Source organism: Lactuca serriola, chromosome 9 (genome assembly GCF_051521515.1).
Source record: "Lactuca serriola cultivar US96UC23 chromosome 9, Lser_US96UC23_V15, whole genome shotgun sequence".
Taxonomy (NCBI): domain Eukaryota; kingdom Viridiplantae; phylum Streptophyta; class Magnoliopsida; order Asterales; family Asteraceae; genus Lactuca; species Lactuca serriola.
Genome location: NC_136416.1, coordinates 178,922,678 through 178,994,766, shown reverse-complemented (window position 1 = coordinate 178,994,766; position 72,089 = coordinate 178,922,678). Strand labels below are relative to the sequence as shown.

The following is a 72,089-nucleotide window of genomic DNA, read 5'->3' as shown; positions in this document are numbered from 1 at the left end:
GGTCAGCTGGCAATCCAAGAAACAAACGTGCGTGTCGTTGTCTACTGCCGAAGCGGAATACATAGCCGCTGCATCCTGCACCTCCCAAGTGATTTGGATCCAGAGTCAACTTCGAGACTATGGACTCAATATGAAGAAGATCCCACTATATTGTGACTCTGAAAGTGCAATTAGGATCTGTCATAACCCAGTGCAACACTCTAAAACCAAACACATAGCACTGAGGTATCACTTCATCAAAGATCACGTGGAAGATGGAAACGTCGAAGTTCACTTCGTAAGAACCACTGATCAACTAGCTGACGTCTTTACCAAAGCTCTTCCTGAAGCATCATTCAACAAAATTTTACAAGGGCTAGGTATGATGGAATCAGAATCAGTACCTCAAACTACCTCTCAACCTCAAACGTAAGAAGCAAACTTAACCGAACGTTCAGGTTCGGTTGCATAATCTGCCTCGCTCATCACTACAAAGGTAGTTTTCTTGGTTGTATATTTCTTGTACAAAGTTGTTTATTTTATTGTCAAAAGTATATTCTGATTGCATGTCTCAATTCATTGGTTTTTCAAAATTTTCTTAAACCGAAACCAACCGAACGCTCGGGTTCGGTTTTTCAAAATTTTCTTAAACCAAAACCAACCGAACGCTCGGGTTCGGTTTTTCAAAATTTTCTTAAACCAAAACCAACCGAACGCTCGGGTTCGGTTTTTCAAAATTTTCTTAAACCGAAACCAACCGAACGCTCGGGTTTGGTTTTTCAAAATTTTCTTCAACCGAAACCAACCGAACGCTCGGGTTCGGTTTTTCACATTTTTCCCAACCGAAACCAACCGAACGTTCGGGTTCGGTTTTTCAAAGTTTTCCAAAGTTTTTTTTCGAGTCTTATTTTCTTTGCTTACTTTTTACCTTTTATTTTTTCTTTTAAATCCTCTTATTTTTTTATTATCTACTTCAAAAACTCCAAAAAAAAAATATTTTTTTTAATTTCACTTGTGCTCGTTCGTTTATGGGGATATAATTGTTGGATTACTTAAGTGTCCCTAGAAGCATGCTGCTATATGTGTCCCAAGCCTCATAAGATTCTGAATAATCGCCTTAATGACTTGGTATAAACAAACCGTGTCTTCCCAATTAGGCTACCACATTTATTCTAATCGTGAGCTACCTCACTCTCTTCTCACATGAGATAAGAGTTTTCTGCTTGGTCCTTCTTTTTGCAGCTGAGGTACTTTATTTTCTTACACCATCTCCATTACATTTCTCCATTACATTCATTTCATCAAAGTAACCCTTGAGACTCTCAGAAATTACCACTGAGGTTTATGGTTACACAACAACTGTGTTTATGATCTTAGTTTCGTGCCACTACGAGCCGAGTGAAACCCAAAATTCAACACCAAATCTGAATTGACGGTGAACAATTAATTTGCTCAAGTTTTCACCAAAGAATTGACGGCTGTACCTTCATGAAATCTCAACTTTTATTTTGGGTGATTCCTATGAAATTGTTAAACACCATAACATTTCTTCCCTTGGGATCCAGGTTTTAATTTCTTTTGAGATTTTATATTTTCCAAGCCAATTTCAAATTAACTCCTACCTACTTGTTCAACAGACTACACCGGTCTCACAAGTACTTTGATCACTTTCTTTCTTATTTCAAGATTAGAATTGTTGCATCAAAGCGAAAGCCACCCTGAATTAGCCTAATTAAAAGAAGCCTTTCAACATTTATTAATAAGTGTTTGATCGTAATTCAACGGGAATCCACATTAACACTTTACGGTCTCTCTTGACCTTGAAGGAAGAGATTCGTGCCCGGGATCATTTGTTTCGTGTCATTATTGACATCACATTTATTCCCACAAAGAGTTGCTTTATTTCTTTTATTTTTTACACTCTTAGCACGACAATCTTTGATTTTCCAAAATTCCGTTACTAATTATTACAGGCTGTATTATTGCTTTGGTGGTTAATTATCAAGATGTGGTCAAAAATCATCCACGTGGGCAATTTATTCAAAAGATGCGATTTACAAAATAAGACGAAAGAGTGTTGACTCAGGCGGGAAATAAAAGGATTGAATTTCAACCGGTGGTATTAGTAAAAAGGGGCGCGTGTGAAATTGAAACGCCTATCCTTTTACTGACATAGTGGACGCGTGTGAGGATTTCAAGCGCCTTCTCTCTATCACTTAAAGGCGCGTGAGGATTTGAAACGGCTTATTCTGAAACGGCGCCTGTTGGGCGGCGTGATCCTAGGAATCTGACACTCTCTCTCCTACGTGATCATCGCATGCCTTAACTGTCACGCATCTGTCATTCCGGAAAACCTTTTCGTATTTCCATAGAAGATTTGAAACGATTTTTCTCTCTCCTTTCACCCACTATAAAAGGCAGTCAATACTTCCATTTACCTCTTTACTGCTTCAAATTTACAAGAGAGCAAAAACTCGAAAAAGCTTTACTGTTCCTCTTCTTCTACCTTCAACAATGGCAGAATCATCATCCGTCCACGCCACCTCACACATTCTTCCCATTCGTCCTCAACAGTGCTTGGTGATTGACCTCACACCGCAGGCGTATGATTCTTACATGTTTCCGATCATCGAGTGCTTGAAGTACTCGCAAATCGCTCCTGCACTATCACGGGTTGAGTCTGTGCCCATGGCGATGCTCTCGCAGGTTTATGCGACTGCTTATTACGACAAAGCAGCCGAGCGGGTGTTCTTTGAGATTGTTGATCACAAGACCTCGATTTCAAGGCAGCGATTCTGCACTCTGCTGGGATTTGCCGCTGATTCTTCGAGAATCAATCCGGAGACGGTTCCGGTGGGCCATCTTTACAGCATGTTCTAGAATATGGGGTACACGGAGGTGCTCATCTCCGTCGCCAAGTTCAAGAAATCCTGCTTGCCGCCGCAGTGGAACGGCATGTTCACAGTCCTCTTCAAGGGCTTGTCAGAACGGAGCTCAGGATCCGACGGTGCTAGTCGACTTTTCTTGTCGATTATGTATGCAGTTTACAACGGAGTCAACTTAGATTTTGGGTTGGTCCTCTGGCAACAGCTCATCCAGAGCCTTTCTTCTTCATCACGACATTCTGAGGTGTCGTATGCCCGGTTCTGGACTCTTATTACAAAGTGGGAAATGGATAAGTTCGACGTCCCCACTCCTGCAGGTGCATCAATGTCTTCGATCGGTACGTTTCATACCACGAAGATCATCGTCTCTGATGCATCCAAGTTTTCCTTCATTGGCTCTATTCCGGAGACAATGTATGGTGATGTTCCTTCTGACAGCAGGATCATCAGGACGATTAAGGAGTTCAAACAGTCAGGGCCAAGGGAACTCACACCGGAAATGCTAAAGTCCATCCACGATGCTGACAAACCGGTGAACAGGGGCAAAAAGGCGGAAAAAAGGAAGCAAGTGACCAAAGCTCCTAAAGGTCCTTCTCCCAAGAAGCGGAAACAAACGAAACCTGCTCAGTCCCCGCAGCCGAAGAGGAGGAAGACTCAACCGAAGCGAAAGCTTGTAATCCCTTCCTCTTCGAGTGACTCAGAAGATGAGCGTTCGGATTCGGACGGCTCTCAAGGAGGCGAAACCCCTCAACGAGGCAACACCCCACCCCGATCTCCTACTCCAGACATGGAAATCCACAACTCACCAGTTCCTTCACCTCCTCAACCAATCCCTACTTCCATTCCTACCATAACCCCCACTACCACTATTCCTCCAACCTCTTTCCCTATACCACCACCCATTTTCACTGATACAACTACAACAACAACTGCAAAGGTTACAACCAACGTATCTGATACGGGGGTTCATACCAATGCAACCAAAACCCCACCCGTAACTGAACCACCACAAACCGAAACCCAGCATCCAACTGAACCTACCCAACCCACCACACCCCCAGCTTCACCACCTCCATCATCTCCAAATCATGCATCTGATGGAGATAACCCGTTTCTTGGCGGAGACAACATGACCTTCGATTCGGTCTACTTTAGTCCGTTTCAGGTTCAGAGTGACGAAGAGGATGATGCTCCAGTGACAAAGAAGCATCTTAAGGAGCTCAACGAGAAGGTTGACTTACTTCTCGCTTCATCTTCCAACCACCAGTCATCTCTCTCTGAAGCCGCTCTTCAAAAGATTGTTGATGCCTTCTCCAGGGCTCGGCATGATTCTGTAGCTTCAGCCTCAGCCGCCATAGACGCCTCCACAAAAGCCTGTGAGGCTGCGACCGCAAAAGTCGATAAACTATTCTCAGACGCTTCTACCCTGTTGAAGTCCTTACAGGAAAGCACTGACGCCACCAAGACAACTTTGGAACCGATTGTTCAGCAATTGGCAAAGTTCATCTCAACGGAGTTGACATCGTTCGCTACTCTTCGCCAAACCATAAGCGACAACAACTCGGCCCTTCGTGCCTCCATTGATGAGCGCCTCGCTAAGCTTCAGGAGGATCTCGCAGCTGAAAACTCATTGATGGACGTTCTGGCAAACAAAACCACCGCCCTAAAGGTCAAGAGCACTCAACTTTCAAACTCACTACAACAGCTTGAAGCTCTTCGATCAGAACGGGAGGTTATCAAGACATGTGTTTCGGATGTACACGCTGCTCTATCTAACATCCTAGAAGCACACGATCTGATTCTAAACCATTCGGTGAGGCGAACCCTTGCTGAAAAACTTGCTCCTGCCTTGGACCTTCTCAGCAAAATCGAAGGTTTACCTAGTTTCGTGTCCACTCCGAAACAAGGGGGAGAAGAGAAGAAGTCCGGATCGAAACCACCTCCTTCCTCCAAAGCTACTCACACAACCGAACCACCTCCGTCTGGTCAAACTTCGGGTTCGGGTGTGAAGGATAAAGGGAAACACATAGCTGAGGAAGAAGATGAAGATGAAGATTATGAAACCATTGCTGACATGTTGAAACGCAAAAACAGTCGCAATGTTGATGATGATGTTAATCGTGTGGCGCAAGAGGCTGAAGAAGCCGAACGCAAGCAGAAGGAAGCTCACAATCTCCTCGAGAGCAGGAAGACTCTCTTCCCTGCATGGACTCGGGAGCGAATGATTAAGGAGGCCATAGATACTCCCAGCATCCTATGGCTCGAGCCGGTGATCTCGTTCGACTGCTATAATTCTGTCGATTCGCAGTTCGACATGCCGTTGACTCGAAAGGCGTTTATCTTCCACGCCTTCTCAAATATTGTTGAAGTCCCTCATCCGAACCCTGAGGTGGATAGGGAGCTGATCGAATTCTATCTAAAGGCTGCTCGTCCTCAGTATTTAACATGGAGCGCCCAAAAGATAGTGAACGTTCGGGTATTGAAGCCTTACACCAAAGGAAGATTCATTAATGTTCGGTTCAAGGTGATTCGAGGGTCTGCAAGAACTGAACATCATATATCCCTGGCAGATCTACCGAACTTAAATCCTCATGATTGGATTGTCTTGCATAATATCCTTTTGACGAATGAAGCCGAATATGGTCCAATTATAGACCATCTCAAAAGGATGTTAGTCTGTTACATCATGGAGGTAGCCCTTATGGATCAGGAGGTAGCCACCGTCTTCAAGAAGAAACCGAAGATAGCTCCTGTGGGATCGGCCAGTGATCTCAATCAAATGAAGATGGGCAAGATCGACCCGAGATGCAATTCGGTTATGTTCACTAGAGCAGAAGGACAGAAATGTCTCTTTGCTTTAGCTGACAAACATCTTTACACCACTGCTTGTCTAGAGCATGTGTTATCGATCATCCGAAGGTGTAAAGAGAATGCAGCGGATGATGTTAAGTACTTCAACGACATGATCCAATGGTACATCAGGTTTAGGCAGACGATACTGGCTCTTATCACTCGTCTGTTTAACACCGTGAAGAAGAAGGTACCCGCCTCCGCTGCTGGCCCAAGTAACAAGTGAAGATCTCGCTCCAATTGACGCAAAGGGGGAGATTGTTGGGTTGAAGATTCGCTAGAGAGTTGCGTCATTGGGCTCGGCTTTTAGTCCAATTATTTTGTACTCCGGTTTGGGCCTGTCCAACCGAGATGTCTTTTAGATTTATTATATAAGTATATGCTTGCATGCATATTAGGTTAACGATTTTAGAGTATAACGATAGAATTACAGATTTCTTTGATCGTTCTTGTAAACCTACTAATCCTCTACAGTTGATGTTCTTAATCGAGCTCTTCTGAGGGTTTTGTTTTAATCATTCGACTCGTTTGATTCATTCTTGACTTATTCTTTATTTTCGTGTTCTTGCTGTTTAGTTTTTATTTACCTGTTTAAGATCTAATCGATCTTCAAGATTAAGTTTTAATCTCATCAAATAAAACAGAAATAACACTATTTTTTATTTTTAATTTTCTATTTTTTGTTTGATTTTTGAATTTTTCTGATTTTTGTTTGATTTTTGAATTTTTTTTAATTCTCCCCCTTATTTTTCAGAGATCTATCCAAAAACGCAAATATCTTTTCAAAATATGATCAAATAAGCTCCAGATCTGACAAAATTGATTGATACAATCCAAGCTCTGATACCAATTGTAAGTCCCCAAATTGCTTGTATATCAATCAGATCCAATTGATGGTGCGGAATCCCAATCAATTGGATGATGTCAGATCAAAATAAGAAGAGAATGAGAAGACGAAGATGATGAATCTTATATTATTTGATGATTAGAATGGAGATCCAAATACAAGACTCACACACAACACACACTCTCTTCTCTCTCTCTCTCTCTCTCTCTCTCTCTCTCTCTCTCTCTAGAACACCTTTGATTTCACACACTTAAGCTCCTTGGTTATGCACTCCTCACCCACCTAACATCTATTTATATGAACACTAACTGTCCACGAGTGTACAGCCGCACACAGGGTGTGCGGCCGCACACACCTGTCTAACCGTACACAGCCACACAAAATACATATTACATGACTGAAAACCCAATTGCCTAGAAAAGCAAAGTATAAACCATATTTTCATACCCAACACTAGTGCATACACAAAAAAGAGGGCAAAGCCGATTTTATAAGAGTGAACCTAAGTATTCTTTTTCTCAAGTTATTCTAAGGGTTTTTGGTGTTGTGTAAACCATTTGAGGTGCAACACTTGGGGCACTAAGCTCTTAAAAGTTCAAGACTTCAAGCTCCATCAAAAGGTGTGTCATTCTACTAGGTTCTTGTATTATATATACTTCATATTATGCTAATTAGGATGAAACCTTGGAATATTGAATATTTTCATGTATATTAGCGAAAGCATAGATCCAAGATTTATAGGGTTGCATGTACACCATAAGAGTGTTAGAATGCTCAAACCCATCATGTATGACATCAAAAGTGTATAACAAAATGTATAAAAGACGTGACTCTATAAATCTCCGTCTTCTCAAAATCATGTGGGTGTACCTGTCAACTGGTTCCCTAAGAATACAAGTGATTTTGAAAGTGTATCAACATTTAAGTTGGTGAGTTCATAAGTATGTTTAAGAGATTGAAAACTTGTCATGGTTCCTTGAAAATGTTATAGTGTTCTTCCAGAAAATCCATTATTTTCTTTAGAGAATGAAATGTAGTCTTAGACATTAAGAACTAAAACTGTATTTTGAAATAGTGAACTGTACTTGTTGGGTCTAAAATATGGTTTATACTTTGCTTTTATAGGCAATCGGGTTTTCGGTTCATGTGGTTGCATGTGTTTACGGTCATGAACTGGTTCACGGTCGTGAACCTGTTCACAGCCCATGTTCCATATCAATAGATGTAAAGGTGAGGAGTGCATGTGAGAGTCTATACGGCTAGAGAGGAGCTTAAGTGTGTGTACTCTATGGTGTTCTAGAGAGAGAAAGTGAGAGAGAAGGTGCAAGTGTATGAATCTTGTGTAAGGAACATCATTCTAATCATATCAATACATTGAAGATTCATCTTATACTTCTTTTTATTTTGATCTTGCTTCATCCAATTGATTGGGATTCGGCACCATCAATTGGATCTGATTGATACATCAAGCAAATTTGGAACTTACAGTTGGTATCAGAGCTTGGTCTGTATCAATCATTTTGGCCAGATCTGGAGCGTTTTTGATCTTATTTTTGAAGGACTTTTGCGTTTTTGGATAGTTCTTGGCAAAATAGTGGGGGTTTATTCTTTGCATTTTCCATAAAAACGAGTTTTTGATCGAGGTTTAGAGCGAAAAGGGTGAAAAACGTCATTTTTTCGCGATACGAAGAAGGGTTCTCGGCCACCGAAGAAGGGTTCACGGCCTCGGAAGAAGGGTTCACGGTCGAGTCTGAAGAAGCTTTCACGAACGGTCCTCGGTGGTTTGCGGTGCAAGGGCTTACGGCCAGCCTCGCAGGTTCACGGTCATAGGGCTTACGGTCCAGAGTCTCGTCTGCGGTCATCGCTCGTGTGCGGTTATCTTTGTTCTCGGCCCTACAATGTATCCTCGCATTCGCAGCCAGCAAATATTCAAAAAAAAATGGGGTTGCCAAGATTCGAACTCGGGTCTCCTGCTTCATCAACCATGCGCCTTACCATTTGATCTTGCAAGGATCGTGTTGCAAGTGTTCGTCATTTAACTCAAATATTAATCTTTCGCATATAATTTCGCAATTTTAACACTTTTTACCAAAAAACCAATTTTTCAAATTTTCAAGTTTCATTTTCAACCAGGAGTTTTGACTTTTAATTTTTGACTTTGACCTTCAAGTTTGACCTTTGACTTTCTCGTTTAACTTTAAAATTTTCAAATTTAGCTTTTCGTTTGACTTTTAAGGTTGACTTTTGAGTTTTTAAGTCAAAGGGCAATTTAAAAAAACAATGAGTTCTTCAAACATCCCAGTAAATGAAGTTTCATGTACTCAATATTGTGAAGCTACAATTAAATTTCTTCGTGAACAAATCAATTTGCTAAAAAGGGAAAACGAGGACCTTAAATATGAAGGATATACCCTTAGGAAAGGTCAAAAACCCTTAAAAGCACTAGAGGCCAAAACAAAGGACTTCTGAGAACTTCAAGAAGAATATAGCAACAAATGTGTGAATTATAAATATGTTAAGGAACAGCTTGCTAACTTGACAGTCGAACTTGATGCATTAAAAGCTAAATATAAAGATGTTGAATTCAACTTTAAGAAATTTGATGTGTCAAGTGATGTAGTTGCAACAATGATTGAAAAACAATTAAAATTCAAAGATAATCAATCTAAGGGGTTAGGGTATCACAGTGTTCCACCTCCTTTCAATGACAACTATAACCCATCCCTTGAGACTAATGAGGTAGAAACGCCTACTCAGTTTGGCCCACTCCCTAAACTAACTTCAGTTAATATTGAACCAGCTTCAGTTAAGACTGAACCATCTGGGCCTACTGAGGTTATTAAGGTGAATGTTTATGATGCTTCTACTTCATGTGCAGGTAAAGTAGTAGAGGATGAGAACAAGGAGAACACTACTGAACAAACAAACAACTCCTTGAACTTTAAATCTATTGCTTCTAATTAACCTGTTGTTGGTAAATACAGGCCACCAAAATAAGCAAATCAAAGTGCCTGCTGCAATTGTGTTTGTGGGAACAATAACAGACAAGGAAAGGGTACGCCACTAGAGGAAGGAAGAAACAATTCCTACGTGAAGAAAAAGACATGTTTTCACTGTGGAACACCTGGACACATTACCAGAAACTGTCCAAATCGCGCATACGTTCCCAACTACGCATAAGGATGGCAGAATGCGCCAAGAGGGAGATTTTCCAAAAGAAACCCCTCAAGGTCACGTTCAGACAATGGCGACTGGAATGCCCACAACGCAAAGAAATACTCCAAACAACAAGAAGGGAATGTCGGCCAAGAAGCCAAACTCAAGAGATTCTCCTGTGAAGCCAAGACCGGTTAGGTCAAAGCCATCTCGACGGCCGACTTCAAGTTCAAAAGCAAGTACTGAGCCACCCATTCGATTGAACAAGAAATGGGTTAAACCCAACTACAGATAGGTACCAAACGTTCAATCTCCCAAATCTTATAATGACTCTAATATTTCTTCATCTTCTGTTTGTGATAAACAAGATATGTCATGGGAAAGAATTCCTTGCACAGATGACAAAGGTCGACCCAGTTTCAAAATGGACTGGGTTCCAAAGACCAACTAATCCCACACTCTGTGCTGGAGTAGCTATGGAGGAATATCATCAGACTTCGGTTTGTTAATAGTGGCCGTTCCAAGCACATGGTAGGGGATATCTCTCAACTGTACATCACTCAGAACCTTAAGTGAGAGTATGTGTCCTTTGCGGGAAAGTAAGAAAGGAGAGGATCACAAATGGGGTTTGTACTTAATGATGTGAAGAATTTTGGGATCAATTCCTAGATTGAAACACAGCTAAGGTTGAATTTTTTGCTGCTTACGTCGTCAATTGTTGACTTTCGGTTTGAATTCCTTCGATACTCCTGAGTTTTTCTTAAAATGATTCATTTCAAAGACAAATTTCTTTAATTTTGCGTATTTATTTTATTTCTTCCCCGTGCTCAATTTAAGGGGGAGAAATCAAAATACAAAAAAATTAGAAAAATCAAAAATTAAAAAAAAAATTACATTTTGTATTTTACTTTTGTTTTTGGTTAAATTTGTTCATATTTTCTTATATGCACAATTTTTTTTGGGGGGGGGGGGGGGGGGAATTAAAAAAATTTATAAAATTTCAAAAATACAAAAGTATTTTCATTTATGTTTTTATTTCTTTTTCAGAAAAATCAAAAATCCAAAAAATAGTGTTTTTTGTGTGTGCTAAGTTTACTTTTATTTTTTATGTTTATCTCAAATTTTCATTTATATGGAAAAGTGAATTCAAGAGAAGATGAGACTCAAGGATTATGTATCGAAATATTCTGAGCATGTAGAAGAAACCTGAAAGTAGAAAGGAATTGACGGTCATTACACTTCACACTACTTTCACAAGGAATTGACGGAAAATTCATATGTGAGTGATAGACTCTTCCATATTGAGACATATACCAGTCTTAATAGGAGTCTTTGCATCAAATGTTAATGATCGAAGGTCATTTTCACCATGACCAATGTGAAACACCCAACCATTCTTCACACATATCTAAAATTTTCTCCATCAAATCATTTCCAGGTACCGATACCCCCTTGACGTTCGAGTATAAAAATAGCTCGGCTGACGGTTGCCAAAAAGTATGTATTTATGATAGATGTCGTTGTCACCATGACTCTAAGTGAAACCCTAAATCCAAAACCATTTAATTCTGAATTGACGGTGAACATTTTCAATGTTCTAGATTTCACCCATGAATTGACGGATAATGGCTCATACCTGGTGTGACATTGTACAAAATGCCAGTCAGGCGGCTTCTTTCTAAAAGAACTATCGTATCTAAGGAATTAAAATACTGAAATGGTACAAATTGTTAGATTGGTCTTGTCAGCTTTCTTTACCTAAGAACTGTCACGACACCAAGGCGATTCACCCAACAAGGAAACAGGTATCGTTGAACGTCTCGCCAATGGCCAAGTTAACTCGTTAACTTGATAACTGTATTGAGATCTATGATCAAGGATATACAGGGGCTAACATCAGAACTAGCCACGAGTAGTTCTCCGATACTCAAAAAATCGCAATGCGTTCCTCCGAGTTAACACAAATACTGTGAGAAGTCTCTTTCTGAGCCAAGGATTCATCCATGAACAGCTATGTTGAGAAGGGTCTTTAAGATTCTTTTTGTGATCCACAGGGACTTTTTAGTCACAGTTACTTCTCAAGACGCATCGGTGATCATTCAAGAACATTCATTCGAAGGAAATAGAAATGAAGATTATCCTTTCAACATTTAATCTTTGAACCCTAAAAGCAAGGTCAAGTTGTTCTTGAAGATTATGTCATAGATTGCATTGAATCCTCCTCAATCAATTCGCTGATATCTTGTACTTGCTGAAGTGGTCTAGAAAATTAGGTATCTCTATCATTCTCTCTAAAGATTCTCAAGCTGAAAGCGCTATCTTTCAAGAATCTCTACATCAAGCCACCTGACCCAATGTGCGTTCAGAGTAAAATTTTGAATAAATGCCCAACTTCTCAAGATGAAGACTTTTATTGAAGATTCATCAGATTCATCTTGAAGTTGTGAAGAAATTGAAGACTAAAGTTGAAGCCAAGCTCCAAATGAAGATTGACAAGAAAAGCCAGCTACATTTTTAGGGGGAGTTTGTTGGGTCAATTAGAAAAGAAAGTTATAAACCAAGGGGTGGTTAGGTCTAAAATATGGTTTATACTTTGCTTTTCTAGGCAATCGGGTTTTCAGTCCATGTGGTTGGATGTGTTCACGGCCCAATGGGTATTTACGGTCGTCAACTAGTTCACGGCCGTGAACCTGTTCACGGCCGTGAACCTGTTCACGGCCCATGCTCCATATAAATAAATGTAAGGGTGAGGAGTGCATGTGAGAGTCTGTACGGCTAGAGAGGAGCTTAAGTGTGCGTACTCTAAGGTGTTCTAGAGAGAGAAAGTGAGAGAGAAGGTGCAAGTGTGTGAATCTTGTGTAAGGAACATCATTCTAATCATATCAATACATTAAAGATTCATCTTATTCTTCTTCTCCTTCTTCTTATTTTGATCTTGCTTCATCCAATTGATTCGGATTCCACACCATCAATTGGATCTAATTGATACATCAAGCAAATTTGGGACTTACAGTACTTTGAAGTAGTAAACTATAGTCTGTATTAGTAAAATGTACTCTTATTAATAAATAAAACTATATCATGAATGTTTCTTGAATTTGTATGTTGCACTAGTGTACCTTGTACTTAGAGAGGTAGTGTATCGTAGTGGCAGTGTTTGTATGAAAAACCTTTTTGTATGAATGTCTAGAATCCACCCGCTGTAGTGTAAAGTAGTGTATTGTGGTTTCATTATTTAAAACAAAACCTTTGAAGTAGTGTTAATCCCATAAACTAATACTTTAGTTGATACTATTGTGAGTTTCATATAACCATGCTTGATATGACTAGTGGCCTCTACGACGTTCTTCAGGCGTCGGAATGTTATGACATTTTTCACCCCAGGCCTGTCGGCCTAGCTGTTGCAAGCAGCTCCGGTGTGGGATTGTCAGTCACGTATAGATCTATACACAAATTCATGCTCTCCCTTCGGGAGACTCTGGTTATAATTTATAGGACTTAGTATTGTACCCTGATGGGTACCCCGAAGTAGTGCACCACAACCATGTATTAACTAGTTTACGTATAGTGTAGTAGTGTTCTCTTATACTTGAAATTTTATGTGTTACTTTGTAGTAGTGTACTTTGTAATGTAAATAATTATACTTAAATAATTATTTAGTAGTGTATCCTTGAATTAGTGAATTAGAGTAGTGTTCCATAAACTATACCTATTATAGTTTATATACTTGTTTATGTAGCGTTCTTGAATTTGTAAAATAGTGTAGTATTTCCTAAACTATACCTATTATAGTTTGAATGTATGTTATGTAATCAGATGAATACCTTCGTAAGATATCAGTGTGTATAAGGTAATGATAATAGATTTGTATAAAACCCCTCTTGCTCAGCATGTTACAAAAGGGTAAACAATATGTTTTATATTTATAATTATATATATATATATATATATATATATATATATATATATATTCCCAATATATAATCAAGGGTGCAAAGACAGTCGAATAAGTAATTCTATTCTAAACTCACAACCAAACAAGGGGATTTAGGGCGGAGTTTCCAATTCTTAGTCTTTTGAACCTTCTTTATATATATATATATATATATATATATATATATATATATATATATATATATATATATATATATATATATATATATTAACATATTTTGTTAAAATGTAGCAATAAACCAGTTTGTATATTAACACAAAATTCCTTGTGTTTTACTTGTACTCTTCCCTAAAACATTTAAAATAGTGAAAATGTAGGGGTATGAACTCACCTCTAATGCATGTTAGAGTTTTGATACCGGAACTGTAGGGATGATCCTCGGGCTAGCGTATGTGAAAGAACGGTATCCTAATATTATTTAAACACGTAATTGTATTTAAATTAGTGAAATAATAAATTAAAGTGTTAGACAACACTGGATTTATTGATGGAATTTCTTGTAAAAATTACTGAAAATGGTATGAAGTGCTGAGGAGGGTTTCCGGTCAAGGCTCCACCGAAATCCTTGATTTCGGTCCTCAATCCTCAACCAAGGACTAGGTTCTTGGTTCTAAGGTGTCCTCAATCAAGAAGGTGTTTTCGGCCAGTTTGAAGATCTGAAGAGTGTTCTTGGTGTTCTTGGTGAAATTTATGAAGATTTGAAGGGTTTTTCTTGAATGTATGAATCTTCTTAGATGATACTTGAGAGAAAAATGGGAGTGTTTTCGAATGAAAGAATGAGAAAATGACTTATTTTTTTGGGGATGAATATATATTGCGGTTGAGTTTTCGGCCGGAAAGAGGTTTCTCGGCCGAAAAGGGGTTGTTGTCCGATGTCTAATTTCGGTGGGGGAGGTTCTCGGTTCCAAAAGACAAGTTTTTGATTTTTAAGTGTATTTTTATCCTAAAATAAAAATACTTATATAAACATTATTTATATAATTTAAAACATGTTTTTATCCCTTATGAACTTAGCAAAATAAATAAAATTTAAAATTTTATTAAAAAGGGGTTTGACTTTTATTAACTAGAAAAATAACAAGTTGTTATATTATCCCCCCGTTAGAGGGAATTTTGTCCAAAAATTCTTTCTATAGTGAGTAAATTATGGACTAGGGAAAAGATGTGGGTACTTTTGTTTCATTTGATCCTCTCCCTCCCAAGTGAATTCAGGTCCCCGCTTGGCATTCCAGCGAACCTTCACTATTGGTATGCGGCTTAGTTTGACTTCCTTATCCATAATTTCTACTGGTTCTTCTACAAAATTCAGAATCTCGTTTAGCTCGATCTTGTCGAGTGGAATCATAATAGTTTCTTCGTATAGACACTTCTTTAGATTTGACCAGTGGAAGACAAGGTGTACATTGTTAAGTTCTTGTGATAGATAGAGTTTGTAAGCTACTGGACCGATTCTAGCGAGAATCTCGAACGGTCCTATGTACCTTGGATTTAGTTTTCCACGCTTTCCGAAGCATATCATGCCCTTCCAAGGTGAGACCTTTAATAGAACACGGTCACCCACCTGAAATTCTAAGGGTTTTCGTCTCTTGTCTGCATAGCTCTTTTGTCTATCTCTATAGGCTTTCAGTCGTTCTCGGATTTATATGATCTTTTCTGTGGTTTCCCAAATGATCTCCGGGCCAGTGAGAGTGTTGTTAGGAACTTGGCCTCTAGCTAGTTGCATGTCTCCTACTTCAGCCCAGCAAAGAGGGGATCTGCACTTGCGGCCACATAGGGCTTTGAACGGGGCAACCTTGGTGCTAGAGTGGTAGCTATTGTTGTATAAAAACACAACTAGTGGCAAATGGGTACCTCATGCTTTACCAAAGTCAATCACACAGGCTCTCAGCATGTCTTATATGGTTTCTATGGTTCTCTCATGTCACACCCCAAAACCATGAATGGCGGAAACATTCTGGGGCGGAGGACGTCATGTACAGTATCACAAACAATGAATAATAGTAAACAAGCAACAACATCATCCATTGCATTAATAGTATAATTTCATACATGTGTGTTCTGTCAAGTTATATTTAGACACCAAAATATACATATCAAAATAAAAGATGAGTCTTGAACGAACTCCATCTTCTCAAAAGCCTGGCACCTATTCCTATCTATTGGAGACCTGAGAATACAAGTTAATTTGAAAGCGAGTATCAGCTTAATGCTGGTGAGATCATAAGTATATTAATGTATGTTTTGTATGAAAACATTTGTAAGATGTTTTTGTAAGATGTTTTGTACAATGTTTTGTAACATGTTTGAAATCTCCTAGAAAACCCTATGTTTCCTACTAACTGTAGCCTTCTACCAAGGCATCTAGTGTCTGTGTGTATGTCTCTTGTTAGAATGTGTGTTTTCCCAATTTTGACTATCATTAACCAAAATATAGTTACTACATTTCCGTGCATCGTGTGAATATTCACGAAGTGAATGTAATGGGAAAATATCAAAGTACTATAGTATTTGTAATAAGTGACTACCGTTGTACTAACTACCTTAAAACAAAAGGTATTCAATGTAACATGTGATTGACATGTATCCTGCTACTGTGACAACCCGATATTTCGACTCTATGTAATGACCTAAAAAGTCAAGTATTGTAGCTACTTTTAAAATAATAAAATTAACTTCGAAAATAAAATGTACAAAAGTATCTATAGGGATGTCTATTATGCTATATAATGTTTCAAGGTTTATAGAAATACTAAGAACACTAAAATCCGAGTTATAACGAAGAAGTTATGACCATTCTAAGATTTCCGACAAAACCGGCAACACCGATTAAACGAAAAACGCGAAGTTTCAATACAATAGTTTTTAGCCTTAAGTATCTAAATGAAAGTTGTAGATAACATTAAACCGTAAGCGTACATAAAAAGAACGTCCAAATCTGACTTCGTATGAGGAAGTTATGATTTTTCCAAGATTCAGGTATAGCAGTAGACAGCTAAAAACTCGAAATAGAGCTCGAGAGACTTTTGACCAAAACAACCTAAATGAGAATCGAAGGTCTCAACATTAGTAGCGCAACGGCGAAAAGTCTGACGAAAACGGACATCGGATGAAGAAGTTGTGGATTTTTAATGGATTTTTTGTGTCCCGGCCCGTTAAAAATAAATAATTAAAAATAAAGTCAAAATTAGCCGATGAAATCTAAACGAGAGTTGTAGATCATATTTTCAGCTACGTGTGCATATAAAGAACGTCAAAAACGGAGCTCGTACGCGAAAGTTATGGATTTTACAAGTTCAGGGTCCAAAATCTGAGGTTGTCAGGCTTGCCACGACGTGGCACAGTTTTGCCGCGACCCGGCAAGTGACTGAGGGCGTCCAATCAATGGAAGAGGATAGAATTTCTCCCCACGACGTGGTACACCCTTTGCCACGACGTGGCACTCAAACCCCCTCCCCCCTATAAATAGAACTCTTGGGGTGTCGGGTTTAGGTGCTCCATTCTTCCATCTCTCGTGCTGAAACTCTACGGTTAAGCTCCCGAAGCCCTCCCGAATCCCCGGTTTTCACACTCAAGTCCCAAATGAAGGATTCTACGCTCCCGAGACTCCCAAGATTCCCGAGAATCCCGAGAAAATCGACTTTCACAAGCCGAAGTTCTGCTCGATTTTCATCTCGCTTTCTCCAATCAATCAAGTGAGTTGATACCCCTATAAACTACACTTTCAAATGTTTATCAATGCTTTTATACACCTTTAAGGTGGGTAATACAAGTAAACACACGATTATTATCGTGTGTAACATAAAGTCTCACTATATACTCTTTTTATCAAATGAATCATATATGATTCATAACTACTACATGAGAACTTTCGTATGCAATATATATTCTCGATAACATCTTGTCTTTTGGAAATAAAACATGTTTATATATGTATACACAAATCAAACACTTTATTTATACTTTAAGTATATGTGATCATTTATGTCACTTTAGATGTTATACTTTACATAACAAGTGAGCATTACACTAGGATTTACAATACGAACGAAACACACACTTTGAATAACTATAATAGGTATAGTTTACGAGAAAACCATGAACATTTACATACTAGAAACACTATATCAAAGAGATACTTTCACATACAAGAACAAATGGACATTTTTATACGTAAATCTGTTTTATACTAAGTTTTGTGAGACGGTTCACGTACTTTCGAGTATGCATTATTAAGTCATGTATTATATACCATAATCCCTTGTAGGAGGAGCGTGATATTTGTGTATAGATCTATACGGGATTGACAATCCCGCACCTGAGCTGTTAGTTACAGCTAGGCCGTTAGGCCTGAGGTGACAAACGCCATAACATTTCAACGCCTGAAGAACGTTTTTACAGGCAGTCTGGGTCATTAGTATGGTTATAAAACTCACATGGAGTATTAAGAACTTATTGATTTACAGGGTTATCAAATGCTTTAGTGATTTTATACTTACACAAATCTACTACTATAGGCATGAAAAACACGATTGCGTTTCAGTTTTGGAACTTTTAAACTACCACACACTTATGAATGGACATTGGATTTCTAGGAGTTTTTCGAACATCTACAAATAAATTTCTTTTGATTTTATTCAAATATTGTCACTAAATACTTATGAACTCACCAGCTTAAATGCTGGCCTACTCTTTCAAAACTACTTGTATTTCTCAGGGATTTAGTAATACAGGTAAACTACTGCTTTTGAAGAAGGGACGTTGCGGCGTTATTTTATTTTCATTTTGACAACATATTGTAATTGATATTTGGAACATGTAATACCTACAAATGATGTAACTTTTTCAATTATATATATGTTGTTTGTGTTTGCTTTCTTTACTATGTATTCAACTGTTTCGATACTACATGAAGTCATCCGCCCTCGAACGATTCCGCCGTTCTGGTTTGGGGGTGTGACAGATTGGTATCAGAGCATTGTTTATAGTGAACTAAGTATATCGAACCACATAAGATATACAAACTATAAATGCAAAGGGACTCAAAGTCTCTGACAAAACATTTTTACACCTAAAACCTTGTTTCATTTAAATTAGATTGTTTTGGGTCGTAAAAGTACAAACACATGCATGCAACAATATATTTTTATGGTTAGAACTATACAAGAAGTACTAAGACAAGTTGGACACTACGATTAGGACTCGACATTGGTAATTGGATTTGGGACGAATATAGCCTGATCAACTATATTTATCCGAGATTGGACTAACGTGTGTCGAGGGATGGTAGTAGTGAGCAACAAGTCAAAACTTACCAAAATAAACATTAGTATCAAACATACAAATTTAAATGCTATAGGATTATTTGGTATGTGCAATAGTTTAATCGACATGCTTAGTTTTACATGCTTCAAGTTTTGTTCAATTCCTATAACCCTATTCTCGTATAGTCAAATGGCTGGATTCGTTCCACACGGAGACCCCTACTATCTCAACCAAGGTAATGGGGGATGGGTCGAAGAAGATCCCGAAGAGGATGAAGAACCCATCGAGTTGGATGAAGGGGATGACTCTGGGACAGACTCAGAACCATAGGTAATCAACCCACCACCCGCACAACCTCCTGTCTTTGTGAGAAACTTTCAGGGACCGACTCCCGTTTGGGGAAGTCACCTCCACCATTTTAGCTAGCAACAAGGGATACGTCCTCCCTACGGCATGTGTCAGGATTTCTACGATGTCCGCGGCGGAGGTTCGGCCGATCGAGCACTCCCAGTCATGGTGGGCAAACTAGCCAACCAGTCCTATCAATCCGGGGTTCAAGCTAGCCGGATTCGGGAAGTCAACGTGGAAGTACAGGTTCACACTTCCGACATCCGCCGACTGGATAGGTTGCAAGATGACACCCAACTCCGCGTAGATGCGTTCCAAGCACAAGTGATTGCAGCCCTCTCTGAGATGAGGGAACAGCAAGCCGCCTTCGATAGGCGTCTTATGGAGGCAAAGCAATCAGACGTGGAGTCAAGCTCCGAGTGCAACCTACGTCGCAAGTAGTGCTCGCTGAATCCCAAAATTTTGTTATAGAATAGGACCATCGGCTAAAAGTCTTACTTTCTTTAACTTCCTGTAATCGGAGACCTTTAGAAAGGTCAAAATTTTCTAACTTCGGATGTAACGCAACCATATGTTTAATATATATAGGGCATATCTCTTTCGTGTGTTAAATATGTGCAAGTCAGTCGAGTTCATGAGTTTGTTATTTATTCTTCAAACTCCATTGGTAAATCAAACTCAAAGCCCTGCGTTGGTCAAAACAAATCCTCGGACTATTAAAGATAGTTAATTCATTGTCATTCAACTCTCAACCACCAAAACTTATGATCTTTTATTTTATTTCTTTATCAGCACAATGCCGCCCCGTAGATCTACACGCCATGTCAACAACGCGCCACCTCCACCACCACCCCCTCCCACGACGGAAAATGTCGCATTGATAGCTGCTGTAACGGCTGCAGTAACAGCGGAAATGGACCAAATGAGTAACAATGGTTCTGGTGGGGGAGTAAATAGTTCTACGAATGCCCAACGTCAAGGTCGTTCGGGGGATTGTACATACAACGATTTCATGAATAGCAGACCCATTACTTTTAATGGGACTGGAGGGATAATGGCTCTATCATAGTGGATAGAGAAAACTGAAGCAGTTTTCGATATTTGTTCTTGTTTAGAAGGGAGCAAAGTGAAGTTCCCTGCCTATACTTTCTCTGAGAGAGCTCTGACATGGTGGAATGGCCATGTCAATTCACTAACACTAGTAGTGGCTAACTCTATGGGCTGGGAGAATCTAAAACAAATATTACTGCAAGAGTACTGTCCACGGTGCGAATTACAAAAGCTCGAACAGGAACTTTGGGGCCTTACTATGGTAGGCTCGGACATCACGACCTATACCAATAGGTATAGTGATTTGGAAATCCTTTGTCCAGGGATGGTTGCTCTAGAGAGCAAGAAAATTGAAAGATACATCTGGGGACTGTCACCCCAGATTAGAGGAAGTGTACTAGCTTCCAAACCAATCACCTTCGATAGCGCCAAACAGTTGGCACAAGCTCTCGTGGACCATGGGGTCTGCCAAAACTTCGCAACCACCGCACCGGAGCAACCCAGAGGAAGCAACAACAACAACGACAATACCAACAACAACAACAAAAAGAAGAGGTTATGGGGCAAAAGGAAGAGTCAGCCTTCACAAGAACCTTCCAAGAAACAACAGATTGTGGCAGTCCATGCCACTACTGCCCCCACTGCTGCTCCTGTTGCCCCCACACCAGTAAAGTGATATGCTGGGAACTTCCCAAAGTGCAGCAAGTGCAATTTCCACCACAATAGAACTTGTCGGGAAATGCACTGCAACAACTGCAACCAGAAGGGGCACACTGCCCGTTTCTGTAGGACACCGGCACGACCAATCACCCAAGTCCCTGGGGTCGGTGTGGGCCAGACGTGTTATGGTTGCGGTAAGGCTGGAAACTACAGAGGGACTGTCCTAAGGCAAGGAATGTTGGCGGCACGGGACGAGTGCTGGCAATAGGGCAGAACGAAGCGATACCTGATCCCATGGTGGTTACGGGTACGTTTCTCCTCAATAACGTTTATGCATGCATACTCTTTGATTGTGGTGCGGAGAGGAGTTTTGTGAGTCATAAATTCAAGCACGTACTAAAACAGAACCCTAAAACACTCAATAAGATATTTACAGTAGAAATGGAAAATGGTAGAACATAAAGCACGAACAATATGTACATAGGCTGCACACTAACTCTAAACGAACACTCATTTCAAATCGATCTAATGCCGATCACTATAAAGAGTTTTGATGTCATCATCGGTATGGATTGGTTAAGCCTACACCATGCCGATATACTTTGTCACGAAAGGTTCGTTCGCCTAAATCTGCCAAACGGCGGTCTTGTTATTTATGGTGACAAACCCAGTACCAATTTACAAATCATATCTTGCGTCAAAGCCCAGAAATACCTACGTAAAAAGTACCATGCCTTCTTAGCCCACGTGGTAGAAAAGGAAAAAGAAACAAAAGGCATCAAAGACATTCCAGAAGTCTGTGATTTTCCCGATGTATTTCCTGAAGATCTTCCCGAAGTTCCACCAGAACGTCAAGTCGAGTTTAGAATCGACTTAATTCCCGGAGTTACACCAGTAGCCAAGTCGCCATACCGTCTAGCGCCGGCAGAGATGCAGGAACTATCCAGCCAACTAAACGAACTACTCAACAAAGGGTTCATCAGGTCGAGCTTCTCACCTTGGGGAGCACCAGTCTTGTTCGTAAAGAAGAAGGATGGATCTTTCCGCATGTGCATCGATTACCGGGAGCTCAACAAGCTCACTATCAAGAACCGATATCCCTTACCACGCATTGACGACTTGTTCGACCAACTCCAAGGAGCGAGTTATTTCTCAAAGATCGACTTAAGATCCGGGTACCACCAACTACGATTCTTGGAAGGAGATGTTCCCAAAACAGCTTTTCGAACTCGTTATGGTCACTACGAGTTTGTAGTGATGCCCTTTGGATTATCAAACGCACCGACAGTGTTCATGGAGTTAATGAACCGAGTATGTCGTTCATTCCTAGACAAGTTTGTGATCGTATTCATAGATGACATACTCATTTATTCGAAGACTAAAGAGGACCACGGTCAACACCTCCGACAAATCTTGGAAACACTAAGAAAAGAGAAGCTATATGCAAAATTCTCCAAGTGCGAATTTTGGATTCGGAAGGTAGATTTCCTAGGTCACGTGGTTAGCAAGGACGGAATACACGTGGACCCTTCCAAAATCAAAGCAATTGAGGACTGGTCAGCTCCAAGAACCCCAACTGAAATTCGACAATTTTTGGGCCTTGCTGGCTACTACCGAAGGTTCATACAGAACTTCTTGAAGATTGTGAAACCACTTACCACCCTGATGCATCTACTAATGCAGCGCACCTATTTTGTCCTTGCCAGAAGGAACAGAAGACTTCGTGGTCTACTGTGATGCATCTACTCAAGGTCTTGGATGCGTACTAATGCAACAAGGTAAGGTCATCGCTTACGCCTCAAGACAACTAAAGACGCACGAAGTCAACTACACTACACACGATCTTGAACTAGGAGCAGTCGTTTTCGTGCTAAAGATCTGGAGACACTATCTGTATGGCACGAAATGCACAATCTTAACCGATCATAAGAGCCTCTAGCACATTCTCAACCAAAAAGAACTCAACATGAGGCAGAGACGATGGGTTGAGTTGCTTAGCGACTATGAATGCGAGATTCGCTATCACCCGCGAAAAGCGAATGTAGTAGCTGATGCTCTTAGTCGAAAAGAATACTCAGGTCGTCAAGTGAAATCCTTAACCATGACGATCCATTCACATCTGTCCACACAAATCAAGGACTCTCAGAGGGAAGCCTTGAAAACAGAGAATGTGGCAGGTGAAGCCCTAAGAGGAATCGACAAAAATCTTGAAGTCAAGGGTGACAGAGTCTGTTACTTCATGGATCGGATCTGGACACCGAAGTATGGTGGATTCAGAGAAGTGGTCATGAACGAGGTGCATAAGACTCGATACTCCGTGCATCCAGGTTCGGACAAGATGTATCTGGACCTCAAGAAATTGTATTGGTGGCCAAACATGAAAGCAGAGATCGCGACCTATGTGGGCAAGTGTCTGACTTGCGCCAAAGTCAAGGTAGAATACCAGAAACCATTAGGATTACTACAACAACCCGAAATACCCGAGTGGAAGTGGGAACGGATAACCATGGATTTCATAACCAAATTACCCAAGACAACAGGGGATCTAGACACCATCTGGGTAATTGTCGATAGGTTAACAAAATCCGCACACTTCCTACCCATTAAGGAAACCGATAAGATGGAGAAGCTAACTCGAACTTACATCCGAGAGATTGTACGACTACACGGTGTACCAATATCCATTATCTCTGACATAGATAGTAGGTTCACCTCGCGATTCTGGAAATCGTTACAAAAATCTCTAGGAACGAGGTTCGACATGAGTACTGCTTATCATCCACAAACAGACGGCCAAAGTGAGAGGACCATACAAACCCTGGAAGATATGCTAAGAGCTTGTGTTATCGATTTTGGTAAAGCATGGGATACCCATTTACCGCTAATTAAATTTTCGTACAACAATAGCTATCACTCCAGCATTAAAGTTGCTCCATTTGAAGCCCTATACGGCCGGAAGTGTAGATCACCACTGTGTTGGACTGAGGTAGGTGACACACAACTAGCCAAGGGACAAGTACCCGACATCACTCTCATAGGCCCAGAAATCATAAGAGAGACAACCGAGAAGATTGTACAAATTAGGGAACGACTAAAGGCTTCAAGAGACAGACAAAAGAGTTATGCGGAAAAAAGACAGAAGCCCTTGGAATTTCAGGTCGGGGACCAAGTACTATTAAGGGTCTCACCCTGGAAAGGGTTAATACGTTTCGGAAGACATGGGAAACTAAACCCAAGGTATATAGGACCATTCGAGATCCTCGCAAGGATCGGCCCGGTAGCCTACAAACTTCGTCTACCGCAGGAACTCAATAACGTACACCCTACCTTTCATGTGTCAAACTTGAAGAAATGTTTGTCCGATGAGACCCTCGTCGTCCCTTTAGACGAGATCAAAATCAACGAGAGTCTCCACTTTATAGAAGAACCAATTGAAATCATGGATAGGGAAATTAAAAGAACAAAACAAAGTCGCATCCCCATCGTGAAGGTCCGCTGGAATGCAAAGCGAGGACCTGAATACACCTGGGAACACGAAGATCAGATGAAACACAAGTACCCACATCTTTTTCCCTAATCCGCAAGTGTTTTTCTTACATTAAATTTCGAGACAAAATTCCCTCTAACGGGAGGATGATGTGACAACCCGATATTTCGACTCTATGTAATGACCTAAAAAGTCAAGTATTGTAGCTACTTTTAAAATAATGAAATTAACTTTGAAAATAAAATGTAAAAAAGTCTCTATAGGGATGTCTATTATGCTAGATAATGTGTCAAGGTTTATAGAAATACTAAGAACACTAAAATCCGAGTTATAACGAAGAAGTTATGACCATTCTAAGATTTCCGACAAAACCGGAAACACCGATTAAACGAAAAATGCGAAGTTTCAATACAATAGTTTTTAGCCTTAAGTATCTAAACAAAAGTTGTAGATAACATTAAACCGTGAGCGTACATAAAAAGAACATCCAAATCTGACTTCATATGAGGAAGTTAAGATTTTTCCAAGATTCGGGTATAGCAGTAGACAGCTAAAAACTCGAAATAGAGCTTGAGAGACTTTTGACCAAAACAACCTAAATGAGAATCGAAGGTCTCAACATTAGTAGTGCAACGGCAAAAAGTCTGATGAAAACGGACATCGGATGAAGAAGTTATGGATTTTTAACGGATTTTTCGTGTCCCGGCCCGTTAAAAATAAATAATTAAAAATAAAGTCAAAATTAGCCGATGAAGTCTAAACGATAGTTGTAGATCATATTTTCAGCTACGCATGCATCTAAATAACGTCGAAAACGGAGCTCGTACGCGAAAGTTATGGATTTTACAAGTTCGGGGTCCAAAATTCGAGGCTGTCAGGCTTGCCACGACGTGGCATAGTTTTGCCGCGACCCGGCAAGTGACTGAGGGCGTCCAATAAATGGAAGAGGATAGAATTTCTCCCCACGACGTGGCACACCCTTTGTCATGACGTGGAACTCAAAAATCCCCCTATAAATAGAACTCTTGGGGTGCCGGGTTTAGGTGCTCCATTCTTCCATCTCTCGTGTTGAAACTTTGCGGTTAAGCTCTCGAAGCCCTCCCGAATCCCCGGTTTTCACACTCAAGTCCCAAAGGAAGGATTCTACGCTCCCGAGACTCCCAAGATTCCCGAGAATCCCGAGAAAATCGACTTTCACAAGCCGAAGTTCTGCTCGATTTTCATCTCGCTTTCTCCAATCAATCAAGTGAGTTCATACCCCTATAAACTACACTTTCAAATGTTTATCAATGCTTTTATACACCTTTAAGGTGGGTAATACAAGTAAACACACGATTATTATCGTGTGTAACATAAAGTCTCACTATATACTCTTTTTATCAAATGAATCATATGTGATTCATAACTACTACATGAGAACTTTCGTATGCAATATATATTCTCGATAACATCTTGTCTTTTGGAAATAAAACATGTTTATATATGTATACACAAATCAAACACTTTATTTATACTTTAAGTATATGTGATCATTTATGTCACTTTAGATGTTATACTTTACATAACAAGTGAGCATTACACTAGGATTTACAATACGAACGAAACACACTTTGAATAACTATAATAGGTATAGTTTACGAGAAAACCATGAACATTTACATACTAGAAACACTATATCAAAGAGATACTTTCACATACAAGAACAAATGGACATTTTTATACGTAAATCTGTTTTATACTAAGTTTTGTGAGACGGTTCACGTACTTTCGAGTATGCATTATTAAGTCATGTATTATATACCATAATCCCTTGTAGGAGGAGCGTGATATTTGTGTATAGATCTATACGGGATTGACAATCCCGCACCTGAGCTGTTAGTTACAGCTAGGCCGTTAGGCCTGAGGTGACAAACGCCATAACATTTCAACGCCTGAAGAACGTTGTTACAGGCAGTCTGGGTCATTAGTATGGTTATAAAACTCACATGGAGTATTAAGAACTTATTGATTTACAGGGTTATCAAATGCTTTAGTGATTTTATACTTACACAAATCTACTACTCTAGGCATGAAAAACACGATTGCGTTTCAGTTTTGGAACTTTTAAACTACCACACACTTATGAATGGACATTGGATTTCTAAAGGCAAACCTTCCAAACAGTCGAGTCTTTGAGGAAGACTACTTTTATACTAGTAGGAAATATTGGATTTTCTAGGAGTTTTTCGAACATCTACAAACAAATTTCATTTGATTTTATTCAAACATTGTCACTAAATACTTATGAACTCACCAGCTTAAATGCTGACCTACTCTTTCAAAACTACTTGTATTTCTCATGGATTTAGTAATACATGTAAACTACTGCTTTTGAAGAAGGGACGTTGCGGCGTTAGTTTATTTTCATTTTGACAACATATTGTAATTGATATTTTGGAACATGTAATACCTACAAATGATGTAACTTTTTCAATTATATATATGTTGGTTGAGTTTGCTTTCTTTACTATGTATTCAACTGTTTCGATACTACATGAAGTCATCTGCCCTCGAACGATTCCTCCGTTCTGGTTTGGGGGTGTGACAGCTACCGACTCTAGTAAAACGACAATTTAAGACGCCGTAAGAAATGACATTTGGCACCCGTAGACTTGCAAGTCCCACTGTAGCGATCAACAAGGTGTAGGATAGTCAATCCAGTATAGATCTATACACAAACTCATACGCTCCCCAATTAAGGAGATTCGGGACACAAAAACGGTCATGGCAGGAAGTGCCATGCCCCGCTTAATGGTTCACATAACTGCATAAATGTACATGTAATGAATGTGCTAACTGAAAGATGTACTCTTTCTCTGTCTAGCCTGTATGTACTGAAATGTTCTGTGTCTGCTAGTTGTAATATATGTTCTCTTTATCTAGCATGTATAGTAATGTATTGTGCGTACTAGTTGCAATGTATTGTATGTATTACTCGTACTGACTCATGAATGAACTGACTCATTGTATGTTTCATTGTTCTAGTAATAGTAATTGTATCCTCCTGTGCTACCCCTATAGTAACTTACTAGTGATGTAACTGGTACGTATGGACATGGAAGTATACCCTTGCTACCCAAGGGTATTGAATGAACTTGAAGAACCTTTATGACTATATATGTACACATGATATATAACTAATATTTAAACGACCTTCGGACGGATACCCGATACCCCACCAGACCACATCTCAACGGCGAAAAGGAAATAAGGCGGGCAGGCCTTCCTAAGCTTTTTAAACATTGCTTATATAACTATACATACATAGACATACAATTGATAATAAGTATAACAGAGCTTAGGTAAATGTATTTGATAAGTATAAGAATTTGTAAAACAGTTTGAAGCAAAACAGTTTGATAAACAGTTTGAACAGTAAGAAAATCACTAGTTTTGTAGTCATTAATCATATGTGATTGATGTAATAACTACAAGTATTTGACTTGTATCCCCCCCCCCCATAAAAGCATTTAAAAGCATTTAAACCATTGATTAAGGGGTATGAACTCACCTGTAGTGAGTGGTACGGATGTACTGAAGATGTAGGATTGCTAGGTGTCAAGTGAAGTCTTGAACACACTCTATGATCCTAGTTAACATATAATCACACGAATATGTACCCAATTAGCTTTAAAATACTAATTGAAAATGTTTAGACCTCCTAGAACATGTTAAACACCTATAATAAGTGTTATTAGCCCTAAGGATTGCATCTAAGTTGTTGTAGGACACGGCTAGTGAGTTTAGGGTTCCAAAGGACCCCATTCTTGAGTTTACTCTCCAAGAATCATCACACAAGGAGTCTACGGTCGTAAACCCTTGAGTTTACAGTTGTAAGCTCCTAAGCCTTAGGTTATTTGGTGCTTTGAAGCTTTACATGTTCCCTAGAAGCTTTTCTACTTGATGGTTTAATCCTTGGAAGGGTTTAGGGCATTAATACACTCCTTTGAGGAGTTTACGGACCCAAGGCCATTTCCTTTTGGGTTTACTGCCGTAAACCCATATGGAAATGGTTATTTTTATGTTTTCAAGTCCCATGCTCATCTAGGATAGGTTTTAGACAATTATCTAAGGCTAATGAAGGCCTTAGGCACACTTTGGTACCCTTATTTGATGTTCCCAGCCCAAGGACCAAAACCCTTAGAGATTGCGGCCGTAATCTCTCATAGGGATGGGTTTTTGGTGATTTCAAGTCCCTAAATTAACTAGGAGTGAATCTAGGCTAGTGTACAAGGCTTTTGTAGGGCTTAAAGCACCTTTTGGCCCTTGAGTTTGGAGTTCACGGTCCAAGAACTTCTTGGGCCGTGAACACCTTACTCTTGGTGTTCTTGGGTGTTTTCTAGTTCTACACACATTAGGTTACAAGCCTAGCATAGTTTTATTGCATAAGGAAGGGACTTAGGCACTCATTTTTTTCTTAAAGAAGGGTTTACGGTCCAAGAACTTCTTGGGCCATAAACTCTTAAATCTTGATGTTTTGATATGATTTCTAGGTTATTAAGCACATAATAAGCTATATAATACAACTATATAGAAGTACTCATGTTTTGGGACGAAATTCTGAAGATCCGTGAGAGAGACTTTGGCTTTTCTCTAGTTGGAAATGTAATTAATGAATAATTATGTCTCAAAATCATATATATATATATATATATATATATATATATATATATATATATATATATATATACACTCCTGGGGTTTTTGGCAGAAAATATTTTATTCAGGCATTGAACTCTAATATCATGAAGCTTTGGAATAACAGAGTTTCACAAAACCCTAGTGCATCCTCTCTCCTGATATCTCTTTAAGTGTAAATCCTGAAATACTCAAACTTATACTAAAAAGTCTGAAAATTTACTGCAACTGTTCTGACTTCTATTGAAGTGTTATTGTTTGTACATAATAGAATTTCGGGTTGTCACATCATCCCGTCCTTAGAAGGAATTTCGTCCCGAAATTAGAATTTAAGAAAATAAGTAGTTACAAATAACTAAGTAAAAAATACGAGGATATTTCAGTTTCACCTGATCCTCATGCTCCCAAGTGAATTCCGGTCCTCGCTTTGCGTTCCAACAAACCTTCACTATCAGGATACGGCTTTGTTTTGTTTGCTTGACCTCTCGGTCCATGATCTCTACTGGTTCCTCCACGAAGTTGAGACTCTCGTTGATCTCGATCTCGTCGAGTGGAATAACAAGAGTCTCTTCGGACAGACACTTTTTCAAGTTCGATACGTGGAAGGTAGAATGTACGTTACTGAGTTCGCGCGGTAAGTTAAGTTTGTAAGCTACTGGGCCGATTCTTGCGAGAATCTCGAAAGGCCCAACGTACCTTGGATTTAGCTTTCCACGCTTTCCAAAGCGTATCAAGCCCTTCCAGGGTGAGACCTTCAATAAAACACAGTCGCCCACCTGGAATTCCAACGGTTTCCTACGTTTGTCAGCGTAGCTTTTCTGTCGGTCTCTAGAGGCTTTCAATCGTTCACGGATTTGAACGATCTTCTCCGTCGTTTCTCGTATGATCTCCGGACCTGTGAGAGTGCTTTCAGGAACTCGTCCTTTAGCTAACTGAGTATCACCCACCTCAGCCCAGCACAGAGGGGATCTGCACTTTCGGCCATAGAGGGCCTCGAATGGAGCAGCCTTTATGCTCGTGTGATAACTGTTGTTGTAGGAAAATTCGACAAGGGGTAAATGAGTATCCCAAGCTTTCCCAAAGTCAATCACACAGGCTCGCAACATATCTTCCAAGGTTTGGATAGTCCTCTCACTTTGCCCATCTGCCTATGGATGGTAGGTTGTACTCATGTCCAACCTAGTTCCTAGGGATCTTTGTAACGACTGCCAGAACCTCGAAGTGAACCTACTATCTCTATCCGAGATAATGGATAAAGGGACACCGTGCAGTCTTAAAATCTCCCTAATGTAAGTTCTTGTAAGTTTATCGATCTTGTCTGTTTCTTTGATCGGCAGGAAGTATGCAGACTTGGTCAGTCTATCGACGATGACCCATATGGAATCAAGTCCACCCGTTGTCTTGGGCAACTTGGTTATGAAATCCATAGTTATCCGCTCCCACTTCCATTCCGGTATCTCAGGCTGTTGTAATAGACCGGAGGGTTTCTGGTATTCGACCTTCACCTTTGCGCAAGTAAGGCATTTACTCACGAAGGTAGCAATCTCTGCTTTAATGTTAGGCCACCAGTATAACTTTTTAAGATCCAGATACATCTTATCTGATCCCGGGTGCACAGAATAACGAGTGGTGTGCGCCTCGTTCATGACCAAGTCTCTGAAACCACCGAGTTTCAAGGTCCAGATCCGGTCCATGAAATAATAAGCTCCGCCAACCTTAACCTCAAAGTTCTTGTCCATCCCTCTAAGGGATTCACCAGCCACATTTTCAGGCTTCAAAGCGTCGATCTGAGCTGCCTTTATTTGCGTGGACAAGTGTGAATGGATAGACATAGTCAATGATTTGACTCTACGACCAGAATATTCTTTCCGACTCAGGGCGTCAGCTACTATGTTGGCTTTACCTGGATGATAACAAATTTCACATTCGTAATCACTGAGTAGCTCGACCCACCGTCGTTGTCTCATGTTGAGCTCCTTCTGGTCGAATATGTGTTGTAAGCTCTTGTGGTCTGTAAAGATAGTGCTCTTCGTTCCTTACAAGTAATGTCTCCAGATCTTCAAAGCAAACACAACTACTCCTAGTTCAAGATCGTGGGTCGTGTAGTTGACCTCATGTGTCTTTAGCTGTCTCGAGGCATAGGCGATGACCTTACCTCGCTGCATCAGAACACATCCAAGCCCTTGATTCGATGCATCGCAATAGACGACGAAGTCTTCTATTCCTTTGGGAAGGGATAGTATTGGCACGGTGCACAAGGCTCGTTTGAGCATTTGGAACGCTCTCTCCTGCTTCTCTTCCCAGTCAAAGGCCACACCCTTCTGGGTCAGTGTTGTAAGAGGTTTCGCTATGCGGGAGAAGTTTTGAATGAACCTGCGGTAGTAGCCAGCGAGGCTTAGAAATTGACGAATTTCCGTAGGCGTCTTCGGTGCTGACCAGTTCTCAATGGCCTTGATTTTGGAAGGGTCCACGTGTATACCCTCTTCGCTAACCACGTGCCCTAAGAATTCGACTCGCCGAATCCAAAATTCGCATTTCGAGAACTTCGCGTAGAGCTTCTCCGAATGTAATGTTTCGAGGACTTAACGCAGATGTTGATTATGCTCCTCCTTACTTCGAGAGTAGATAAGTATGCCATCGATGAAGACGATGACGAACTAATCCAAGTAAGGACGACACACCCTATTCATTAAGTCCATGAATACAGCAGGCGCGTTTGTCAATCCGAACGGCATCACTACGAATTCGTAGTGCCCGTAACGAGTTCGGAAGGCTGTCTTTGGAACATCCTCCCCTTGCACTCGTAGTTGGTGATATCCGGATCTCAAGTCGATTTTTGAAAAGAAGTTTGCCCCTTGAAGTTGGTCAAACAAATCGTCGATCCGTGGCAAAGGATAACGATTTTTGACAGTCAGTTTGTTGAGCTCCATGTAGTCGATGCACATATGAAACGATCCGTCTTTCTTCTTGACGAACAACACTGGAGCTCCCCAGGGTGAGAAGCTTGGTCTTATAAAGCCCTTGCTGAGCAGTTCGTTAAGTTGACCGGACAGTTCTTGCATCTCTGCAGGCGCTAGGCGATAGGGTGATTTGGCTATGGGGGTAGCCCCTGGAACTAAGTCGATTTGAAACTCGACTTAACGTTGCGGAGGTAATCCTGGGAGTTCTTCTGGAAAGATGTCGGGAAATTCGCGCACTACTGGAATGTTCTGAATGTCCTTCATTTCTTGGCTCACGTCGACCACATGAGCAAGGAATGCACGACATTCCTTTAACAAGAATTTTTGAGCCTGGATGCTCGAGATGATACGAAGGTTTGTGTCGGGTTTGTCGCCATAAACTACTAAGGTTTCGCCAGACAGTAGATTAAGGAAAACAACCTTTTCGTAACACATGATATCGGCACGATGGAGACTCAACCAATCCATGTCGATAATGACGTCGAAACTTTTAATTGAGACTGGCATAAGATCGATAGAAAATGAATGGTTATCTAAAGTTAGGTCACACCCTATGAATATACTGCTAGTGCTCTCTGTCTTCCCATTAGCCATTTCTATGAACCCCGTCACCCTTGATTTCCATGTTCTTCTCCATTCCTCTTAAGGCTTCATTTGCCACATTTTCCGGCTTCAAGGCTTCTAACTGAGCCTCCTTGATCTGTGTGGATAGATGTGAATGAATTGTAATGGTTAGTGCCTTCACTCTACGACCTAAGTACTCCTTTTGACTAAGGGCATCTGCTACTATATTGGCTTTACCGGGATGATAGGGAATTTCGCATTCTTAATCATTGAGTAGTTCTACCCAACGTCGCTGCCTCATGTTAAGTTCTTTCTGATCAAAGATGTGTTGAAGACTTTTGTGGTCGGTGAAAATGGTGCACGTGGTACCGTAAAGGTAGTGCCTCCAGATTTTTAGTGCAAAGACTACAGATCTCAATTCAAGATCATGAGTGGTGTAGTTGACTCTGTGTGCTTTAAGATGTCTCGAGGCATAAACAATAAACTTTCCTCGATGCATGAGGACACAGCCTAGCCCCTTATTGGATGCATCACAATACACCACGAAATCTTATGTCCCTTTAGGAAGAGACAACATAGGCATATTGCACAGGGTTTGCTTCAGCGTTTGGAATCCAGTGTCTTGTTTCTCTTCCCAGCTAAAAGTTACACCCTTCTGAGTCAGGGCGGTAAGCGGTTTAGCAATTCTGGAGAAGTTTTGTATGAACCTGTGGTAGTAGCTAGCAAGTCCTAGAAATTGACGGATCTATGAAGGCGTTCTGGGTACTGACCAGTTCTCAATCGCCTTTATTTTAGAAGGGTCCATGTGTATTCTTTCTTCGCTGACCATGTGACCAAGGAAGTTTACCTTCCTAATCCAAAATTCACACTTTGAGAATTTCACATAAAGCTTTTCCGCCCTTAATGTTTCTAAGACTTGTCTCAGGTGCTGGCTAAGATCTTCCTTACTCTGCGAGTAGATAAGTATATCATCTATGAATACTATCACGAATTTGTCTAAGAAGGGATGGTATACCCGATTCATTAAATCCCTTAATATTGCGGGTGCATTCGTTAGACCGAAGGGCATTACTACAAACTCGTAGTGACCATAACGAGTTCGAAATGTTTTTTTGGGAACATCATTCTCATGGACTCGTAACTAGTGATACCCCGATCTCAGGTCTATCTTTGAAAAGTAGTTGGCTCCTTGGAGTTGATCAAAGAGGTTGTCTATTCGCGGAAGAGGGTATCAGTTCTTAATGATAAGCTTGTTTAGTTCACGGTAATCTATGCACATGCGGAACGATCCATCTTTCTTTTTCACAAATAGGATCGGTGCTCCCCAGGGTGAAGAGCTCGGTCTGATGAATCCCTTATTGAGCAGTTCATTTAATTGGCTGGATAATTCTTAAATTTATGTTGGCGCTAGGCGATACAGGGATTTGGCTACAGGGGTAGCTCCATGAATTAAGTCGATTTGCAATTCGACTTGGCATTCAGGGGGAACGCCTGGAAGATCTTCGGGGAAGATGTCAGGAAAATTACAGACTTCGGGAATGCTCTCGAGGTCCTTTACTTCTTGTTTTTCATTGATTACATGGGCTAGGAATGTGTGACATTCTTTTTGTAGGTATTTTTGGGCTTTGATACAAGAGATAATGCGTAGGTTCGTACTGGGTTTGACATCGTAGATAATGAGGGTTTCACCACTTGGCAGATTGAGGCGAATGGCTTTTTCATAACAAAGGATATCAGGGTGATGGGGACTTAACTAGTCCATGCCGATTATGACATCAAAGCTTTTTATGGAGACCGACATAAGGTCGATTGGGAAAGAATAGTCGTTTAGTGAGAGGGTACAGCCTATGAATATGTCATTAGTGCTCTCTTTCTTCCCGTTAGCCATTTCAACAGTGAATGTTTCGTTTATTGGTTGTGGTTTGTGTCTAAGTAAGTGCTTAAATTTATGGCTAACAAAGCTCCTCTCCGCACCACTATCAAATAGTATGCATGCATAAGAGTTATCGAGAAGGAACGTACCTGTGACTACTGTAGGGTCCACTACTGCCCCTCCTAGCCCATTTCTAGCACTCTTCCTGTGTTGCTAGCATTTTTTGATTAGGGAAATCCCTCTTATAGTGCCCGGTTTCACCACACCCATAACAGGCCTGGCTTACTCTAGCTTCGGGGGCCTGAGCATTAGGTTGCGCAGGTGTCTTACAGAAGCGGGTTGTATGTCCCTTCTTATTACAGGCAATGCATTGAATTTCCCGACAAGGCCTGTGGTGGTGGAAGTTGCATTTTTTGCACTTTGGAAGATTTCCAGCATATCAACTAGGAGGTGTTGGAGCAGTAGGAACAACAGCTGGAGTGGTAGCATCGTGGACTGCCACTGATTGTTGTTTCTTTGAGGGCTCTTGCAAAGAGTGACCCTTTCTTTTTTTCCAGTACTTCTTTTTGCTGCCACTCTCTTTGGGCTATTCATGAATAGTTGTTACGGAGTCTTAGCGATCCACGTGATCTATTAGAGTCTGCACCAAATGCTTTGCACTATCGAATGTAAGTGGATTGGCAGCTAGGATGTTTCCTTGAGTCGGGGATGTCAATCCCCATATGTATATTTCCACCTTCTTACTCTCAGGGGTGACCATCTCGGGATACAGAAGAGCCAGGTCACTGAACCTAGCAGTGTATGCAGCGATATCAGAGCCCTTCATCTTCAAGCTCCATAGCTCCTGCTCTAGTTTTTTGCATCTCGCCCCTTGGGCAATATTCCGCTAGCATTAGTTCTTTCAAATCATCCCAACTCATAGCATTGGCTATCAGGAGATTCAGGGACTTGACTTGGCTGTTCCACCAAGTGAGGGCTCGGTCTGTGAAAGTGCATGCTGCAAATTTCACTTTGATAGCTTCAGGACACGCACAAATTTCGAATATTGATTCGGTCTTCTAGAACCAATGGGTTAAAGCAATGACACCTCCAGTTTCATCGAAAGACTTAGGTTTAGCGTTCGTGAAATCCTTGTAAGAGCACTCCCTTGGGTGCCCGTGACTATCTCCTTGATTAGAAGGGTTGGCACCACTACCCGCCCCGCTAGTACCACTTGCGTAGATCTACGACATAGCGGCAACCACGGCGGCTATCACTATTTCTTGGAAAACAGCAGGGTCATACTAAGGACGTCATGTAGAGTATCACAACAATTGTATAATAGTAATCAAAGCAAACACAACCATTACATTCATAAAATATAGTATTTACATTTGTTCATAGCATAGTTTGTATGACATCAAAAGTGTATAACAAAATGTATAAAAGACGCGACTCTATACAGCTCCGTCTTCTCAAAATCATGCGGGTGTACCTGTCTACTGGTTCCCTGAGAATACAAGTGAATTTGAAAGCATATCAACATTTAAATTGGTGAGTTCGTAAGTATGTTTATGAGATGGAAAACTTGTCTTGGTTCCTTGAAAATTTTATAGTGTTCTTCTAGATAATCCATTATTTTTTTTAGAGAATGAAATGCAGTCTTAGACATGAATAACTAAAAATGTATTTTAAAATAGTGAACTGTACTTTGAAATAGTGAATTGTACTTTGAAGTAGTAAGTTATAGTCTGTATAAGTAAAATGTAATCTTATTAATAAATAAAACTATATCATGAATGTTTCTTGAATTTGTATGTTGTACTAGTGTACCATGTACTTAGAGAGACAATGTATCGTAGTGGTAGTGTTTGTATGAAAAACCTTTTTGTATGAATGTCTGGAATCTACCAGTTGTAGTGTAAAGTAGTGTATTGTGGTTTCATTATTTAAAATAAAACCTTTGAAGTAGTGTTAATCCCATAAACTAATACTTTAGTTGATACTATTGTGAGTTTCATATAACCATGCTTGATATGACTAGTGGCCTCTACAACGTTCTTCAAGCATTGGAATGTTATGACATTTGTCACCCCAGTCCTGCCGGCCTAGCTGTTGCAAGCAGCTCAGGTGCCGGATTGTCAGTCCCGTATAGATCTATACACAAATTCATGTTCTCCCTCCAGGAGACTTTGATTATAATTTATAGGACTTAGTACTGTACCCTGATGGGTACCCCAAAGTATTGCCTCACAACCCTATATTAACTAGTTTACGTGTAGTGTAGTAGTGTTCTCTTGTACTTGAAAATGTATGTGTTACTTTGTAGTAGTGTACTTTGTAATGTAAATAATTATACTTAAATAATTATTTAGTAGTGTATCCTTGAATTAGTGAATTAGAATAGTGTTCCATAAACTATACCTATTATAGTTTATATACTTGTTTCTGCAGCGTTCTTGAATTTGTAAAATAGTGTAGTATTTCTCAAACTATACCTATTATAGTTTGAATGTATGTTCTGTAATCAGATGAAAACCTTTGTAAGATATCAGTGTGTATAAGGTAATGATAAGAGATTTGTATAAAATCCCCTCTTGCTCAGCATGTTACAAAAGGGTAAACAATATGTTTTATATTCATATTATATTCCGAATATATAATCAAGGGTGAAAAGACAATCGAATAAGTAATTCTATTCTAAACTCACAACTAAACAAGGAACAGGATTTAGGGCGGAGTTTCCAATTCTAAGTCTTTTGAACCTTCTTTATATATATATATATATATATATATATATATATATATATATATATATATATATATATATATATATATATATGAGCATATTTTGTTAAAATGTAGCAATAAACCAGTTTGTATATTAACACAAAAGTCTTTGTGTTTTACTTGTACTCTCCCCCTAAAACATTGAAAATAGTGAAAACGTAGGGGTATGAAGTCACCTCTAGTGCATGTTAGAGTCTGGATACCGAAACTGTAGGGATGATCCTCGGGCTAGCGTATGTGAAAGAACAGTATCCTAATATTATTTAAACATGTAATCGTATTTAAATTAGTGAAATAATAAATTAAAGTGTTAGACAACACTAGATTTATGGATGGAATTTCTTGTAAATATTACCGAAAATGGTATGAAGTGCTGAAGAGGGTTTTTGGTCAAGGCTCCACCGAAATCCTTGAGTTCGGTCCTAAATCCTCAACTGAGGACCAGGTTCTCGGTTCTAAGGCATTCTTGGTCAAGATGGTGTTTTCGGTCAAGAAGGTGTTTTCCGTCAGCTTGAAGATTTGAAGAGTGTTCTTGGTGTTCTTGGTGAAATTTATGAAGATTTGAAGGATTTTTCTTGAAGGTATGAATGTTCTTGGATGATACTTGAGAGAAAAATGGGAGTGTTTTCGAGTGAAAGAGTGAGAAAATGACTTATTTTTCGGGGATGAATATATATTGTGGTTGAGTTTTCGGCCGGAAAGAGGGTTCTTGGCCGAAAAGGGTTTGCTGTCTGAGGTCTGATTTCGGTGGGGGAGGTTTTCAATCTGAGGTTCTCGGTTCCAAAAGACAAGTTTTTGATTTTTAAGTGTATTTTTATCCTAAAATAAAAGTACTTATATAAACATTATTTATATAATTTAAAACATGTTTTATCCCTTATGAACTTAGCGAAATAAATAAAATTTGAAATTTTATTAAAAAGGGGTTTGACTTTTATTTACTATAAAAATAACGGGTTGTTACACTAATCACATCATAGCAGGTAGGATTCCTAGCTATTGATTGCTTAACCTTATCGATGGTTGCGATACTTCTATCGATCGCCCTGATTATCTTCTCCTTTTATCTTTCGACTAAATTTGGTCACCACACAGGACGTGGTTCTCTGAACCAAATCAGCTCACTTCACATATTTATATTAATCAGACTCGATTCTTTATGACCTCTTGGGTCTGAACAAAAATTAACTTCTTAGTCATCACTGAAACGAAGGTAACGATGGAAACAAAAAAAATGAATTCAACTATTAGTTCCTTAGTAACCTTGTGACTCTTCCTGATCCAAATACGAGTCTTGTGCTTCGGGTAGTATAGGCCTTTACTACCTTTCACAACTACTCATACTCGTCCCAAGAATTGTCTCACAGTCCCCAAGTCACCATACAAAAAAATCACAAATCAACTTATCACACATGAGTGTGTTTAAACAAGCACATACAATAATTTATCCTAGACTTAACTAGGGATTTCACGTCTCTATCAAGCACATCTTGGCTTTCCTAGACTCACCTTCTAGGACCCTTCTCATGCATATGCTTGATTTAGCATATTCTCATACTTTTCGTAAGTCGATAGGAATTTCACTTCCAAACTTTTCACAAAAATTCTTTCTCGAGTAGTGCCTAGTCTACAAGGCATACTAAACCAGAATTTACTTTAGCGGTATGGAGACAAACGTTCTCCAACTATTTGTATCATCTTCTAACTCATGCAAGTCACCATGCACATCATTCCATTTCTTCATTTCATTATCCTTCCATGACATCGTCATTCCTTTATACGAGAAATTTTTCTTCTTATTGGTGTATCTTGTAAGTCTACTTCATAAGAGTCAATCCTAGGAAGTCTGCATTTTAGGTGCATCTTAGCATGTTCTACTAGCTTTAACATGGCTCTCTGTCGTTCCTGATACCAACATATCTTCTCGTGCAATACTATGGGTGTATTGCTTCTTTAGCTAAGTATTCTACCTTACTTAGACAAGTAAGTCTTTCAGCCTTTCACAACCCAATGACTCATTTCACCACCCTAATCACGTATGTTAAAGTCGGCTTAACACACTATGGGACTTTCGTAAGGATGCGATAGAAGTCAATTGTCACTTTGTATATTTAAATACTAAGTCCGAGCATCCTGTATAGAGTATAAATCAACTATTACCATACCACTCAAAGTGCATACTACATCATAACGTAAGACAAGGTCTTGGCCTATTGAGTCTGAAAACTCTGTCAGCTTTTTCTTTAATCTTCATTGAGTTTTTTTTTTCTAAATCTTGCACAACATCAAATTTGATATTGTCGAATTATTCATTACCATCTCCAGTTCTTCTGAATCTGTAAACAATCATTATTCAATCTAGTCGATGATGGAATCACCAAGCTGTGGGGTGACTGCATGGATTACACCAAAGTTTTATCATCCCATCAGTTGAAAGTGTACTTCACACATACAATACTCCTCCAAAGTTACTGCCATCAAACGTACTCTAAAGTTACAATACCACTCTATAGGTATTAATATCCTTTTTATGGTATCACATGATATATATTATATTATGATATCCCTCGATCGGTTTATTTACGAAGTTATCGATGTCAACTATCGTAAGTCTCCTTATCACCTCGAAAAGTTTCATACCAGTTCTAATACAATAATTAAAAGTTTAGAATCCTGAACACATAAAATATCCTCTTCCAAACCAAGGTCGGCAATAGACCTTAAACTTCCTCAAGTAATAGCAATATAGGTAAGCAACCTAAGGCATGTTATATTATTTATCATTTAGCACATATTAGAATATAAGGAATCTCTCCTAAAGTATGCTAGTGCACACTATAGCACGTAATTCAACCTAATACATGATATAAAATGATTCTATTAGCACATAATATTAATTAAGGAATATACCCTAAAATATTTTAGTGCTTGTGTCTATTTAATATTAATTTAGGTATTCAACATAAAGTATACTAGACACACACCTCACCATCATCACGTAACAATCTAAGTTTAAGTCTAGAATTTACCAAAATTTCTAGTTCGTTTAAACTTATGCTCTGATACCAACTGTGACATCCTCAATTTCACTGTCAGAAAAGACCGATTTGTTTAGCTTATTTAAATCAGAGTATTCTTTTTAAAAGAGTAATAGTGCGGAATTTGTTCCCAGAAACATGACAATGTGATGATAAAAAGCATTTTCGAGGAAATGTATTTCATATATATTAAAAACATTGGGATGTCATGGTCAATACAAAAATATAAGCATAAACGTAATAATACAGGTCTTACAATAGTTTATTATTCTAATGGCATGTTCTCCTTTAAATCTCACTCTATATTCACACTTGTGCTCTTACACCGTTACCTGTGATACAAAGAAACTGAGTGGGTCAGGTTTGGGAAAGTCTGATGAGCACATAGGGTTTTCAACCTACAATAATATAATTAATTTGTTTTAATTATACATTTCACCATAAACAAATAACACAGTTACCCATTCCTGTTACTCTTACTCTCCGGTTCTATAATGATGATCTTAGGAGACCATTTGTGAGCAACGATAGACATTGTTGCCTCGAGGATTCCTTAGCAATATATGTCAATAAGGCAACCATGGGGGGATAGAGTACATCGAATGAACACATCGTTCATTAACACCTACAGGTTGCGAACCTGCTAGTGTTTCCACTGGACTGTCTAGAATAGTCCGTGGTCGTCATCTATACTCTGCTAGATGACAATTCACCATTGGTACAGTAGTACCTGAACACCCTCACCTTTTTATTATTTCACTTTTTACAACCCATCACTACCCAATATGTTTAAGATACGATAAAATAAATAATTTAATATTTTATCAAAAACCAGGTTCAACCAAATAAGCCAAGAAGAACACAAGTATTGTAAATACAAGTAATAAACACATATAACATTTAAGCAGTTAAATACTTGTATCTATGTGTAAGCTGAAAGTAACTATGCACTCACTTGACTAGTTAGTGGTTACTAACTATTTTCGTAATCGTCGCTATATCGCTCTTTCTTTATTTAAGAGTCGTCGCTCGAACATTTGAAATTTAAGTCGAAGATACAACACTTTAGGCTATATATATTTGGGTGTGATAGTGCCCACACACCATTATATCTATGCCTTGAGGGTTAAAAGTTTCTAAAAATGATAATTTATTTTGTTCATAAAAATATGTAGCGTTACCTCTCTGTTTATACTTAAACTAAATTCATACTTCAATATATCCAAATGTGATCTTCGTCTCCTCAAAATTCTTCACAATCTAACCCGTGTACTTTAATTTTGCCACCAATCTAAGATGGTATGGATATATTTGTTTAATCGAGACGTCTCCAAATTTACATAGTATAGATATAATAATTACATAGTATGGATATAATAATTACACATGTGTACTTGATCAAACTTATCCTTTAAAACTTCTATTAGAAGAATAAATAAGAGAGAACGTGCATACAAAGAGGATTCTTAACCGTTCGCAAAGGCATGGATATTTTTACTTAATGTAATATATCTATATATTTACTAATGCTAAAGTATCAATAACATGTATATATATATACATAAATTATGTTCTTTTTTCCTTTTATAACTTATTTAATTAATATTATATATATATATATATATATATATATATATATATATATATATAATCAAATGTATGGAAAATATGTTTCTTTCAATTATATATGTATTTTTAGATCGAAATGAACTCATAATATATATGTTTATAAATTTTAAATTATTGTATTATCGAAATGTAGAATATTACCCGATATATAATAGTTATTATTTTAGGATTTAATAATCGATAACTAACGTCATAAAATGTACATGATAATTATCGTCGAAAAACTGGGGTAACACAAAAATACATTTTATTATTGGGTTCACACTTCTATGTATTTATAATAAATACATTTTATAACATATATAGTGAGATTTTAGGGTCATTATAACTTTCGTTAAGATTATTTATCTTTTATAATTTTCTATTTTAAAAAATGTTATTTTATCGTTGTTCGATAATTTTATAAAAAGATATACACCTATAATATTTGTTCAAATAACATATATATAATAAATAAGTATATTTATATAACCCGTAAAGCATACGAATAAAATTTATCCTATTCGAGGATTTTAATTCTTTAATAAAAAGAATATTTATTGTTATTATTCTTTTAATGTCTAGCCTAATTTGCGGGCGTTGCATGCATGATACCAAAACTCTCATAAAGCTTGCACCTTTATGCTCAAGGATACAAAAACAAATTCATCTGAAAGAACAAGCCCTTAAACGACCTAACTGTAACATCCGGATTCCCAGGTATAATATTTTATTCCTTATTTTTTTTGGAAGTTGTGAGGAGACTCGGCGAGTTGGGGTTGAAACTCGCCGAGTATGGTCGCGGATTCGTATCCGGGTTCACAATCGGACTCGGCAAGTCCACACTGTTTAATGAAACCCTAATTTCCTGGGTTTGGGACCTATTTAAAGGCCCTTAGGGCCGTCATTTGCGGCTACCAAACCCCAGAGAGAAACCCTAAGAGATCTAGAGCGTTTGTGAGGAAGGAGAGGTCATTCTTGATCCTTTTGTTGGGGTATTTGCAAGAAGGAAGTGACCAAGGCAAGAGGAGGCTGAAGGAGGTGCAATTTTGGTGACTTCTGAGTTTATAGAGATCATATTGAGGTATTTGTTCGGACCTTCTTCAATTTTGGTGTTGATTCTTAGAGTTGGGGTTTTCTAGCCCCTTTAGAGGATGGATATGTGGAGCAATTGGTCCCTTCTCGAGTCTATGCCTTGGATCTGGACTCAAAGAGGTCCAGAGACCTTAACCCTTGGAGGTTTATGAGTTATTTTGGGAGCCATGAGCTTGGGATGTCATTTTTGGGGCTAAATCACCAAGTTAGACCATTTAGATGTTATATGAGTGTCAAGGTCTGAACTTTACGTGATTATCATGCTTGGGAAGGCTAGATCTATGAATTTAAGGAACAGATCTGACCTCAGGAGGCCTATGGAGTTTGTGCATGGCATGAACTCGCCGAGTCCGAAGAGCAGACTCGGCGAGTAGAATGAGGGTTTCTCGTAAATCACTCAGTAAGTAGACTTACCGAGTTGGGGAAATAACTCGGTGAGTCAGGGAGAGTTAGGGGACTGGAGTTCAAGGCGGAACTCGCCGATTTGTTCTTGAGACTCGGCGAGTTGAGTCGGGGTGGCCCCGCGATTCATGCCAGGTGTAACTCGTCGAGTAAGGGGAAGGACTCGACGTGCCGAGAGAGGGACTAAGAGAGTCAGTGGACACGTGTAGACTCACCGAGTCGCCCAAGTGCACTCGACTAGTCGGGTCAAAGTTTGACCGTTGACTTTTGTTGACTTTTAGGGTTTGGTCAACAGTGAGGCCTTTAAGCCAAGTGAGGGGTAAAATGGTCTTTTACCCTTCTGAGGGTGTTAAGAAAGGTTTGAGTATAGTTATATTTATGAGATTATTTACTTTATGTGATTAGGCGGAGGCTACATCACATTTCTACCGAGTCAGAGACTTACCGAGACACCTGAGGTGAGTCTTCTCATTATACGTTACCTAGAGTGGTATTATATGCTGACCAGAGGGTCTTATGTGTTACGTATGAGATTATGTGCTATGTGATATATGTATGTTGTATGATGTTATAGACCGGACCGGAGGGTCCAACGAGCTATGACCGGACCAGAGGGTCCAACGAGCTACGGGACTGGAGGGTCCCGCTAAGACACATCGACCGGAGGGTCGTATTATAGCCTCGAGTGGCGTATGTGTTGTATGCGGTATTTTGGGGAACTCACTAAGCATTTATGCTTATAGTTGTTGTGTTATATGTTTCAGGTACTAGCGAGGACCGTACGAAGGCGCCGGCGTGACTCGTACACACTAGAGAGAGAGCTTGATTTTATGATCTTGGGATATGTTATGTTTCAAAAACTAATATTGGAAATATTTGAGAATGTTTTTATATGAACTTGGTTGATGAAAAATGAAAAATTTGTTTTGAAATTTACATTGTTACACTAACTCATCCATTAACCCAAAAAGCGACCAAATGCACAACAAACTAGCTATGAAGAGATCTAAACATATACAAGACAATATGCAAACTTGATACCTCAGAAAGCTTCCCCATAAGATGATGATTCTGGATCCAAAGCCTTTTACCCAAGCAAAGCAACTTCAAGATCTCCTCTTCCTTCACAAAGCAACTTCGATTTTAGGGTTTTAGTGGCAATGGAGACTGGGAAGGAGGTCATCCATAAGGACTTAAGGCCTTTATATAGGGTGCAACACCCTAAAAAATAAGGTTTTCTCCACCAGCCGCCAACACGTCGTGTTATTGCACAAACATGTCGTGTTGGTTTTGATGAAAGTCGCATTTTTTCTTATCTAGACACGCCGTGTTGGTGCCTCCAACACGCCATGTCGAATCCTCAGAAAGGTGATTATACCCAAAGTTGCTCCTCAAATTTCCGGGTGTTACAAGGATTGTGGATCAGAGACCAAAGAACGAAGCTCTTGAAGGTAACTTGGCCACAACAATGGCATGTTGTTATGATTGTCTATGCGAATGGTGCACTTTCCATTTTTCTTTCATAATTAATATACACGACCTTGTGGAACATTGATATGCACACACATGTTGTATAAATTCTAGTAGATTTCTTATTCTGTGTTTTGTTCTTGGGATTTTGATTACTTATGTTTTATTTTTTTACCCCAATTGTGTAGAACATAAAAATTGCACTTACTCTTTATTTTTATATGAACACTAAGTGTTCGATAAAATTTATCAGTGAAAACTTCCTCCGGTTTTGAGCTCCTATGCTTGTTTACACTTCTAAATCAAATGTATATATGTTTTTTTATTGAATTTGTAAAAGAATATATATTATTTATGTGATTGTTAAAACTTTGAAGTCAATCTTTTCATAGCACAATATGTGATTTGTAATGAATGTACATTTTATTTTTCTTTGCTTTGTATATGACAAATCCAAGAAGGTAAGAGCAATGCTAGATGCAATTAACACCTAAAATTCTTAAAATAGACCATTCTGAGTTTCATGGCACACTTTTTGTTTTCTTGAAATAAGAATGAAAAATAAAAGAAGATGTAATTTACCGAATTTTAGTCACTGATTGGAACTTTTGACAAAATCACCATGATATGTTTTGTTTATAGAGGTTTAACTTTTAACAACTTTGTAATTATATCCTTATATTAATCATTCTTTGTGGACATTCACTTGGTGGAGCATTAAGTTTGGATTGTCCTACATCGTGATGGACTTTTTTGCTTGGCCTTTCTTTCGTCAAATATTAAAATTCACTTTTCTTTTTCTTTCCAGGTTGCTGGTTTATCTATCCTTGCTATCTTAAGGGTGATTGTAGCTGTTTCTTCATCAAAAGTGCATGAAAAAGTTCATGTGAAGTGTATCACATTTTCCCAGTTTCCTGTTGCTTTGAGAGAATAAATCTTATTGTCTTAGTGTCTTATGGTTTCATAAAAAGTAACATATGAAAGAAAACAAAGTTGATAACAATAAGAAAAATAATAATTTCCAGTTGATTATAAACATCACTAATAGATGTTTGTTACAGATTGTATATTAAATGATATTGGGTTTAAAAAAATACAATTTAATTATTTTTGAAAAAAATAAGATGGAATGCTAGGAGTGTTACCACTCCCTACCAAATACTAAAAAATAATTGTTAAGAGAGAAAAATGACGGGACACTAAACAAATTGTTGTGGCAATATGCTAGAAGTGTTATCATTCTCTCTATCGATTAAAGAGCAAGTCTAAAATAAATACAACATGAAATGAAAGGTAGACAGTGAAAGATGAACAAGAAGCCACGATTCCAAGGCTAATTCATACTTCGGCAATTATGACTGATGTTATACATATAACCTCTCTATTAAAAAACAAACATTCGGTAGAAAAGAAAAAATCCAAAAATATTTGAATTTTTCTTGAACAACTAAAATTACATTATCTTTCATAAAATCCACAAGTATTTATATTTTTCCTGAATAACTAAAATTACATTATCTTCATAAAATCCACAAGTATTTATATTTTTCCTGAATAACTAAAATCACATTATCTTTCAAAAAAAATCCAAAAAAATTTATATTTTTTTCTTGAATAGCTAAAAATACATTATCTTTCATAAAAAGCGGTCGCCTCATTATTCACACACACTATACAGTGTACACTGCGTGTTCGTACGCCGCAACAAATATCATTATTTTTATATTCCATTTTATTATTATTTGAAAAATTAATTAATTAATTAAATACACACTTTAATGATTCATTGAATACAAACAGTACATGTTCTCTTAAAAAAAAACCCCACTTTCTATATCACCTCCTTTCCTTTTTGGCCCATTTACTTCTTAAACCCTAAGATACTTCTCCTAGATCTCAGACTTTCATATAGAGGATAAGATCCGTGAATTGTCACAAGATTTGATTCTCGAACGATGAAAATTCAGTGCAACGTCTGTGAGGCGGCGGAGGCGACGGTGCTGTGTTGCGCCGATGAGGCGGCGTTGTGCTGGGCTTGCGATGAGAAAGTACATGCTGCTAACAAACTCGCTAGTAAGCATCAGAGAGTTCATCTTTCTACTTCCACTTCTCAAATGCCAAAGTGTGATATTTGTCAGGTATGTTTGATTACTTCCCTGTGTTTTTCGTTTTTGCTTAATGATTTCGATTTCGATTTTGATTTGATCGAGTTAGGTACAACACATGCTATTGTATCGTATGGGCCACAACATGTTTAGAATCCAGTTGTTGATAGGAATTTCTTCTGGAAATTAGGAAGATAGATCGATCATTTTGGCTTATCGATTGAACTGTAATTCAGTTTATTCACTTCTAATCATTCTAGGAATTTTCTACCTGTTACATACATGTTCAGGAAATAACTTACTAACGATGATTCGTCTATGAACTTGGAAACAATCAATGAATTCAATTATACAGGAAGCAGTTGGATACTTCTTTTGTCTTGAAGACAGAGCTTTGCTATGCAGAAAATGTGATATTGCTATACATAAAGTCAACACTTTAGTTTCATCCCATCAAAGGTTTCTACTTACAGGAGTGAAAGTAGGTGTCGAAGGTCCTGAAATTGGTGCATCATCATCTACAGGAAAGTCATCATACTCTAATGGCGACAAGGCTCCAGAAGCAGAAAAATCACAATCAATGATAAGGAAAACTGTTGATCCAATTATGCCTCCTGTTGAATCTGCAAGAGTTGATGATTTTGTACCTAATAATAAGATGTCTTTTACTGGAGGAGGAGTGACTACTGAGAATATTCAACAATGGCAGTTTGATGACTTTCTTGCATTGACTGATTTCAATCAGAATTTCAACTATTTGGACAATAGCTCAAATAAGGTAAAAATGAATTACTTATTATGCAAGAAATAACGTTTTTTTTTTTACATTTAGCTTTATTTGAATAGGCTGATAGTGGGAAGCTGAGTGAGTCAGACGGGTCCCCGATTCTACGAGCCATGGAGGTCGAGCCAGATGGCGAAGACGGGTTGGGGCGGGTCCCGGATGCGTCATGGGCGGTCCCACAAATCTCTTCACCGCCTACTGCTTCAGGTCTTAGCTGGCAAAAAGCGCGTCCACGTCAGCATCAGCAGCGCCAGATGGACTCTGCGGCTGCTTTTGTTCCGGATGTTTGCTACGTGCCTATGCCAAGTTTTTATGGTTGTCAACAAACTGATTCTGGTACCTTAAAAAGGAGACGACAGTTTTAATGTTTTTTTTTTTTTCCTAGAAGTTTGTGGGTTTAGTAGTGTGTGTAGTGTTACAAATGTATTGAATTGATTGAGAAGTTGTTGTTGTGGATGTAAAAGTTATAATATAACTTGGTGGTGTAATGAAATCGATGTAAAGGATGAATAATTTAGGGATATGATGTTATATAGTACATAAAATAGTAACCAAGTTTCAAATTTGTTATGTTCTATTTGTGTATTTTTAATATTAGCTACAATATGTTTCCAAATGTCTGGAAATATAGTTTTATTCTTTTCAAATTAACCCTATATTGTATAAAAATTGACATTTAAGTCGTCTAGTCCAACAAGGTCAAATGTAACTTTTCTGAATTTCACATTTTTAGTCCTTCAACCTAAATTTTCACAAATGACATCTACCAATGTTTCGAGCTTAGGGATTTCAAATTAAACCTCTAAATATTTTAATAATAGTGTGTTTTACTAATTTCCTTATTTTACCATCTTAATGATTAAGAGGATTAACCAACTAGTCGATTAATGAGCTTGTAATTTATAAAGTAATAGAAGATTGGTTTACAATTAATCTTCACCATATTTTCACATGATATTATATACATGCGTGAAATAAGCAACTTTATCCCCAACACTTATATAAATGACTAGTTAATATCCAAATACTAAAGTAAAAGCAAATTTGAAACTTTAGAAAATTCGTAAATGAAAGTTTCTCATTCTGAAACAAATTTGAAACTAGGTTTACTATTTGAAACTAGGTTACACTATACAAAGTACAACGCACCCAAATGTATTACTAACTCATTCTAAACAAAAAAGAATTTTAGCGTATAAAACTATCATTAAAATTAGCCATTTATACAACAAACTTAGAAAGAATTTAAACTAGGTTGTTTATGGAAGCCAATTTTGGAGTACAAATTGGTTGATCAAGATGGCTAGTATGCTTCCCAGCGATATATTGATCACATTTACCACATCATTGTTAAGCTACAAAAAACATGGGCACAATTAGACTTGTAGAAATTTAAAAAAAAAAAAAAAATGTTCCAAATGCATGGAAAAAATAAAAAATAAATAAATAAACACGTTTTTTTGCTTACCCATTCGTATCCTTTTTTATCTTGGAGCACAGCCCCTATCACACTTTCACCAACATTTGCAATTTGTGATGCCAACACACATACGACTGCTTCCGCAACCTTAATCTTGTATCACAAAATATAAAACATACCTAATAATTAGAATATTTAATCCCATCAATTAAGGGCTTAAGGCCTCGTCAGTACAAATAATAATAATTTGTACTGCGTTTGACATGCATTGAAATGTAAACATGACTAAATGATGTCATTGAGACAAAAAGTACAATTTTGTCCTACTCAAAAAAGTGGAATAAAGAAGAAAAAAGGACAAGGACTCATTTTTTGCGCAAAAAACATGATTGCCCTCCTTGTCAAGCCTAAAAAGCTTTTCCATGTGTCAGACACACGTACTAAGATATTGTCTGCTTGGACTTCCAAGGGGGGCTACCCATCGTGGTACTGTTCTAGCCCAAATACACTTAACTGCAAAGTTCTTATGGGATCTATTGACCTCACAACTTTAAAACGCGTTTTGGAAGGAGAGGTAACCACACCCTTATAAGAAATGTAAGACGTGAAAAGATAGAACATTGTGTACCTCTCCCATAACGCAGCCGACAAATGCAAGAACAATCGAAGCTAAAACCCCGGCAACAGTTCCCTCAACACTAACCGCCCCTTCGGTTCCCCTCGGGACGACCTTCAACGTTGTTACTAGATATCTACAAAAACAAATAAATAAATTCAAGTCTATATGTAATGTTATATCTGTAAAAAGGTTATTCTTCCAGCAATCCCTGAGCTCCCATGTGAGATGTAAATCAGGTACACAGTGGGCCCATTTGGTAGTGGGCAAAAAAGTCAGTGCAATTCATATTGGAACTGAAACTCCCACACTGTGACTGTGACTGCTACTGAGATTCAAACCCTTACTAGACGGTTATATCTAGATTCTAGAATTACTTACGTTGTTTGGCCATATGCTTTCCCGATCTCACTAGACACGGTGTCACTCAACTTTGTACAAAAACTAGCAACAAATCCGAGTTCCCAAACCCTAGAAAACACTTTGCCACCAACTCCATAAATTGAAAGCAATGCACAAACACAACCCGCAGCACTTGAACCAATCACACTCCCGGGTCCTCTTCTTCCTTTTCTCTTCTCCGCAATACCTTGAGCTTCCTTTTGAGCTATTTTTACTTTTGTTACTGCTGTACCCTTCGATTTTAAAGATTATAAAACACATGATTTGTTGTTATTTACATCCTTTGAGCACTTATTGATATGGTTATTTTGACTATAAATAGTTGACACACATAAATAGTTTGACTTTTTGTGGTCAAAGATACTGATTTTAAAGATCAAGATACTTGAATTCTACCTTCTTTTTCTAGATAGATTTTGATACCCACTTCAAAGCTTAGGTCAAGAACCATTATAGAAAAATGTTTTCTTTCTTTTGTGCCAAAATGCATGAGAAATCAGAAATCTTAAGTGCTGTGATTGACATTAAGTGGACCATACATCCAAACACCCCTAATTGGGCCATCTTGTTTCACAAATTGAACACATTAGAAAGGATGAAACAAACAGAAAGTACAAAAGAAAATTTACAAGATTCTAAATCTGGCTCATTGGAAATTGAGAATTAGGGAGAAATTTTGACTTTTTTTGTAGTCAAACAAACTATTTTTAAAGCTCAAGATGGTATGAAGTTTGCCTTCTTTTTGTAAAATATAATTTTACACCTACTTCAAATCTTATGACAACAAGTATTATAGAAAAACTTTAGCTTTCATTGGGTGGCAAATTGCATAAGAATTCAAAATCTTGAAGTGCTATGTTTGTGCTTAATTGGGGATTTGGGAAGATCAGATCTCCAGAGGTAAAATGAAAAAAAAAAAACCATCGAGTGTATTTGATCGAGAAGAGAACATCAGAACATCATTGCCCACTATCAATTGATATAAAGCTGGGGCACTTTGATCGAGTTGAACAAATTAAGTTTGAGTTTTACTTACAATAACGAAGTAAGTGGCGACGAGAAGAAATCCCGATGGTCCAAACCCACGCCAAGTAAGAGTACCCAGCAAGAAGGCGGCGGCGATGCCGGAGAGAGATAATCCCGATACCAGAAGCGGCGATCCCACGAGAAAAATCACAAAATTACTGAAAATAGCAGATTGCCATGTGGGTGGTGATGATTGAGCCAATTGAATAGCACGTTGAATGAGCCCTAGATCGGGAACACTAGAACTGCCGCTCGATTGGACTCTCGTGGAAGAAATGGAGTCCATTGCTGAAGGTTTGACGAGATTTGAGGTGAAGGTGGAAATCAGGGGTTTGTTGGAAGGACTGAAGAGTTTTTGAAATGATGAGAGATTGTTAGACGGGCGACGGCGGAGGGTTAGTGAAGGGGGTAGTGGTGGGAGGATCGTGTGAATGGTTGACAATGGAATTGTCGCCATTTTTTATGGGGTCGGTTTCCGTCGATGTTAAGCAACGGCGGTGACGATTTGACGATTGCCGAGTCTAGAAAGAAAGCCTACCATGGAATATGGATGAAAATTCATTTCTACCCTTCAAATTTTGACAGAATAATAAAAGGGTTAATCAATAAAATTTGGTCATAGGACAATGTAACTAATTTTTAATGAGTTATTGACTTATTGGGTAAAATAATAGTATTATGGGAGTTATTCTTGTATCATCCAATCAAAATTTTATCGTGTTTTAAGAAGAAAATGGATAACTATTCATATAAACAAGGCAAAATACAAACAAAAATAAAATATAACAATTTATCTATCAATATTTAAAAAATATATATTCATATGTAAAAAAAAAATTATATTTTTAGTTACTTTTCAGATTTATTTAAATATTCATTTTTTTCATAGAAGTTAATGGTTGTTTTGTGACATGTCATTATCTTGTTCGTTGTTAGATTCACATAAAAAAAAACGACATCGTTTATTTTTGCTTGAGTAATGGTTGTTGAGTAATAGTTTATTTCTTATATTTTACCTTAAACAATAGATGACGCCGCTTATTTTTGTTTTCTACATTCACCTAAAAACGAAAAAATCAATGTCGTGTCATAAAACAATCGATAATTTCTTTTTTTTAAACTGGATATTTGGGTTAATGTGAAAATAACTAAAAATGTAAAAGTTTATCTACATATAAACAAAATGCAAGGGCTTTTGCTAAATGTTGAAAGATAAAGGATTATGTTTTTCTGAATTTTGTCATATAAATAATAAACTTTGTTTTACATATTTAATAATAAAGTTTTTATTTTATATGTGATTATCATTGAACTTTAAAAAAGAAAATACTATTATTATATATCGTAGGTTTTTATTGATTTGATATCTTATCTTTTTTTAACTACAAGAATATATATATATATATATATATATATATATATATATATATAGAGAGAGAGAGAGAGAGAGAGAGAGAGTGTGAGTTAGGTTCATATATAAACCATAAATATTGTGTGAATGTGTAACCAATTTTAGTCCAATCAATTTATATAAGGTAATTTCAAAATTGTAATAAATGAAAATAATATCCAAATTTAACAATTCTATAATTAAGGAATATTAAAAATATAAGACCTGTAACTAAGGAACATTTCCAGAGATCACGATTATATTGTTTCACATGGCCTTCATCATCTCTACAACATACCCTACAACACCATCGCCTCTACCCCCAATCACCATCTCCAACATCACAAGCTTCAACATCGTCATCAAATTTTCCGATCACATCCTGTTTAATCCAATCAACTTGTGAATTCATAGTCCAACAATTAGATCTTGATTAGAGACCTCAAAAACTGAATCATCCGATATGATTTGTGTGATAACTGTAAAAGCTTTGACAAGTTCAGAGATTGTTTTATTTAAACCAGATATCAAATATTTAATCAGGTAACCTTTTTTTTTCAATCGTCTTTGATTTCACCAAGAAAGTAAAAAACATTCAATTTTGTCCTTGCGATATTGAGGTTTATATTTAAACTTTATCATTTGGATTTCAATTTTAGTGTGTTAGCTGGTATGGTGAGATTAAGGATTATCTAGCATGGTTTTGAAATTAGTTCATGCGATTAGATTTATGAATTATATTATTTTTTCAAATTCGTTATTTGGAACCTTATTTCGTTTTCTTTTTCTTATCCTCCACTCAATAGAAACAATTTGGAAAGAAAGGAATTAGACTACGAAGTACTACTTGACAGTATGGAGTAATTTAGTTCTTAGGAGAAAAGAAGATAATCAAAATATATCAAACAATTGATTATTTTAATATTTATAAACTTCCAAGTCACAACATATATGTGCTTTTATTCTTTTTCTTTTGTAAAATACGCATATAAAAATGTATAAACCGTTTTTATAAGGTTGTTTTTACTTAATTTATGAAGTTACATTGCAGAACAAGAAACATGCATAAACATAGATTTTATTTTTCTTAAGCACAGTAGAAGTTTTAAAGTTGTGCAGAAGTTTAAAAGCTAAGGGGGAATGTAAACACAAAAGACATATTAAACAAGCCGGAGACACTTGCAGAAAATTTGATTTCGGCCTAACATCACCAAAGGGCTTTGAAGGTGGTTCATAGTGGTTCTATGAGTCCAAAGATTTGCTGAATAATAGAGATTGTGTTATTTCAAAATGCTCATTTTTTCTGAATTCATATAAAAAAAATTATTTACCGCATATTCTTCAAGAATTTGTTATAATTTGTAATATCTAATTGGGTGTAAAAAGAATATATTATATTCTTTAAGAATTATCGTTGTTACGACTTTGTTGAAGCATATGAGTATTGTGTAAAAATACTACGTATTGCATATATTATATGAGAATGATAATATTCTTAAAGAATACATTGTTCTTTTTGAGTTTTGGTGTAACGTTTGACATGATTTTTAAAAGAATTTTTGACGTCAATAAGAATGATTATTATTTTAATGCATATTATAATTCCTGATAATATATGTAGGTGGATTCTTTAAGAATGGTAATTCTAAAAAATTCTCTTGAATAAAATCACATTCTATAGGAATAAAAATAGAATGTGTTCATCGTAATATGACATGAATTGTGTTTAAAAGATGTAATTATCCATGTTTAATTTTATAAAAAAGATAACAAATATTTAATAAAAATATCATCAAATTATGAGATAAATAAGGGATCTTCCTTTTTTAAATATAGGTTAATAGACAAAACTACTCCTACAATTAATTTTGTGTAATTATATTGTAAACGATTTCTCATGTTAAGACCATGTACCCTCAAATCATAACATTTCATTCACTTAATCCAATGGATAAAAAATGGTCACGCATTCACACAATATTTGTACTTCACATTTAATTCTAACCCTATATATATATATATATATATATATATATATATATATATACACACACACACACACGGCTAGGAAGAACATAGTAAAAATGAAGAGAAACAAACTCAAAATTTATTTGTTTAGGTGTAAACAATGTTCTAAAAAGTTCGTCATGGCGCATCATGACTCCAAGACTTGTACCTACTGTCAAGCTTTACCAAAATACCGTCTTAACTCATATATGTATATAAAATGAATAATAGTTGAAAATACATATAAAAATATTAATTATTACAAAATTCCCGCATTGAGTCACGTCTTACAAACGACGTCGCTCGCTAAGGCTTAGAAAAACTTGAGGTTTGATATTGCCGCTAAGTCACGTCTTACGTTATTTAGAACTTTGGGTGTAAATGAAAGAACCTTTATATTTAATTTTTTATTTGGACTAATATGTGTATTATGCAAATGAGCATTGACCTTTTAGGCTATGTTTTTGTTGATTTAACCATGCTTCCATGTGCTACCTTTTGGTATAAAATATTAGAAAGAGTGAAATTTATTTGTTTAGGTGTAAACGACGCGCCTAACAAACCCACGACTCTCTCTCTCTCTCTCTCTCTCTCTCTCTCTCTCTCTCTCTCTCTCTCTCTCTCTCTCTCTCTCTCTCTCTCTCTCTCTCTCTCTCTCTCTCTCTCTCTCTCTCAATATTCTTAGATTTGTTTCTATTTTGTCAACTAATTTGATAATTTGTTTTTGACAGGAATTATTATTTCTAATTCTATATAGTTCTACAAGTTCTAAATACTATTTCTTAAATATAAAGTTCTAATGTTCAATTAAGTTAATTGAAATTTATTTTTCGATTATGTCAATCATTTTTTTTTCATTTCTTAAGTTTTTAGGTGTTTCAAGTTAGAGTTAGTTTTGAGAAATAATGAAGATGTTGAGAAGGCAAAGGCAATTCGGGAGAGACACCATGAACATTATATGTGTAGATTCTTTTTGAATGTTAGTTTAATTTCAAACTTTTTTCATGGGTATATAATTATTTATAGTTCATTTTGGTTTGTGGTTTCTTGATTTATGTTGCATGTTCAACAGATCACTTGCTAAAAATGTTGAACTTTTAATAATTTGAAGGGTATAAAGAGGTGAATCAATTAATGGTTTTTGAATGTGGTATGATTTCAAGATTTTTTTGATAGGTGTTGTTCTTTAATCTATTTATGGACTATAAGTCGCAATTCAATCTTGATATCCAAAATTGGCTGTATGATTTTGTTTTTGTTTTACTAATAAAGGCAACATGAAATGGTGTTTATGGTTAGGTTGCTCAAGTTCAGAAGTCTGATTTGGCCCCAATTGCATAGGTACAAAAGCTTGTAAGCTTGTGTGGTTAAGATACTAAAACTTCATCTAATGTGATGAGACATGTTTTCGAAAAAGGAGTGTAGTAAAGCATCAAATACATGTTTGAAATATTGGAATACGATCCTATATGCTTCGGTTCAATTATATATATACATTATTATAATTCAATTGTTAAACCTTACTATACTTTAGTTTAAGTTATGTAATTAGAATTTTTGGTATTTTTAAGTAGGCCTGTCAAAAAAACCCGAAACCCGTTCTACCCATCCGACCTGTTCCGAATTCGGGTAAAATGGGTCGGGTAGAACGGGTAACGGGTATGAACATTCGGGTAATAGGTTAACCCGATAATAATATAGGTCGGGTTTTAGGTATGAATATTTATTTTCGGGTATACCCGAATACCCAAATTCATTTTTTAAATAATATCAAATATAAAATGTAGTCACCTACGCACACTTCAAATAAAACCAAACCATTCGTTTCCTTCTTATGAACGGCGACTCGACAGTCGACGCAAACTTGCAAAGGGAATACGACGCTAAAGCTGAAGTCCTGAACCGTCATCACAATTCTCAGTTTCTCACTATCGCACGGAATGGTATTAAAAAAGTACATAACATATTATAATGATTTGTATTGTTATTTTATATGTACTTGTTAATTGTATGGAGTATTTTTCTACCGGATTCTTTATTAAACCAACCAACATGTAAAAATTCAAAAAAAAAAACAAATAAATAAGTTATCAATAAGGGTCATTTAAGAAAGTTTCGGGTATACCCGATAATTACCCGACCCGACCTCAAACCCGAACACCCGAAACCCGAAAAGCCAAATTACAATATAGGTCGGGTATTATTTTCTTAAGGAAATACCCGTTCTACTCGAAACCCGAAAATTTTACCCGTTTGACACCCTTATTTTTAAAGGCCTCATATTTACTTTTGTTCAGGACCTTAAATCGGGCTTAAATTTAGAAAATATATAAGATGTGGATTTAGGAAAGAAATACAACTTTGTTTTTTAGACCATTTTTAGACTTTCATAAACTGTTTGTGAAATTCTCATGATATTAGGGAAATTATTTCAACTTTTTTTTAATGAGACTTATAAATTTGGTTTTTATGAGATTACTTGATTTGGCATAGCAATATGGACATGTAATTTGTAAATGTGAGGTTTTGAGAATCATTTTGTTATTGTTCACAAAGTTAAAATGATAATTTTTTTAAATAAACACATCCATTCGAGTTGACAATCTTACCAAACAACGTTGAAGCAAAATGGACCATTGACAAAAAGAGGTGGTCTATTGAAAAAGTGGTGAGGACAAGAAAAAGAGCACCAAAAATAAAGTGACTTTTAATTAGGGATGGAAATTGAGTTGTGTTCGGGATGTCGGGTCCGAAAACATAACAAGAACACAACCCGTATACTTAAACATGTCATATGGTTCAACACTAACTCGTATTTGTCAAACATAGAGACAACCCATTCAATTATACGAGTACGCATGTTCGTGAGTCATAATCGTGTTCACAAGTCATAAATGGGTTTCCAGGTCATAATCGGGTTCGCTAGACACCGTCATGTAAGAGCATGTATACATCACCTTCATTTATTTTTAACATATTTCATATTATTTTTAAAGTTATTTGTCTTTATTTTTAATTAATAAAGCTTATATTCATAAAAAAATTAGAATATCTTATATCAAACAATAATCAATTCTTAGTGGAGCCATGGAGTGTGGAAAATATTAGGCTTTAAGTTTAAGACATTGTAACCCCTTTTTACCAATTTTCAATCTCCAATCTCAGGGGAGTTTGTGTGTATCATAAAATAAACTAGGGGTGGAAATGAAAATATCTACAACTGTCCGATAAAAGCATTTCTAGGAACTGAGCTTCCTGCACTAAACCTTATCCTACTCCTACTTCCCTGAAGAAGGAAGATTGAAGACGGTGGTGACAGAGGTCGGAGAAAACTAACAGCAAATGGCGATGGCGTATGCAACCTCATCGTCTGTGATGTTCGGAGCCTCACAGAACAACAGGTCTCCAGTTCTCTTCGGGTTTTCAACAATGGCAGCATCAGCCTCCTCCCCAAAGCACATCATCGGAGCTCGAACCAGTCGGAACTTTCAGATTCGCTGCGAAGAACAGAAAGTTCAACAACGAACACTTGCACCTGTTGAGCAGCGTTGGATGTTCACCGATTCCGATTTCAAAGGACCGGTACTCCTTTTAATCTCCCTTTTCTCGTCGTTTTCCGGCGAATTCTCTGTTGTCGAGCGAAATTAGAGCGAATGTTAGTGCATTGCTTGACTACATGTTTGAGTATTTGCTCTTAATTTCGTAAACATTTGTTTAGCACAATTGTGCAGACATTACTCCGTAATTGTGCCCTACGGCGATCTTCGATGCCTAATTTAGGTTAATTGTTCGAAAAATGAAAACGAAGACTCGCTTTCAAAAATTACAGATCGATTTATCAAATTAATACTCAATCATGTAACTACTCTATCAGTTGACTTGTTATCAATGGAAGAATGTTGCATAGCCTTACACTTTTACAGTTCCTAGTTATACATCAAAAAGTAGAATGTGTTTGAGCTTCATAGAATCTGGATTCAAACTTCTGTATATTGGATGATGAAGTCTGATTGAAATCTGTATATAGAATCTGTAACATTCTTCTATCGTTTGTGGACAGGATGTATGGAACAAAACATGGTACCCTAAAGCTGAAGACCATGTGAACACAGAAAAGACATGGTATGTTGTTGATGCAACTGATAAAATTCTTGGAAGAATGGCATCAGCTATAGCAGTTCACATACGTGGGAAGAATCTTCCAACCTATACTCCTAGTGTAGACATGGGAGCATTTGTAATTGTGGTATACATTCCTCTACTTCATCTTTTATAACAATCTATTGTAATCAACTATGAGCATAATTTGTAAATATTAGGTGAATGCTGAGAAAGTTGCTGTTTCGGGTAAAAAGAGGCTACAGAAACTTTACAGGAGGCATTCAGGAAGACCAGGTGGAATGACAGTGGAAACTTTTGATCAACTTCAACAAAGGATTCCTGAAAGGATTATTGAGCATGCTGTTCGTGGGATGCTTCCTAAAGGAAGGGTAAGTTCACAAACTTTTTGTTTGATTTGAGTAGTTTTTTGGTATGTAGTAATCAAACAGGAAAACAATATTTTCCAAAATCACCCTTCCAATTTTCATATTTTGCTTTCCTTTTTCTTAAATTTGTTATACTTATTTTGTAGCTTGGACGAGATTTGTTTACTCATCTTAAGGTGTACGAAGGACCCGATCATCCGCATCAAGCACAAAAGCCCATAGATTTGCCGATAAGAGACAAAAGGATACAAAAACAAACCTAGATTCCATGTCTTTTTTTTTTGCAAATTAAATGTTGAACTTACCTTCTAATTAAATGCAAAAAAGATTATTTTTTGAGCAAAATATTGTACAAAATTTGATTCCAAGTATCGGGAACCCCTGCTAGGCACCAATGGCTACAATCCCGACCTTCATCACCGTATATGGACGGATGACCATCTTTTCTTAGTTGAGTAAGAAGCGTTATATCCAATAAATAAGCCGGATTTTTCATTTTGACCAAAACGCCCTTCACAACGTGTTGCCCCGGGTATCTTTTCCCGGGAAAATGAAGTCCATGAATAGGTAGGGTTTGCCCTTCACAACTCCGGACGTTTGGCTCATTCCAATCTTTGCCCCTATTCACATAAAAGTCGATTAATAATTCGAACAAAAGCAACAAAACAAGTTACAACCAAAACCCTAAAAATGCAGTACGTTGACTTGGACTGTGACTGATCTGACAATATTATAAAAATGTGGACAAACCGATGTTAATGGGACAATGTCTTTACTTTTTAATCTTTAGTTCGAGAAAAGACGTGAATGTCTATATTTTTGTCATCAAAAATAGCTCTAGGAAGTTTGTTTTGTCATGTCCAGTCCAATCCAATTTTGTCTTGTGTAACAAATACAGTCTGATTAAATCAAATTATTTTTAGCTTACTCATCGTGAATGGCAGAGATCCCTTGAAAAAAGACTCGGGTCTTGTTAGGATTAATGTTCGAGTCAACCCATTTCGCCCATGTGGTCAAAGCGATCTTGTAAGCTTCCATTCGTCCCATGTTTTTGTATATCTCTTCCCCGACTTGGTAGTAATCCCATCTACACCCAAAAAATCAAATCATATGATTCAAATAAGTTGATACTTTTCCATTTTTACTTAAACAAAGAAAGAACGATTTAACAGAGAAAGAATATGAATGACACACGTTTGAAGGGATCCGCTGTGTGTCCACCAATGATAGCTATTGAAGATCAAAACATCTACTCCCTCCCATTTCCCTCCTCTACTTATCGAGTCCAATTTTAGAACTCGGCTCTCTTTCTCCACCACAAGGTCTACAAGAAACCCGTTTTTCAAGTACATAACCGAAACTCCATATTCCTTCAACAAACACAAAATAAAACTTCAAATTTGCAAAACAATGAAGGTTGAAATTTTTAATTTTAATACAATTAAAAAGACAACGCGACTCAAGTAATAAACACAATATTTATATCATTAACTTACTGGGAATGAAAGATTTGAGAGTGGTCCTTCACGCGTGAAAGTATGCTTAGTGGAAGGAACCGAGTGGAAAAGCATGCATGCGAGTGATTGCCACTGGTTTGAACTCAGTGAGTCGCCCACAAACATGATTTTCTTGCCTCTATTTCTCCTCAAAAACCTTTTGCCACTGAAACTGTACATTTCCATTTGTAAAATACTAAAAGTTATTTGCAATTTTTCCTAGGGAAAACTATAATGAAATCCAGAGTAAAAATTAGCAGCTATGATTGGAATCCATTTGTTTGAAACGTTGATAGAATGAACTGAAAGTCTGAAACAAGGATAAATTGATCCAGCAACAGATTATTCATTTATTTCAGCAATTCAGCATTCGAAATTTCTAGAAAACAATTTGTTCTTGAGCTCATAAACTAAAACCACAAACAGATCCCCTACATTATTGAAAAAGCTACTAACCTCGCAAGAGCACAACGATGAGGTTGCCATCTGAACTTGAGGTACATCGTGTCGTCTCTTCCGTTCTTCTGACAGTTCAATCCGGAGTCTACGAAGGGGCATTCAGATCCGTTATAAATCGGGTACGATGGATCCATAATCCAGCTTCCTTTGAACAAATTGCACTCGTTTGATTGTCTACTTCTACTTCTTCTTCGAGTTCCTTCTCCATTGTCGTGAGCTTGAGAGATCAGAAGCGTTAGTAGAAAGAAAATGGCAGCGAAGGCGGTACGCAGAGTGGTTTTGAACATGGTGAACACGGAGAGCGAGAAAGGGGAGAGACAGCAAAAAAGACTGGTGGTTGGGTACTGTGATTGGCTGATTGCCTATATATAAAGTTTAAATAAATTTTTATTTAAAATATAGCTATTTTTTCCAAGGTTATTTTTAACGCAAAAAAAATAATAATAATAATAATAATTTTCGTTTCGTAGGCGATTATCCAATTTTTTCCAAAGAAGCTTCATAATCATAACTTTGAAGTCCGTTTCAGTTGAATTTTTTTTATTGTGTTTGCTATAACAATATCTACCATAGATATAGCATACTTTTAATTTGGATTTCGTTGTTTCATTGTGTTTTTTTAACGATGTCTATCCATAGATATAACACATTTTTAATTTGGATTTTGGAAAGTCATATTAATTTAACTAGTAAGGACTAAGGTATTCGGTGAAAAAAACATTCAACTTTGATCATCAATAAATTGTGCATACAAACTCTGTTTGAGTTGATTTTTTTTTCATTGTGTTCTATGTAACAATGATATCCATGGAAATATCACATTTGGTATTTGGATATCAAGAGGTCGTCTTTCTTTAACTCCAACTTATGATGATTTGTGACATGGCCAGTTTTGAAGGGGGACAAAGTGAATATCTATACATGACCTTTATATATATATATATATATATATATATATATATATATATATATATATATATATATATATTACAACCTAGACCCAAAGTGATAGTCCAGATTCATGCTAAACGAGTGGCCCACCACGCACCAAAAGAGAGCTTTATGGGTCATCGTGTTAGTTGTTATGATATGTTATTACTCATTAAAATACTATGATTTTGCTATGTCTATTGCTATAAAGTTTACTGTCGTATTAAAAAAACTTTAGTTTATATAATTTAATTCGTTTACACATTAGGGTGTAAGGACTTTTTTTCTAGTTCGTCCTTGTCATTGAATCCTTGACCCTAGTATGTGATGTTTGAGCTGAATTTTTTTATTTTTCTTAAATGATTGTTTGTTAGAGGCCACATTAAGTGGATATTGTAACATCCCTAAAATCATGACAATTTTTTAAACCATTCCAAAATCCATAAATTACACAAAACATAGTTTCTAAAAAACCAAAATCATGAATCAAAGTATCCCAAAATCATAAGTTAGATAAAAATCCAGGATGTTGTGCACAATCACACATTCGCTTTGCCTAGTCCTCTGATGTACCTGAAATCATAAAATCAAAATTGTAAGTCAAAGCTTAGCGATTTCCCCTAAAGTACCCCACACACAAACATATAACAACATGCATATTGGGCCCACAACCATCGTGATGGATTACCCTCGGGTCCACAGTCATCAGAGTGGATTACCCCTATGAGCCCACAACATCAGTCTGGATTGCCCTCCCCTCCCTCAACTTATGCCTGGATTGATCCCGAGCCCACAACATAAGTCTGGAATGCCCTCCCGGCCCCCAACTTATGTTTGGGTTGCGCCTGGGTTTGTTGGCTCCCACACAAAGTAGTATTGCCTCAGCCCAACCGCACTATGTCGACATATGCAACAGATAAACATATACCCAACAACATATAATCAGGCAGATCTACAGATCATTATAGTATAACAACATCGTATATACCAAGATACATCATACAACCTAGTGGGTCGACCTTGGTGCCTTCGACCCATGGGTATAGTAAGGAAAACTCACCTCAATCAGCTATCAAAGAGAAAACACGAGCTAAAGCTATTGATCCTCGAACTCCTTACACTATCAATTCACCAAAACATCCTTAAGTCAAAACCAAGGTAAAAAATTCAAACCGACAAGTCCTTAGACTAAGACTAACTCTTCTAACTTCAAAATACCATTTTGCCCTTCCCGAGACCTACCCTAACAGTTGACCAAAAGTCCACGAGTCAAAAAGCCAAGGTAAACTTCCATTAAACTACGCGCTACGTACTCTAGCTCTACACAATACGTAGAGCTTTTATAACACCCATTTCCCGAAGAAGGTTAGCCAAGACTTAAGGAATCAAAATAAGGTTTTAGAGCAGACCCACATCCACGATGTGGGCATGGATGCCCACGATGTGGCATGAAATTTAATGAACGCGTCTTGTAAAATCCAAATCCATGTATTTCATTTTAAGCCATTGATGTATTTAAAGTTGGCAATAGATGACCCTTCGTATGTCGGGCGTACATGTATATACGCTTAGCATACATAAGTGTGTGCATCAGGTAGCTGAGGTTTGTACGCGGGGCGTACGAGGCCAAAGGTTAAAACCCTAATTCTCGGACTTGAGCCTTATTTAAGCTCATTTATGATCTTGGACCCTTTTCCTTACCAGCCTCCACTGCTTTTAATCGTCCCTAAAACCTAGTTACCTTTGAGAGTGATCCTTGAGCTTGAAGGTGCCAAAAGTAACCTTTTTTGGTATGTTTGCAAGAAGAATGAGGAGGTGAGCAAGTCTTGGATGTAGGAGAGCTTCTAGATCCTGCATCTAGAACATCTTGATGAGCTTTTGGAGGTAAAAAGTACAGACCTTGCTTATCCTTTTGCTAGCTTGAAATAGGGTTTGGTAATAAGTCCAATTTTGGTCCATGGATCCTCTTTTGTGAGTTTAAGCAACTCCAGAGGTTATAAATGTTAGATCTAAGTTCCTTTGGCATGTTAGAAGCATAAAAATGCTAACTTGATGGTTGTTATGGCACCATGCATGAGTTTAAGATCTTAAAGGGAGTCTTAATGGATAAAATGAGGTGTTGGGTTCCCATATGGCATGCAAAGGCATAAAGTTGCCAACTTTATGTCGTTGGACATTTAAAATGACCAAGATCTGGAATTGGACGAAGTGGCTTCATAAATTAAGCACTTAATGGTTTTTTTGTGCAAAGCAGCTTGTACACTAGGCATACTAATTTGTACGTTGTGCGTACCGCCAAAGAACCCAGTACGCTAAGTGTACTGATGATGTATGTTGGGCGTACATTTCTAGTGGGTTTTTGGCTTTCGTTGGGCTTTTGAGCCATTTGGGCCCTACTTAGCATTCGGCCTAGATCTATTAGAGTATTTGGGCCTTCGAACTTGTTGTTGGACCATAAGTGGCATGGTTGGGCCTTTTGGGCCTTATGGTCGATTATTGTTTTGGACCTAGGATGTTAGGCCCATTAAAGAAGAAAAACTTTTGGGCCTTATTGGAGAAGTTTGGACTTAGTGTTTTGGACTATGCTTTGAGTTTGTGACTTAATCCTAATTAGGTTAACTTGGGTATATTCAGTGTGATATTTTTGGACCGGTATCCGGAAAATATTTTTATCAGCAGTTTGAGGTGAGTCTTCCTAATATATCAATCGGTCGAAGGCCCCAATGTCGACCCTTATTTGACATGTGGATTGACAATTGTCATGTATTTATTTGTCTAAAGACCTCGGGGGTAGCCCATGGCACATGCATGAAGACCATGGGAGTAGCTTATGGCACTTTGATATCAGACCATGGGGGTAGCCCATGGCACTTTGATGTCAGACCATGGAGGGAGCCAATGGCATTTCAGGTAAAGACCATGGGGGTAGCCCATGGTAACTATATATATGTTGCATGGTATTATGTGGTTGTATGTTATGTGATATTTTGGGAGTTCACTAAGCTTTTGCTTACAATTTATCTGGGTGTTTTCAGGTACTTCCGGTACTAAGGGGAAGGGCCCGACTTGATGGTGCAACATTTACTATCCACCATTTTTCGCATTTATTGATATTAATACTCTTATATTTTGACATGTTATGATGTAATGGATTTTTTAGAAACAAATTATGGTTGTAATTACTATTTTAAAAATGAAAAATTTTATCTGGATTTTTGGGTTGTTACAAGTTAGTATCAGAGCCTTGGTTTGAAGGATTGGGGCACACTCTCGGGTGTGTCGGAACTCCAACTGAGGAAATGGTAACCATTTTTAAAAGAAACAAAAGTTAATCATTTCTGAAAAACGTTTTCTTAAGTACAAAGGGGGAGTGCAATGCGCGCAATCGGCCAAGTTCAAGTAAGTGTTTCCCAAAATTTAACCATGTTTATGAATTGCAACTAGTATGTTAATATGTGAAATACATGCTAGAATAGGGCTAAAGATACCTTCAGGAGTTATGAAAATTGTCTGATTTGTGTGATACCTTGTAGCCTAGGAGAATTCAATGCTATGAATATAATGCTTAGAATTGATGTTGACTTTGTTATTTGCAAAGTGTATGTTTTCAAAGTTGTATATGTTTAGGATTGCATAGGCCTAGAATGATGGATTCTGCCGAATTTCCTGTTCCTTGTTTGGTTGTGGTCTTAAGGTAGAAAATTTATTTGACAGTCTATGTGATTCTATTTATGTATAACTTGCATGCATAAGGCAACTTGCGATGTTGATTAAGGTTTCTGGTTTTGTGAGGATTGAGAAATCCTAGAAGAGTCTAGGATATGCGTATGTGTTGTGTTTTGTAGGTCATGTTTTATCTATGCTTGGGTGAATTATAGGTATCAGGTATGGCCTTGGGGGAAGGTACATGTAGGTGTGGAAGGTAGTATTGGACCCGTACTACTAAAAGCACAGGTTTTGTACCCGAGACAAGGATAGACCTGGAAGTTCTAAGGAGTCCGGTGGGGAGGAATCCCTTTGAACTTACTTATCAATTGATTTATATGTTGTATTTTCAGTTGAGGATGGTAATGGCTACGCGAGGAGGTTCAGGTTCGGGATCGGGTTCAGGATCGGGTCCAGGCTCTAGGACAGAGTCGATTAATGAGAGGCTGCTTCAGCTTATCACAGTCGAGGTTACTCGCGGTATCCTTGACGCTACCCCGGTGATTTTCGGTACCGTCAAGGAAAGGGTCATGAAGATTATGGAGGAGCGGTTCAGGTTTTTCCAAGCCGAGATCCCTATGGGTCAGATTAGGACTCGAACTCCCTCATTTTGGGAGTTCAAGGCATGTAGAGCGCCTGAGTTATTTGGGGTTAAGGACCCCATCGCTAGTCGTCGTTGGATTGCTGACATGGAGAATGCTCAGCACACAAGCTTTTGCCCCGAGGCGGCAAAAGTGGGATTCGCGTCCTGTATGCTTATGGATCTGGCACGAGGCTGGTGGGAGGAGATTAGTCATGAGGTTAGGATGGTGGGTGTGATAGTGATGACATGGGAGGATTTTATGCGGAGGTTTGATCGGGATTTTGCACCAGCCATTGAGGTGCAACAGCTGATGAGGGAGTTCCAGGACCTTCACCAGATTATGGAGTCTGTGGCGGAGATTACCGTCAAGTTCAGAGAGAGGGAATTGCTGGTTCCACAGTATGCTGTGGATGAGGATATGAGGAAGACAAGATATTATGCTATGCTGAGGGATGATATTCGGGAGTTTGTGAGCTTTTTAGGATGCAAGACCCTGAATAACATTAATGAAAAAGCCCATAAGTGGGAAATAGAGTTGGAGCTCCGGACAAAGCGGAAGTCGGAGCAGGTTCAGACGGCAGTGGGTCAGGCCAAGAAGCCTAAGACATCCGATCCTCCAAGCATAGGCCAGCAGGGTCGGGGCCTTTGTGCCAAGTGCGGCAAGTGGCACAGCGGAGCCTATCAGGTAGCAGGCTCAGTATGTTATGGTTGTGGCCAATCAGGCCACATGAGCAGGGAGTGCCCCAAGAAGGGTTTGATTCGTTTCAACTGTAACCCAGACCGGCCATAAAAAGGTCGATTATCTGAGGTTGTCTGGTGGAGCAGTGGTGGCGCATTGTAAGAAAAACTCTAAGATTTCTCATAGATTATATGTATAAAAGATCCTAGTCATTACAAATTTGTTAGTGAAATCCATCTAATGAACTCATTTTCAAATATGTTGATATAACTTAAATTAGCTGAAAGAAAGATGATTGCAAAATGAGTTTAATGAACCACATTTATAGCAAAAGAATATGGTATTATTAAATGGCAATTCCCTATTGAAATTACAATTCTTATTAAATGTATGAAATTTGTAGTTAAAGTGTACAATTTTGTATTCAAAGTGACATAGCAATTCCTTGATGAAATGACAATTCGTATTAAGTGTCTAAAATTCATTGTCAAAGTGTATAATTTCATGGTAAAAGTGGTCAGACAATACCCTAATGAAATGACAATTCACTAGTGTAATTATAATTCTTATTAAATGTATGAAATTAGTAACATCCCAAGTTCGGAACAAGAAGTGAAGGGAGCTAAGTGTAAATAAAGGAAGGGACTCGACGAGTAGGTACGCTTACTCGCCGAGTCGGAGCGGGTTTGGATCGCGAATTAAGTGACCAACTCGCCGAGTCGAAAGCTGGACTCGACGAGTTGGTGCTGGAATGAGAAAACTCTAATCTTAGGGTTTGCACCCTATTTAAAGGACTTTATGTCCTTCTCCCAGCCTCCTAATCCCCCTGAGAGTTCCAGAAACCCTAACCTTCGTGTGAGACTTCATTATTAAGGAGATTGGAGCTTGGAAGAGGAAATTGGTGGTAAAGAGCTTGGGGAATTAAAGGCTTGCTGCAAAGGAGTGGTGTAGATCCGGGATCTACTTCAGTTGGAGCATATATTGGAGGTAATAATCTTTTACTTGGGCTCTCATGTATCTAGATCTATTATCATTTAAGATTTGGGGCATTTTGGTATGATTAAGAGCTATTTCGAGTTAGAGGCTTAGATCTGAGGTTGCTAATTCAGATCTAGGCTTGTGATGGTCCATAATGTCATAAAGTTTTAGTCATTGAGTTGTTGGTGAGGCCCCTTTGTCTAAAACCCAATCCCTAGTGTGTTTTGAGCCTATATCTCCTTGGTTTCACGTAAAGTTTACAACTATATGTGAGGGTTAGATTGTAGAAGGGTGGATCTATGGATTGGAGCCCCTGCATGGCTCGAAAATCCTCTGAATGGATTGAGAACTGGAGAGACTCGGTGAGTCACATGGGTGTACTCGACGAGTTGTATGAACATGTGCATGGACACGGCGAGTTGGAAGAACAACTCGGCGAGTCTGTTGAAGATTGCCTTGGACTCGTCGAGTCTGTTCTTGGACTCGGCGAGTCTGGTCGCAAAACCCAATCTCTTTTGGGTTAAAGCTTTGGATTAATGAGCCGGTTGGTGACTCGTTGAGTTGGCAGGAAGGGACTCAGAGATCGTTGGACTCGGCGAGTCTTGGGGCGACTCGACGAGTTAAGTTGTGATTTGAGAGTTTCTGGGTATGGGAACTCAGCGAGTAAAAGTCAACCAGGAAGGTTGACTTTGACTGAGGACTTTGACTTTGACCATGAGTTGACCAGTTTGACTTCCAAGGGTATTTTGGTAATTCTGGTATTTATGGAATTGGTTCTTTGGTAGTGTTTTGTGGTGAAGTTCGTGCCGGTGGTCGGAGCAGCTTGGTCTTATCTCTTCAGTCGACAATTGCAGGTGAGTTATCCTCACTATATCAACAGGGTCTACGACACCAAGGCCGGCCCTTTATCGGATGGAAATCCGGGTATTGTTTGTTATGTTATTGCTTTGCTAAATCTGCATCCTGGTATTTAGGATGGTATTATGTTAGTGACCTGGTTAAGGTCGGTACCCGGTATTTAGGGTAATGCTACGTTAGTGACCTAGTTAAGGTCGGTACCCGGTATATAGGGTAATGTTATGCTAGTGACAGGTTAGGTCGGAATCCTGGTTAGGTTGTTGATATGCTATGTGATCTGTTAGGCTGTTTGTCTGGTTAAGGATTTGTTATGTGGTTAATTGTTGTATGTGCACATGGTTGTTTGACAGGGTTGGGTTGAGGCGGGTCGTGCTTTGTGTTGTAGGCTAACATACCCAGGGCGGACTGGATATTCCGAAGGCCCAGCGAGCGGTCCGGATAGGTTGAAGGCCCCAAGAGGGCGGACTAGACGTGCCGAGGCTCGGAGAGTGGACCAGGTGGATTGAAGGCCCAGTGCGGGTGGACCAATCACACTGTAGACTCGATGTACATGGCTAGACTCGGAGGGTGGACCAGGTGGACTGAAGGCCCGGTGCGGGCGGACCAGTCACACAGTAGACCCGATGTGCATGGATGTTCTATTTGTGATATGTTATGAGTATGTTTATTTGTGGTTGGTATTTTGGGGGTAACTCACTAAGCTTTCGGGCTTATAGTTCAGTGTATTGTTTCAAGTACTTCTGGAGATCGTGGCAAGGCGAAGGCGTGATCGTACCTCTCCTCATGTTTTGTGATTTATGTGATATGGTTCTGGGGAATATTCTGATGTTTAAACTATTTTGAAAACAAGATGTATGAACTTAATGGTTTTTGAATGAGATAAAATGTTTTAATTTGGCTCAAATTTTATGGGTGTTACAAAATTCATAGTCAAAGTGTATAATATCGTAGTAAAAGCGACGTGAAAATCTCATATGAATTGAAAATTCTTATTAAATGTCTGACATTCATAATCAAATTATACAATTCCGTAGTCGAAGTGACTTAAAAATTCATTTGCGACCTACCACATGTAGATAATTTTATATTAAGAGCCTAAAACCACAATAATTTCATACAAAACTTTCGCACAACTTAATATTCATAAAAGTGGATTTTTGCAGGTTTCTACTTGGAAAAATGTATTTATGTATCTAATGAAAGTTTAAACTCTCATAACTCTTCAAATTTCTACCTAAAATTATAATAAACTATTTTTTCTTATTAAATTTTATAATGAAGAAATTATTTTTGTTATGTTTTATGCTTATTTTGTAACTCAAACCCAAGTTTATCTAATTAGTTGATGATTTGGATTTTTATTTGAAATTTTTTGTATTCTTAAATGATCAATTATGATAATATATAAATCCATATAACACAAGCTTTTATATTTTATTATCATGTGATTTGTTTTTCATTTAAAGATAAATTATTATTCATATATTTGGGTGTTTAATATTTTGAAAAATAAAACGTTATGTATAATTAGTTACATAGATATTATATTTTATTATTTATGGTTAAACTGGCATTTTGGAAAATTATAAAATGACAACATGAACTCTTGAAGAATTTATTAGAAAAATAAAGGATGTGACTCAATATAAATAATTATTTTTATATATTAAATCTAAATTTTTTTAAGTAATGTATTTAATTGATTAAACTTTTCAACTTTCAACTATATATATAGTAAATTTGTTAATTTATTCATCCATATGAATTTATCTTTTACCATATTAATTTGGATTTTTTTAATTTATTAATTATTACACATTGTTAACAAAAGAATCATCCACATTGTTAACAATAGGATCTTGGTTATTTTAACAAATCGAACGTATTCATTGGTAACTATCAGATTATCACCATTATCTCCAATTATGACCTCATCAATAATCATCATTTTATTGGACTTGGATCTAGATCCATATGGTAAAATTGTTATACAAATATGTTGTGTTTTAGTGTAAGTTTAAGAATAACGTACATTTAAATCCAACTTATGATTATGAGACCTAACATCTTTCTTATTAAGTTTATGGGATGGCTCTAGCTTATTGTATAACTCTTCTATCAATGCTTTCAAAAGAGTCATGGAAGTAGGTGTGAACCCTTGTTTACCCATGTTCAGTATCCACCCAATTTTCTTTATTATTGGGAACATTCCTAGCTAATTTGAGGAAATCTAGGTCATTTTTGGAAATGATGGGTTTCAGACTTCAAGGATTTAGTGCTTCTTGGTTAAATCTTTGAACCTTAAAGCCTTGTGGGTGGGTTTTGGGACCCTTGGAGTAGTTCCAAAGCATAAAATTGGAAAATTTATCCTTCTTGATAGCATTTGGGTCTAGATCTGAGCCTTAGATTCCCTGGAATCGTAGTAAACAGTTGAATGTATTAAGTTGCTTGAACTCAGGCAAATACGATGTGTTTGCAAGCCAACACGATGTGTTGGTTGGGGTTTTCCCGATCGTCTGGATGTTATCGAAACACAACGTGTTTGCTAGTAAGCACGGCGTGTTGGGTCAACATGGATTGTTAACCTTGGTCGTTGACTTTGACTTTGACTAAGTTTGAACTTGAGGGTATTTTGGGTATTTTGGAATTCTTATGGAAATTGGCCATTTGATGGAAGTAAGTATCGTGTAGAGAGCTGAGATTCGGAGTCGGGCCTCATCAATTATACTCAGTTTGCGAGGTAAGTTATCCTCACTGTACTCTCGGGTCGAAGACATCAATGTCGACCCTTTGGATTGTTATCATGATTTATTGTATGCTTGCTATGTTGTTGTGATCTGTTAGATTGACATCCTGGTAGATAGGATATGTTATGTTATAGTGATCTGCTAGACCTGTATGACTGCCTGTGTATGTTAGTTATGTTTGATTATGTTATATGCAAGTTACTGTTGTAATATCTATAATTATGTGTTGTGGTGGTATTTTGGGGAAACTCACTAAGCATTGGGCTTACAGTTTTGGGTTATGTTTTAGGTACCTCAGATGATCATGGGAAGGCGAAGGTTTGATCGTGCACCTCCTCATATTATGTTTTGTGATTTTTGGAAAATAATCTAATGTTAAACATGTTTTGAAACTACAATGTAAACAATTAAGATTTCGGTTGGTTTGAAAAAGTTTAATTTTTTATGAAATTTTATGGATGTTACAAGTTGTTCGGTCGGT

At 37.7% G+C, this 72,089-nt stretch overlaps 4 protein-coding genes across 4 annotated transcripts; 2 read left to right on the top strand and 2 right to left on the bottom strand.

Annotated features, from left to right (window-relative positions):
- Positions 1 to 46,769: 46,769 nt before the first annotated feature.
- LZF1 (light-regulated zinc finger protein 1) lies at positions 46,770 to 48,395 on the top strand. Its single transcript, XM_079020372.1, has 3 exons — positions 46,770 to 47,074; positions 47,397 to 47,819; positions 47,888 to 48,395. Exons 1-3 carry the CDS (start codon positions 46,892 to 46,894, stop codon positions 48,188 to 48,190), a joined length of 909 nt encoding a protein of 302 aa, XP_078876498.1. The 5' UTR covers positions 46,770 to 46,891; the 3' UTR covers positions 48,191 to 48,395.
- Positions 48,396 to 48,868: 473 nt separating this feature from the next.
- On the bottom strand, positions 48,869 to 51,943 carry LOC145073665 (integral membrane protein (Protein of unknown function DUF92, transmembrane)). The gene is made up of 5 exons (XM_079020185.1): positions 51,300 to 51,943; positions 50,243 to 50,496; positions 49,874 to 49,997; positions 49,294 to 49,398; positions 48,869 to 49,180 (listed from the first exon to the last, which is right to left on the bottom strand). Exons 1-5 carry the CDS (start codon positions 51,744 to 51,746, stop codon positions 49,085 to 49,087), a joined length of 1,026 nt encoding a protein of 341 aa, XP_078876311.1. The 5' UTR covers positions 51,747 to 51,943; the 3' UTR covers positions 48,869 to 49,084.
- A 5,987-nt stretch (positions 51,944 to 57,930) lies between these two features.
- On the top strand, positions 57,931 to 59,518 carry EMB1473 (Ribosomal protein L13 family protein). The gene is made up of 4 exons (XM_079018942.1): positions 57,931 to 58,268; positions 58,747 to 58,932; positions 59,006 to 59,176; positions 59,320 to 59,518. The coding sequence occupies exons 1-4, from the start codon at positions 58,029 to 58,031 to the stop codon at positions 59,434 to 59,436; spliced, it is 714 nt and encodes a 237-aa protein (XP_078875068.1). The 5' UTR covers positions 57,931 to 58,028; the 3' UTR covers positions 59,437 to 59,518.
- Positions 59,420 to 61,463, bottom strand: TBL42 (TRICHOME BIREFRINGENCE-LIKE 42). Its single transcript, XM_079018941.1, has 5 exons — positions 61,126 to 61,463; positions 60,670 to 60,841; positions 60,368 to 60,543; positions 60,102 to 60,260; positions 59,420 to 59,793 (listed from the first exon to the last, which is right to left on the bottom strand). The coding sequence occupies exons 1-5, from the start codon at positions 61,413 to 61,415 to the stop codon at positions 59,502 to 59,504; spliced, it is 1,089 nt and encodes a 362-aa protein (XP_078875067.1). The 5' UTR covers positions 61,416 to 61,463; the 3' UTR covers positions 59,420 to 59,501.
- Between the last annotated feature and the right edge of the window lie 10,626 nt (positions 61,464 to 72,089).

Bases quoted from the DNA above. Each gene is read 5' to 3' on its own strand.
- LZF1 (XM_079020372.1), top strand. From the start codon at position 46,892: ATGAAAATTCAGTGCAACGTCTGTGAGGCGGCGGAGGCGACGGTGCTG. The intron at 47,075-47,396 runs GTATGTTTGATT...TCAATTATACAG, and splicing joins CAAAGTGTGATATTTGTCAG to GAAGCAGTTGGATACTTCTT. The intron at 47,820-47,887 runs GTAAAAATGAAT...TTATTTGAATAG, and splicing joins TGGACAATAGCTCAAATAAG to GCTGATAGTGGGAAGCTGAG.
- TBL42 (XM_079018941.1), bottom strand. From the start codon at position 61,415: ATGTTCAAAACCACTCTGCGTACCGCCTTCGCTGCCATTTTCTTTCTA. The intron at 60,544-60,669 runs GTAAGTTAATGA...TGTTTGTTGAAG, and splicing joins TCTCAAATCTTTCATTCCCA to GAATATGGAGTTTCGGTTAT. The intron at 60,261-60,367 runs GTGTGTCATTCA...TTTTGGGTGTAG, and splicing joins CACAGCGGATCCCTTCAAAC to ATGGGATTACTACCAAGTCG.
- EMB1473 (XM_079018942.1), top strand. From the start codon at position 58,029: ATGGCGATGGCGTATGCAACCTCATCGTCTGTGATGTTCGGAGCCTCA. The intron at 58,269-58,746 runs GTACTCCTTTTA...GTTTGTGGACAG, and splicing joins ATTCCGATTTCAAAGGACCG to GATGTATGGAACAAAACATG. The intron at 59,177-59,319 runs GTAAGTTCACAA...CTTATTTTGTAG, and splicing joins GGATGCTTCCTAAAGGAAGG to CTTGGACGAGATTTGTTTAC.
- LOC145073665 (XM_079020185.1), bottom strand. From the start codon at position 51,746: ATGGCGACAATTCCATTGTCAACCATTCACACGATCCTCCCACCACTA. The intron at 50,497-51,299 runs GTAAGTAAAACT...TTAAAATCGAAG, and splicing joins TCGCCACTTACTTCGTTATT to GGTACAGCAGTAACAAAAGT. The intron at 49,399-49,873 runs GTACACAATGTT...TTGTGATACAAG, and splicing joins TCGGCTGCGTTATGGGAGAG to ATTAAGGTTGCGGAAGCAGT.